The 71,445-nt window shown below is 38.6% G+C and overlaps 4 protein-coding genes across 8 annotated transcripts in view; 2 read left to right on the top strand and 2 right to left on the bottom strand.

Moving 5' to 3' along the window:
* Positions 1-12,644, bottom strand: part of BTLA (B and T lymphocyte associated) — a 14,412-nt gene extending 1,768 nt beyond the window's left edge. Inside the window, exons 1-5 of the mRNA XM_082066571.1 lie at positions 12,533-12,644; positions 3,240-3,548; positions 2,122-2,157; positions 1,349-1,483; positions 391-437 (exon numbers count right to left, since the gene is read on the bottom strand). Coding sequence (XP_081922697.1) covers positions 391-437; positions 1,349-1,483; positions 2,122-2,157; positions 3,240-3,548; positions 12,533-12,620 — 615 coding nt within the window. The 5' untranslated portion in view covers positions 12,621-12,644. The remainder of the gene's footprint in view (positions 1-390; positions 438-1,348; positions 1,484-2,121; positions 2,158-3,239; positions 3,549-12,532) is intronic.
* A 5,425-nt stretch (positions 12,645-18,069) lies between these two features.
* CGGBP1 (CGG triplet repeat binding protein 1) lies at positions 18,070-25,455 on the bottom strand. The gene is made up of 2 exons (XM_082076345.1): positions 25,327-25,455; positions 18,070-22,738 (listed from the first exon to the last, which is right to left on the bottom strand). Exon 2 carries the CDS (start codon positions 22,707-22,709, stop codon positions 22,206-22,208), a length of 504 nt encoding a protein of 167 aa, XP_081932471.1. The 5' UTR covers positions 22,710-22,738; positions 25,327-25,455; the 3' UTR covers positions 18,070-22,205.
* A 546-nt stretch (positions 25,456-26,001) lies between these two features.
* On the top strand, positions 26,002-62,565 carry ZNF654 (zinc finger protein 654). Of its 4 annotated transcripts, XM_082055493.1 has the most exons (9): positions 26,002-26,164; positions 37,162-37,307; positions 42,210-42,291; positions 44,054-44,189; positions 48,309-48,511; positions 49,292-49,431; positions 54,192-54,333; positions 55,953-58,266; positions 58,661-62,565. In XM_082055493.1, the coding sequence occupies exons 1-9, from the start codon at positions 26,033-26,035 to the stop codon at positions 58,666-58,668; spliced, it is 3,303 nt and encodes a 1,100-aa protein (XP_081911619.1). In that variant the 5' UTR covers positions 26,002-26,032; the 3' UTR covers positions 58,669-62,565. The 4 variants fall into 4 exon arrangements, with proteins under 4 accessions (XP_081911619.1, XP_081911622.1, XP_081911620.1 ...); XM_082055496.1 differs by lacking the exon at positions 37,162-37,307 and having other exon boundaries at positions 26,051-26,164; XM_082055494.1 differs by lacking the exon at positions 26,002-26,164 and having other exon boundaries at positions 37,235-37,270.
* Positions 62,566-68,657: 6,092 nt separating this feature from the next.
* Positions 68,658-71,445, top strand: part of LOC309443652 (uncharacterized protein C3orf38 homolog) — a 9,082-nt gene continuing 6,294 nt past the window's right edge. The window contains exons 1-2 of one of the 2 annotated variants that reach the window (XM_082060778.1): positions 68,658-68,840; positions 70,887-70,926. In XM_082060778.1, coding sequence (XP_081916904.1) covers positions 68,708-68,840; positions 70,887-70,926 — 173 coding nt within the window. In that variant the 5' untranslated portion in view covers positions 68,658-68,707. The remainder of the gene's footprint in view (positions 68,841-70,886; positions 70,927-71,445) is intronic. The other variant, XM_082060779.1, reaches the window with a different exon arrangement.

The following is a 71,445-nucleotide window of genomic DNA, read 5'->3' as shown; positions in this document are numbered from 1 at the left end:
GTGTGAATTCATGCTAGCCGCATATGAAAGTCTATCTTTTCGATCATTTTCCTTGCTATGTGCGTCATTTTTTGACTTACACAGACAGTCTGAACCAGATCAACAGAGTTGCTTTAGGTGACTAAACTCTTACTGCAATGATACTTGCAAATTAATGTTTTAACAGGAATTTAAATACCTAAATTACATTAGTGGCTAAGACCCTTAGTTCCTTCCCTCAGCTCAGCCATGATGATATCTCACACCAGTCAACCCTGGTCCAGGCACTAAGATGGTCAATAAATCTGTCTCTGATCCTATGCCATATATTGTACCACACAAAGACTTGTTCTCAGTGTGTGGTTATGCAGGACATGGTTAGGTTTTGATGATGGAAAAATTTAAACATACCAGGCTCACTTGTCTCTGTTGAGTTAATGGAGTTCTTTTTTTCTTTGCTGGGGAAAAAAAAAAAAGTTCAATAAATCAGCATAGAGAAGATGCCTTTCTGCTTATGGAGGGAGTATTAATTAATACAGGAGTCCTTGCCTTGTTGAGTGGACTTCAAAGAATGAAAATCTATTTCCAAACTGGATTTGGGTATGGCTATTCTGACAAAAGCTAACCATCAGAGAATGACATATTTATAGCATGAGGTTCTGTGTTCCGCAGAGCTCCTCTGAATAGGAGCAAAAAAATTTCTACTGTACTTGTGGCCAGTTTTATCTGTGTTCAGTGAACTGAGCGGGGAGAAAAAGGCATGGAAAATCCTGAACACATCTTTTGAGCAAACATGTTCAATTTTATTGGAAGATGAAATAATGCTTTTTTTTTTTAATTAAAAAAAATCCATAGGATTGTAATAGACAAATGCAAGATCACTTAGATTAAGATATGGGGGACTCCAAGTGCCACTCTTGATTTAGGACATAGCAGCTGTGTAAGAGCTGACGCAAAGTAGGAGAGATTAGTACTGTAATTATTTGATAATTTAGAGGGAAAACTAGGAATATAAAATGTAACTTGATAGGGCTTGACTGCATTTGCAAGGCTAAAACACCTGCTTATTTCTAGTTTGATTATTTGCAAAACAGGAGAAAAATATCCAGCTATTATAAAGTCTGAATTTTTTATTTGTTCTTACTTTACTCCTATCCTTCTGTCTCTGGAAGGGAGGAATACATGGGGCAAAGTAAATTCTTAAAGATTCAATCTCCTAACTGACACACTCAACAAGGACGCCTCAGCAATCAGTTGGGGTAATTATTAGGGGATTTACATAGAGCTTTGAACGCAACTGTCATGAAGCTGTGAAAAGGAGCAGAATCAAATGCACAGTAGGCAAAGGTTAGATGGTAAAACTGCTCACCATGGTACCTCCTTAGACACCAGAACATGCATATGATGATGAATGGACAACATAGACCCACAGCTGCTGAAGCACAAATAATGTGCCATATCTTGTAGTTTCCAGCTTCTTGGAACTCTGAAATGCCAGTGGTATCTAAAATTGCATTAACATGTATTAGCATAGAGAAATATTTGTCTGGCTTTAAGATTAGGTCTTTCTGATGCAACTGGCTTCTTAATGTACCTAAACATTCTGTAATTTGGCACAGTATGTTATGAGACAACCTTATCTCCATGGACATTCTAGAAGTATGAGAGTATAGTTTATGTATGATGCATGGCAGAAGGCTGGCAGAAGGAAATAAATGCTCAGAATTAGAGCCCCGCTCTGAACTTCGAATATACTTTTGCAATTGTAATTGTGAACAATAAACAACTGTGAGTAAAAATCATACGTCAGGCAATGTTAAGGTGATGGTATAACATGATTCCTAACGCTTTGTACGTATAAGACATATATCACTTGGATATGAAAGAGCACGTCAGAAGTGTAGAGTATACTACTAGGAGGTATTTTGATTGGCTTTGCCCCTTTTATGCTGGATGCTGGATAGTCCTAGCCTCAAAAACCATGGCCTTTGAGAGACTGTATTTTGTTCAAAAGGAAAGAAAGCAATTGTAGTTCAGCAATGAGATTAAATTTGTCCTGACTGCTCAAAACACTAACCAGAAATTTGTAGCAATACAGATTAGTTCCTTTCTCTTAAAGAAGAAATAAGAATTACAACTTACTTTCTGGTGAAATTGTGATAATGTTTGCAGGCTTTTCTGAAAGATAAAAACAAGACAGGGAAGTGAAACAGCAACCTGACATTTTGCACTGCAGTTGTGTTCTCTCTGTATCACATACTGAAGTCTTCACAAGGCTCCTCTTCAATCTGCTGATGGAAGAGGGAACAAAATGCAACAAGCAGAAGAAAGGATGTTTTGGAAGGAGGGGGAATGACGTGTTGGTCTCCCACTGCCAACAGAGAAATTCTCTCTTTCAGGCCTCTTTGGCATTAAAATAAATAGATCGGCAGAACGTATTTAAAAGGAAACTTGCATCATGAGCTGGACACATACTGTGTCTTCTAGCACATTACACCCATACATTTTGATATTGTTCCCCCTGTTGCAGCATTTTCTGTGGCAATAAACAAGGTCTTAAAGTTGATTAACTTAGCAGGAGAGGAATTGGCAACAGAAAAATCTTACTACTCAGCTGCCTGGGGTCGGTAGGACACTACAGCCACATGGATCACTTTCTACCTGCAGCACAACATTGAGGAGGGCAGACCTGGCTAGTCGTAATCTAGACTTGGCATTCTGACTGCCTAAGTTAATGTGAAAGCCTCACTTGCCCTTAAGATCATTTAAAGCTCTTGTAATCTTTCCTGCTCTTGAACTTCTTGGGGTACAAAATTATAGTTTCTCTCTGTTTGTTGCAAGAGATGTCATTCTCAACAAGACACTTGAATTGTTTTGTCTCTTTACTGTTGTGTGCCCACACACTATAACATGACCATTTGCATCCCGTCTAGTCCATGTGATATATAACCAGGCTGTCCTCCCACAATCTTTTTTTGTTCCATTTGATATTTTTTTACTATCAAATAGTCCACAAGTGGCTGTTGGTTGTTGGCAGCTTTGCTTTTCTCTTCCACATCCTCCTGGGGTTTTTTTGGTGTTTTGTTTTATTCTTTCCTTTTATTTCTATCCTACCAAGAGGTAGGAGAGAAGCGTGAAGAAGGTACAATTGCGCTACCAGTAAAGCATGTTGGGAGAAGCCATCATCCAGCATGCATGAGCTTTTCTGTATGTGGCATCCTTTTTTTTAAAAGACTTATTTCATAATATAGAAGTCTCACCTTCAACAATAACAGTTATTGCATGGCTCTCACTGTGCAAGTTGTCCTCTATTGCTCGACAACGATACAGTCCACTATCATTCTGATGAACTGAGAGAAACTCCAGAGTAAACATCTTGGACTTCCATTCTGCTTTGCCCTCCTTCACCAGGATACATGTAGCCTCCTCCAACTTGCACCACTGCATGACTGGCTTTTTCTTGCAGTAATGAACTGGACAGTCTATAATCAAAGAGTTCCCAATATAAACTTTGTACTGGGAGTGTCTTTTAACTTGAATTTCAGCTGGACAATCAGTGGCATCAAATCCTGGAGGAGAAGAAAAAATATAACAGAAATCATGGTGGTCAGGGTCTGCTATATACTCTCCATGACACTGATCACAGTTTCTTCTCTCTCATTACTCAAGACTTCCCTTGTCTACTTGCAGCAGATCTGGTCTCTATATGAGGCAGTGATAGCAGATAATGTCCAGACTATTGGTTCTTTCATTTTTAGGAGGATTGTTAAAATGCACTTTCTTCCTCTGATATGAATTTTTACCTTTTTCTATGTCTCAGTCAAGTTACAGGTGTAATAGTTTAGAAAGGAAATACATAAAATATATATTGCAAGTTTTCCTGTGCTGTCTTTCTCACACTCTTTTATCTTACTTTTAGCTTTACTTCAGATTATTGTTTACTTCACAATTCTTGTAAATTTGTGGAAGGGGAGGAAAGAGCAGTGTGGGGAGCAGAGGGGTCTGTCTGTCTGTCAGCAGCCGGTGCTGTTTCAAGGGACGGAGGCTCTGGGCCCCCAGGCAGCCAGTGCATCTCCACCGTCAGCCAGGGTTTCTTACGCACAAGATTTAGCAGTCCTTGTGAACACCTGGATAGTGTATTCAAGAGCTTGGGATGGCCAGATTAACAGTTTTCATTTATGACCTTTAGTTTGCAAGCCTTTTCTCTACAGATTTCAGACTAGTCCACACCATAAATGAATTGTAGAGCACTCAGTAAAACTGAGTTTGGAGCATAAATGTGTTCACAGCCTTCATTATAGCAGAGCTAATGCTTTGCTGCTGTTGATTTTTCAGTTTACTCTCGTTAAGGTGACTGAGAATGGATGTCTGAAAATGAGAAGGCACTAATCTGCCTCTAAACCTAAATCTTTAATATTGTTCTCATTTTGCCTTATCAAGCGTGCCTGATCTTGCTTCATAATGAAGAAGAGGCTGTTCACTGTAAGGCTAATATTTGTAGGCACTGCAAGAAATTGTCGCCTCTGATATATCTCTGCTATGTGCAACAGAGAAACTAAGAAAATATTAGTTCACTAGTTAGTGGAGAGAGGAAGCTGTCAATAGTTTACCAGCAGTCAATTAGATTTACCAGATAAATTACAGAAATTATTTGTAAAAAGGCAGGCTCAGTTTGAGAAGATATACAGAGGATATGCAACAGCCTTTGTGTTCTGGTAAGGACTTGTAAGTGCACCTAGGTCTTGTCTAGTCTTTTGCACTGCCCTTTGAGAAAGAAGGGGAGCAATGCTTGGAGTCTTTCCAAGTTGGAAAGAGGCCAGCAAATACCATGAACATGATAAGAAGACCATGAAGGAAAGCTTGAAATCTTGGGGTTGTTTCACTTAAAAAAACAACCAAACAAACAAATAAACAAACAACAATTAGAAGAAAGGACATCATAAAACCATGCAAAGACATAAAGGAAGAATAAATGAAATAATCTGTTTTTTCATGTTTCTGTTAGGTATAGGGGGAAATAATGGGCTAAAAGTGAAGTAGAGAAGGTTAATTACATGGTTTGGAAAACTGCCTAACTGTGAAAACAGTAATACTGTAACTGGTTTCTGTAGAAGCTTGCAGAGTTTGAATCACTGGCAACCCTGAGGACTATCCTGCATAGACATCTGTCAGGATAATACCCTGTTTCCCCGAAAATAAGATGTACCCTGAAAATAAGCCCTAGCATGATTTTTCAGAATTTTTGAGGATGCTCAAAATATAAGCCCCACTCCAAAAATAAGCCCTAGTTACTGTCAAAAAAATAAGTCAATTTAAATAGTGTCCAGGCAGCTATACATGTAAAAAAGTAAGCATCTTCTGGAGCAAATATTAATGTAAGACCCTGACTTATTTTCAGAGAAACAGGATATAGCTGAATTTACCTTTTAACCGGTCAGTGTATGTAAGCATGTAGACAAGTTTGTGGACATCATGTCCGTAAATGGATTCTGAAAGGACTTTGGAAAGATGTACATGCCGATAACCCCCGTGCAACTGTTTCACTGCTGGGGGGACAGGAGGGGAGTGGACCACAGAAAGTGGCCATGCTCATGTGCTCTCCCTGAGCAGCTTTTCTTCTTGCTGCTGCCGGAGACAGAGCACTGGTCTTAGGCACTATGGTACTTCTTACACGGTCTCCACTGATACATGAGATATGCTCGTGATTTACTTTCTGCCACAACATTGCCTCAATAATAGCTCCTGATTATAAATAAATGTGTGGTGTACAGGAAGAGGCATTCTCCCAGGGATCATCCATCTGGATGTGGCAGCAATAGCAATATATTTAACAGAACATTTAACTTATTGTAAGATATTTAATGTGAATAAAATAATAAAATGTATTCTTTGATATGGTAAAGATACATTATTTATTTATTTATTTATTTATTTATTTATTTATTTATTTATTTATTTATTCCAAGCTATGTTATGTGGTAGATGTATTGCAAAAGCAACAGCTTTAGCATGTAGAGCCTGGCCCTGTTCACAGCTAGTATTTAGCTGCTAAGACAGCACACCCTGCCCAGTCATCCCATCCCTTTTCTGCTCCCCTGAATAGGACATATTTTATTATTGAAAGACATATTTTAGTTTTGAAGACGGATGACTTATCTTTCACTTAGACTCTTCCACCTTGATAAAAAGAAAGCATGATTTGGTTTCAGATAAGTGGGTCATATTTATTTTGGTCATACTACAGTAGCAGCGCATGGTTATCAGGAGTGTGAAAATAGAAACTAAAAATTCAAATTAGAAAGTAAAGGTTTCAGTTGTTTGAGCAGCGATTGTCATGGAAGATAACACTTGAGGAAGTATCTATAAAGCTTGGGTTGTGCCCTGATAGTAGCCTTCCTTCTGATATAATCCTATGTAACAGGTATTTCATGAAGCATGTGCAGGTCTCTGCAGAACAGATACTTTCTGATGTCCTTCATCTAATTATTTTATCATACAGTTTTGTCTTTTCCAAAATTCTCCTTTGGGAAAAACAAAACACAACTAAACAAGAAAAACCCAAAGCAAAACAAACCACAATTTTCCAGAAGTCCAATTTCTCTCAAAGTTTTAAAACAGACTTCAGTGGCACTCTCTCATTCAGATTATTAACCAGGCAGAGGAACAGAAATTGTTGCACCTCTTTCAATCCTATCTTTTTCCAATGCAGGGAGTCATGTTTTCCTTGATTTTGAATCACCCGGTGCTTTTACAGCAGAGTATAAATCACTGCCCACTGTCACTTTTGGAAAAATCACCTGATCAGCATTGAGCAAATTTTGCGCATCCAACAGTATTCACCTGGGACAGGGTTACTAATCCTTATTAATTCAGATGAACATTCAATTAAGTAGTAAGAAGCTATTTCACTGCTTGTGAAGCATTTACTTGATTACAATTTGTTTTTTGGTTTGTTGTTGTTGTTAGTTGGTTGGTTGGTTTGGTTTGAGGTTTATTGTGGGGTTTTTTTGGTTGGCTGGTGTTTGGAGGTTTTGTTTGGCTGGGTTTTTATTTGTTTGTTTGTTTGTTTCAGTTTCACTGGCGTTGGTATTACTTCTATTACTTTTTGCTCATACAGTACCTTTTTAAGAGGTGTTAAACTAAAATGTGCTAGTACATCTCTCAGTCAGGTGAGCTTGAATAGTGCTTCTCCTTTTTTCCCAAGTGCCTATGCCAACACATGCCACAGTTTTGCTCCTTCGTGTTCTGGTAGTGATCATTCACTTTTGGTGGTGATTATTCACTTACTAGTATAATTCAAATATAGCCATGTCTGGTTAAATTATGTTTCTGGAGTAAAATTCCATCACATTGGATGAGCCTGACTCCAACATCCTTGCTTTCTCCAAGGGGTTACCTATGGAACATACCACTGAGCTTTGGGAACTGCATGTGGTAATACTCATACTGCCCTTGCCACCCAGCCCAATAGGTCATTGCCTGCCCACGATTTCTGAGCAGCAGAGCCCTCCTGTCCCATTGATCCTCAGAGATACTTCCAGATAGATATTTGTGTGACACCAGTTTCCACACACCTCTTGGCCTTCATCACCGGCTGCTGGTGCAGGTGAAAGTGTTTGGCAGCCTGGTGTCAGTTAACCCTAGTGCACAAATCCTCTTCCTCTTTTCCCTTAAAATACGCAGAGGTTGAGACTATTTGGTTTCACCTGGTTCTCCATTTCCTCGAGTTTATAATACCCTTTTTTTTCCCTTCTTCCAAAGTAGCTATAAACCTGGTGGAAGAAATTTAGCTTACTGAAAACTGATTTAATTTTCTTAGTTATCATCTGTGGATCCCTTGAAAGAAGCCTGTGGATGCCAGGTAAACATCACTATTTTATTCAGTGGGCATTTTATTTATTTGTTTGTTTGTCATTGATTGTTTTGTTTTGTTTTGTTTTATTTTTCTTCTGTCAGTCAAATAGAGTAATCTTTTGAACTTCCTAACTGGGAGCCATACAAGCTACTGGTTGCCTTTCAGTGCATATGAGAATTTGTAGACTGTCCTCAGAGCCTGCAAAAGGATCTTCCTTTCAGAGGCTTAAAGCAATGGGACTTTAGGTGGCCCTTAATTATATGTACATTTTTAAAAGAAGTTACAAGACAATGATTTGAGCAAGAAAAATAATCACAATTGCTCATGTGTTTCTGTGTCTTGTTAATGACTGATGGCTGAATGACTTGGGCTTCAGGTTTTCAACCTTTTGCTAGGAAGAAACCTATTCCTTGGTAAGAGTTATTAGCCCTCGATTGGCAGACCTTCTAGAACAATAAAAGATGAGTGAATAAGAGTTAGACATTTTTCTCAGGCGTTGGAAAATTCTTAATTTGAATTATTTTGCACTTCAAAACTTACAATTCTGAGCTAGAGAAAACCTTTTCCTATAATCCAGCCCTTTTTCTCTAGTAATTAAGTGTGGGAATTCATAATGAACATGCCCTGAAATCTCTAATTAACCTTTGCTCTCTCTCAAACCAGACCTCACTTGGCAAGAAACTTTAAGTGGATAAAAAACAGTGGATAAAATCTTAAAACAAACAAACCAACAAACAAACAAAAAAAAACAACAAACAAAAACCAAACAAATAAAACAAAAAAAAACACCAAAACTTGGGACTTCTAATATAGAATAAAATATTTAAGGCAAACTTTAAAATATCTTTCACAGGTTTCTTGTAAAGGCCATTTGGCAGGAATAGGTATCAGTGAAGACTTGGGATTAAATAATAATATAAACCATAATATCCTAGAGAATGAGGGATTTATTTTTTTTGAACAGGGGAAAAAAATCAACATGCCTGATAATGAGCAAGAACCTTTTCTGTTCATTGGTTGTCATTAGAAAGATAAATGTGAAATAAACTTCACTTAATAAATGAGCACAGACACGGCTTGGTGTACTTTTCCTGTGACTGTGTATCTTAGCTCTTTTCTGTCTGCTGCCTCCTGTGGCTTATGAGAAGTCAAAGGTGGAGACACCATCTGCCAGTTCTATTCTATATGTGCTTTCCAGGATAAATTGAATTACCCTTTATTTCTTTAACACTGTTATGAGCTCTTAGGTTTTCAGCATCACATATATGGATGAAAATCTGAACGCGCAGTTTTCAAGAGAGTGAAAGAATTTTAAACATAGGGAACCTTTGTATATCAGCTTCAAACGTACACTCCTCAGTAAGATGCAGTTTGACTAAAAGCTCATTTTCTTTTAGATAGCTTGAGTGTGTTTCTGAACAGGCTGTGGTGAGCCAGGCTCACAGGGAAGGAAAATCTTCTGTATAGTGTACTGCCAGGATAAGGATTTCAAATGAAAACACGTATTCCATAACTTGTACAATAGGGAAATTCCCATAACAATAGTTTCTCTTATAAAAAAACCTTCTTTTTCTCATTCTTATGTTCTAGAGAACATAGACGTGACATGATCTGTTATGCAAGCAAAACAGGTTTAGCAGAGATGGCTTTCCATTTACCTAACTCAACCCAGTTGTAGAAAAATAATAGCTAAAAATTTTAAAACTGAGCCTTCTAATCTTTGACATATAAATGGTATCCAGCAAACCAGGACTTATTAATTGAAATTTCTGAGGCATTCATATTCAAAAGAATTTATCTTTACTTTGTTTTTCCGTCTCTCCTCCCTTAAAAAAAAAAAAAAGGACCAAGAGTTGGGATAGAATACAAGTCATATGTATAATTCCCTGAGGCAGAAAATGGCTGAGGTATGAAATGCCAACTATTCATGAAAATTAAATGCCCACAGTTAGTTTTGAGTCCTGTGTTTGGATCTGTCTCTGAACACGACAAAGCGCTAGTAATGGTTTTAATTCGGGTCTGGTGTTCTGTGAAGTTTCTGACTAGGGCCATAGCACAAAAACTACACCAAGTGCATTGATTTGTTGGGGTTTCAGATTTAACACTGAAATTTTCATGACTTTGTTAATTTTAACAACAAAGAAACAGGCTGTGAAGGAAAATATGCTCCCATCTGGAATTTAGGTAAGGTATATTTAGAAAGATAAGCACTTCAGAAGACATATTAAGTGATACCTGGATAGGCCTTTTTCAGACTTCTCCTAACTTCAGAGGAGGCTTTTCCTGGAATTATGCAATATTTTGGTTTATTCATTTTATGTATTTATATTAGAATTTGGATTTTTCAAAGAATGTCATTATGCTAATAGAAATATAATTTTAGTCCTTTTCACTTAATTTTTCTCATGCCATCTTAAAGATACAGTAATGTACTTTTTCTGTTCATTTGGTGTACAATGAAGGATTTTCTGGGTTTCTTATTATTTTTCTGGTTTTGTTTGTTTGTGGTTTTGGTGGGTTTTTTTGGTGTTTTGTTTGTTTTTCCTGGCAATGGTAGCATTTGTAAAGCTGACAGAGAACTGCATCATTTTTTTAAATTATACCCTGATGAAAGCTGTGTAAGAGCAGAAAACATGCTGATGACTGAAACATTCTGATGACTGAAGCTTGAAGGTGAAACATTTCTGCTTTGCTGAGTGTCAGCACATGCAGGCTGTCCCACAAGCAGGTCTAACGCCGAGAACCGTGACCACCGTTAGTGGGCTATGTGTGCACATACTTAGTTACTGGCTGGGCCTTCCTGGAGCAAGGGGAGTTTTGCTGGGTTTTATTTTCGTTGGGATGAAACACCTGTTTTGGTTTATGTCTGCTGTCCAGACATCAACAACCACTCTTCAGGAGACTGGATGGGAACAACCTGTTCTTTGGTGCTATAGAGGAGACAAGGTCTGGCTGGACTAAAATTACTGGAGTGAGAAGAGAGAAGGTCCTCCTGCTTGTGACTTCTCAGAAACAAGGTCACTTCTCCTTCCCTAATTTAAAAAAAACTGTGCAGGTTTTTGACTTTGAATATGAAATCTGTGTGGTCAACTTAGTTTCTGTTAGGAGCAAGGGAAATTTTGGATAGACTTGCAACATACAAAGCTTAAAGAGGCTGGCTTCAGTTTTCAGCTTACTTCTAAACAAAACAAAAACCAAACAAGCTTGGGAAATTTACATCTAAAATGTAAATACATTAAAAAAATAACCACATCATGGCTGTGTAGAGACTGACTTGCAAAACTTTTTGCTCTGTAATGCTCCTATAAACTTGATTCTGGTATTTGTATTAATATAGGTGTATAGAAGGAAATAGTATTGTTCTCAGAGAACCCCAAGTAGTTTTGATGTAGATCAAAGAATAAAACCTAGTAAAATAAAACATATGTAAACAAGATTCATGTGATAAGCAACATGACAGAAATTACATTCTGTTTTAAAAACAGTGTATAGGAGCCTGGCAGATGAGTATGGAGGATTTGTCCATGGATTGATGAACTATTCTGGACAATGCAGAGAGGTGATTGTGCGAGGAACTAATAACACACACAGACTTAATGAAGTGAACAGAAACAGTAGTTAACTCTTAGAGGACAAGAAGGTGTTTCTTTTTGAGGCATGAAGGAGGTTATCAGCTCTAGATACATCTCCTTAAGAAATACGCTAATTTATTCATTTGAAAATCAAATGTAAAGCAGCTCAGTAGCCTCCTCGAGCTCAGACCACACCCCAATTAGGAAATAGGTACCTCTAACTGATATGGTAATTCATGTCTCTTAAGCTAAATATTTGAGTTTTCCTTCCCAGACAGATACTCTGAATGCTTGCTTAACCTTACCTGTATTAAGAACGTGTTTTATTCATAAAAACAAATGTGTCAAAAGATGCAATAAATTTGCACACTTTACTCATACATTTCAACTTAAGCTTCACATAGCCAATTTGTTTGTATAATTTTGTCAGTGCCTTATAAAAAAGGTTGTTTTGATCAATTTATCAGTTAATACGTCTGAAATGTACCAACAGCAGCTGAGCGCATCCGTTGCAGCAGATATTATCCTTTCTGTATGACTCCCTTCCTTTCAAAACCAGCACTTATGACTCCTGTATGATACTAGCAAGGAAGAACTTGAAACAAAATAATCTCATTAAGCAAAATAAAATAAAAATAATACTAGAAATATACTGAGCACAGTGTAGTCCTCACATCAGTCCAAGTTAGGAGAATCTCTCTATTTAAAAATTGCGGAGATGCAAGGTTGAAATCAGGATGAAAATTAGGTGGAGTTAAACTAATAATTGAAGGTACACTTAACCAGTAAGGATAACTTAACTGCAAATGGGATTTAGTTCAGAGTTAGTAGGATTCCCAGATTTCAAGCAGAGGCTTGAATGATGCCAAACCCCTTAAAAGCAGAGCCTTTGGCCACAAAGCCAGATGTATTTGGTCCCCAAGTGCTAGAGTTCTGATCTAGACAGTTACCGAATATTTCTCAATTATTGTCATCTTCCTCTTCAATCAAAATAGGAGTCTCTGATGTGGTAATAAAATCAGACACAGATTATCTCCAAAGTACACTAAGCACTGCTTTGGTTCCTATTCTCCTTCTGCAATGTTTAATAACTACAGACAGGTTAAATTGTAAGACCACATCTTACCGTAAACTTGATAGTTGCTCTGAGCCAGCATTGCTAGAAGTATGTACAGTAATATCCTTTTTATCAGCATGACTGGAAGAGCCTTCATTCTCTGGGCATGGTAGAGAGAAGAGGTCCTGGCGGGTTTAAAAAGTGCAGTTCAAATGGCCTCTTGCATCCTGTTAGGTTTACCTGGGGTGTATGACAGAGCTGATTCCCTTTTCTAGTTCTTCTGCCAAGACAGTGCAGAAAGGGGCGGGGAAGCAACATATCTGCAAAAATCTGACAGTTGTCTCTTTTTGTGTCTGTGTGCGTGGTTGAAACGTGAACTGCTTGTTCATTTCATATAATCTCAGAACTCTTCTGCAATTCAAGGCAAAACATCTTTCACCCACCTCTGGCTCCCCTTACAGTGTAATGAACACAGCTGCAGATTTCTTTTTTTTAAAGATGCTCCTGCAGTTGTGGTTTTGATTTTAAAAGCAGTGATACAGGGAGAAAGGATGCACAACAGGATTTTAAACTTGTGCAGTCCTATTCACAAGTTCGTAGATGTCAGAAACACATCTGAATATTCTTAATTTGCATTAGATTAATTTACAATAATCTGTGTTATAAGAGATGATTGCTTCTACTATCCAGTCTTGGCACTCTCGTAACATAAGACTGTGAAATTTCAGTTTCGATTTTATGGGTTCTTTTTCAGGATGTCCTCGACACCTTTTGCCCCTAAATATTCCTCAACCACTGAACTGTTTAACTGAACCTTCCCCAAAAATTCTGACATTTTAGAGCTTCTTCATAAAGTCAGAACCAAACTAAGGTTGAACAGGAACTTTTTAGATAGTAATTATCACTTCTGCTTATAATGCAAATACAACAACCACAAATAGAAACCAGGGAAGAAAGTAGTGCAGTTATTAAATCCTGTGTTAAAATAGGGAGGTTTAAATGACATTAAGAAGCATTTCTTTAGCCAGAGGGTGATCAAACAGTGAAACAGGCGTCCTAGAGAAGTGGTTGATGCCCCAAACCTGTCAGCAATTAAGAGGCATTTGGACAATGCCCTTAATAACTTGTACTAACTTGTAGTTGTTGTAGGTGCCTTCCAACTGAACTATTCTATTCTAAATATTTCAAGATTTCTAGACAAAATATATGCATATTCTGCTCTAACAAAAATCTAAATTATCAAGAGTTTTTCAAAGTAATATTTCGGAGAAAATAGTAATAATATAACAGCTTTCCAAAATTTTGTGGTTGGAAGTGTCTGGCTAAGTACTTGATGATCAAGAGAATCATACTGATGTTTGTGAGGAACGGAAATAGCCTTACAAAATTACAATCCAGCCTAAGTGGAAAATATTTGTGAAATAAAAGTGTGAGTGTAACTGCACACATAGCATGCTTCCAATTGAGACAAAATACGGGTACCGCAGGTTGCATTTCTGTGTACTGAAGACATCTAGTGGCTGAATCCACAACTGGTTCAGACAGTAAAATTGGTCATTAAGGGATGTGTTCCCTGGCAGTGTCATTTCTGCTTGTGTTAATGTTGAGTTACCCAAAGTTTCTGCTAGCAATCTAATATCATTAGTTGGTCCTTAATCTCTGTATTCTCATTAGAAGAACTGTTTTGGGCTGAGTCTTCTGCCAGCTGAAGCTTTTTGATAAAATAAGCTTTGGTCTGTTCTCTACAGTGTTCTGAGGTTGGCTTTCTGGGTGGATAATTCCTTGGTGGTAACTCTGTGGAGGCATTCTGAACTCTAAGACAGGTACTGTCATACGTTAGCCTTTCGGGAGAGGTGAGGTGGGTCAGAGCGGCAGGAAGGAGCTCATGTTTCCTGTACCGCAGACTGTATGTGGCTGGTGAGGATTCTTTACTTCGCATTTTCAATAGTAAATGTCTTGAATACCCATCCATGTTTTTGGGGCCCTTTTCTTAAAAAGATTTTGGTGTATGTAACTTCTACAATCACTGCTGACACTTCCTTATTTCCTTTATCTCCTTTCTGCTAGAGAGTAGGATTGGGGGGTTTTTTGGTGGGTGCTTTTTGAGAATATGCTGGAAGATGGCAAAGAATCTGAATTTTCATGTTTTCTTGTTAAGACTAACTCCTTAAGACATTCCCGGGAGGTTTTTTGTTTTGTTTTGTTTTGTTTTTAATATATTATTGAGTTATGAATGAGATCTTTTAGATTTCCAAATGGTAACTTATATTCTAACTTTTTGAGAAAATCAGCCCCTAAATTTAGGACACTAAAATGTTCTAGCTTTGCTTTAAAAGCATATTTCAAACAATAGTAAATACTAAGTAAACATAAAATAACTAATTACCAAAGAAAGCAATGAGAGTCCTAATCTAAAACTGCATAACTAGGAGAGGGAGAAGCATATGCATTTAATTCAAGATGAGATATCATTCTGCTATCTGGCAGAAAAAGATGTCACTAGATGGCACTAATTTCAGCTATCAGCAGTAAATCAGTAACTTCCTTGCTACATAAAAATCAGACCTCAGCTGAGTTCTGAGAGATACGAAGTGTTTAAAGAACTAAGAGAATTTAACGCAATTCAAACACAATGACTAGCACAGTTCTGGATACATCGGATACTCTTTTCAGGAAGAGGCTCAAGAAACATGGAATAAAATTTGGGTAATCTTAAATACCCGAGGACTGCTGTTAGTAGAAACTTTCTTAATTTGATTCAGTCCACTTTGTTGTGTCTGCTGGTTCTTTACTGGACACAAGTGAGGGGAGAAAAACAAAACAAACAAAAAACTCCAACAAAACAAAATAAAACAAACAAACAAAAAACTCCAACAAAACAAAACAAACAAACAAAAAGCCCAACAACAAAATCCACAGACAAACAAAAAACCCCACCACCACCAACAAAAAACCCAAACCAAACCCAAACAAACCAACTAAAAAAACCCAATCCACCCCCCAAAACACCACTGTGTAATGTTCCTTCTATTTCACCTCAGTTTTTCTTCTGACAGGACAAGGTTGTGTTTTGGTGTTGCATTTTCCTTGTTTGCAGGTGGCTCGACATTGATGTCCAACCACACAAAGAGATACAGCATTTAGATAGTGGGCTCCAATAGGTCTGCTGGAAAGTACCGTCATTACGCTACATGAAGAAGCCTTAGTGCCTTCAAGGAGCAACAATAATTCAGAATCTCCCACTCAGCCCCTTGCCCATCACTCGTGATTCTGCAGCTTGCAGCAGCTTGTGCTGCCACAAGAGCTGTACCTGGTCCCTGCGGCCTGTTCTCATGTCATACTGCAGTAACTCCCTCTTTAAGGAGGGATCAGTTACTTCATTTGTAACCAAGTTCTTTCCTTTTTCCACAATATGAGGTTATCTGCACCTCCCATGCAATTTCAGTTTAATGAGATGAGCTAAGCTTTGTTAAATCAATAAATACATCTTGTACTAGGTTCTAAAGTGCAGACTGAGCATAGGCCTGGATGCTCTCGCAAGGGGTGTCAGTTCATTCAATATGGAGTTGGTTTAGAATCTGTTCAGGGTTTGGCTGTATATAAAACACTTCAGTAAATATAAGCATGTGTATTCTAGCTACTGGATTCACTTTAGGGTAATGGCAGGCTTCAGAAATAAGAGTGGGGAGGAAGCTATTTAGAGCTAATTAGAAAAGAATTAAGGTAAGGAGGTCTCATTTACTGCAATGAAATCTAATACCGAATTTGGGAGCTATTCTATACACTGAATGACAGATAAAAAAAGCAACACTTGAGGCAAACCAATATACTAAAACCCCCTAAGAACCTCTAAAGCTCATAATTATTTTTCCTCCAGCTTCAAACAGAACTGCTGAATGATGCCTTCTCTCCACTGCATTGCTATAAGCTACTCTATAGGTTAGGAGAAAATGGAAGATCTCCTTATTTTCGTCAGGGACACAATAGTTCTTACTGAACAGAAGGATCATATGGGAGGAGAAAATAAAAGTCTCTACTGAAAGACAGTAGAAATGTCCTAATGAATGTGTACTGATTTTAGTGTGTTTATGAAGCACATAAGTGAGAACTGGCTACTTCGCTACACTTAAGTAGTTCTCTGCTTTTACTTCGCATTCCTGCACACCACTAGACAGAAGAAGACACACATAGAGAGAGCTAAGTACTTAAATACATCTAAAATTTGAATACATTTAAATTGCTTGTGCTTGTTTGGCTCAGCTGAATGTGGGCTTTGCATACCAACTGAAACCAGTAATCTTCCTTATGTCCTTGTCCAGGTCTAGCAGAAATCTTCCGGCAAAGCAGATGTTGTTGTACAACACTAAATGCCATTGTAAGAATTTAGCATGGCCTAATGATTAAATTTTAAATATATACTTCACCTGATTCTGTATCAGCTTCCACATAAATCCTTACTGATATGTTTATTTTGCAAGTATACATAATGCTGTTTCAAAGATGAATTGTCCACACTAGAGAACTTTACAAAAGGGTATGTTTATTTCTATTCTGCTTTTCCACTTGGTATAAAGACAACAAAAAGCAACTTGATCTTAACGTGCTGTGACCTCAAAATGACTGAAAATGAGAAAGTAATGATTAATAAATGCATGAGTTGAGAGGTTGCACAAGTTTATCACCGATCCATCATGAGATGTCAAGCCAGATAAGAATTAATGAAAATGAACGTATAACCTACACTTGATAATTTTGATGGGCTGATGTTACTTGCTCAATTTCCATGAAGTCCCTAAGGGGGACAGAGATCAAACTGTGACCTTTTTGCAGATAGTTTGGAAAGACCTGATTCTTCCACACTGCAGAAGCCCCTCCTGAAAAGGCCTGAAGCATTAGGCAGCTGCAAGATCCTATAGCTACAAAACATGTACTGAAATGTCAAAATGCATAACCGTTATTTCATGTGGTGTTCACTTGCAACAGAAGGCACAATCATGGAATGAAGAAAGTCACATACTTGACAGGAAACAGGGGTTCTGTATAACCAGTCCTGAAACAAACTTTGGTATGATTGAACAGATACATTAAAAAACTGCTTCAACATATAGTTTGATATTACCTTAAGCCATCATAGAAGAGCATGTACATTCTTAAATTTTTCTGGTCACTATCCATTTCTACTATCTTACATTACCAAACATGTGAACTGCCACATGTTCTTTAGCCGCTCTATCGGCAAAATATGAGATCATGCATAAATTCTACGAAAAAAGAATTTTTTATTTTTTTAAAAAAGGACCATTTTTCCATTACCAAGTGAAAACTTTACAGAGTAAAGTATTTCTCTTCCAGTCATATGTTAATATAAAAACTTAAATCACTTACTCTGGTCTTACCGTTCTAACACAAAATCTTGTAGCACTGCAGGACCCAGGTATTTTCAGCCTCACTCCAGTATCTAATCCTAAATTCAAGACTTGTTTAAATAAAACCTTTTCTGTGGCCACTTACCATCAGCAAAACATCTTTACCAGCAAATGAAAAACACAGCATCTCCACGAGCCCAAAAGAGACTAAACTCTAATAGTATTTTTACAATGAGAAGCTTTGTTAAAAAAAATTTATTTTGAAAGTTAGACACGATCTTAAAATTGTACAAAGACAACAAGCACTCAAATTACACAGAGTTAAGAGTGAGTAAAATGTGAACACAACAACTGTGAGTCTTGCCTCTCTTTATACGTAAATATAAATAGAGATTATCCTTGACAAACTTCCAGCTCTTATATATTTTTTTTTTCTTTTTTTCCCTTTGAAAAGCATCTCATTATGCTGCAAAACCTAGCAGGGAGTATTCCACTGTTCAGCTCAACAGAATTGCTAAAAGGGGCTCTGGCTAAAAATAGTCCTTTTATCATGAGAATATCCCATACTTTGCGGAACCAAGTTTCTCTCTCAATTGAAAAACAGCTTTCCTTTTCATTATGGTGAATGTTTCACCTCCTCTAGGGACCTGCCAAATTACACGCTTCAAAATGCTTAAAAATATTAGAACTCACTCATGTTTTTTGAAGAACATGCAAGCTGAAACTAACATGGCATGTACATGTAAGTAGTCACAAAAGAGAAAATGTTCCTGTTTGTATTTTACTCTTTGAAACTGTTGTTCCAAGAAAAGCACTTTAGAGTAATTTTAGCTGTGAGTTGGCTAAACTGAGTACATAGAGAAGAAAATACTTTTTTCTTCTTTTTTTTTAATATTACGTTTAGAACTTCATCTGTATTAATAAAACCACCTGGCAAAAAAGTATTGCTTATAGCTTGTCCCTACATATGTATGTAAAATGAAAAGCAGACATTGCTACCATCCTCCCTACTTCTGAGAAGACTCTTTACAGGAAATACATGGAAAAATAATGCAGTGTTCTTGCACAAAAAAAGGAAAACCACACAGAGACTGTTAAAAATACTTAAAATCGGCCTCTGTTCTAGGAATTAGTTATTACTTAGGTTTAGATACACCAGCAATCTTCTGCTGTAAATCTTCCCTAAGATAAAAAGCAATTAAACTGAGGTTATGCTTTATCCAACCAGAGGCACAGTGGCAAAATTATGCTCTGAACTTGAATTGTTGAGTTGTTCAGGATTAAGTGAAAACCATTTTTACTTTTAAAGAAAGTAAATGTAACTGTCTTGTTGATGATCTTGGCTATGTCCATGAATATAAACTTACTTATTCATTATTCTTTCTAGATTACCTGGAAGTGCTTAGTTTTCCATTGTTTCTCTCCATTATGAATGTTTGCAATTGATCAGTATCTTGATTTTCAGAAAGCTTGAAAAATGTTGTCACTTTTTTTTACAAAAATATCCTATTATTTAGACACCAGCGTCCTACAAATTACTGTGCATTGGAATTAAGACGGTTCTGTTCAAAATCCTGATGACGAATTCTCGCTTCCACATTATTATGAGTTGGTAGCCTATGGCTACACTGTTAAGGTTCCTCACCAGGCTCAGACCCTCTGCAGTAATTCTGCATAAAAGATAAATTGGTACTAGAATAATTACTGAAAATATTTATAGAATTGCATTGATTCTGTAAATTGAGGCTCTGTACACAGATTGCTTTATAAGTAGAGTAAGCTTTTGAGAAACTGAGTGTTCTGATGTAGCTTTGCCATATTGAAAATGACTTTCTTTTTTTAACAAAAACTGTTTATGTTGCTAACTTTTATTTTTATGTTAAACCATATAAGCAAAAGTAACTTGGTTGGTTGGTTTCTTTCTTTTTCCTTTTTTTTTTTTTTTTTTTTTTTTAAGTTGTGCAAGAGCCTATTTAATGTTACCATTAAGCTTTGCAAAATGTCTGTCAGTTTGCCAGTCAAGGGAAAAACATACAGCATTGAATCCTATATAAAATGGTTATGGGGTTCAGCCTGTGAAACCCCATGTCAGCAAGAACTGAGCTAACAGCCCGAATTCATACCTTTTAATCATACCATTTTCTCTAGATGCTTTTGATTACTGGAAGCCTGTTTTCACAATACTCCATTGTTTTCTCTTTGCTTCAATTCTAAGATAGTTTACATAAGTTTAAAAAAAAAAAGAGCAAGGATGCTGTTTCACTGTAACAAAACGACAGCTGTAAAAAAACACTTTCAATCACTGTCAGGACAGAAAAGGCTATTAGCAGTGTACCTTTCACTTGGCTTAAGAAGATTTATAAAACAGTTCTAGCCCAAGGCAGTTCACGATCTTAAGCTAAACTCAAGCTTGTGCAACAGCAAACAGTATGTTGGAAGGCATATTTTGATATCTAGGATTGGAGAAAAAATCTTACTACCATTATTTCTGTCTGAAGTTCTAAACTAGCAACCAGCATCATTGACAGGATTGCCCGCTAGCTTCAACAGGGACCAAAGGTGCAGCAGTGTATTTGAGTACACATGGATCGGCAGCCTCCTGCTTTTCAGCTTTGTCCATTTACTCCAACAGGTCTCATAGCAGAAGGCTACAAGACATGCTTATAATGTAACACAAGTGCTTTTTTGCAGAAGCTAATTGCACAAAAAACAGTTGTTACTAAGTATGTAAGTCTCTCTCAATCCAGCGAAAGAGACTGCTCTAGAAAAATATAGGAAACAAAAGAGGCAGGTTATTTTGTCTCTTTTTAGCAATTACTTAGTATTGCTGCAAGTATCTGGAATAAAAGAAATATTGAGAAACAGTTACTGCGAAACTCTGCTGGGGAAAAGAAGCTGAAAAGAACAACTGTCTCCACCTGAGGGAGTTAAAGCACCCTTAGACCAGTGTACCCACTGAGTACTGAGGATTTCTGTGCTGTGAGAAGATGCCTGGCACCCCTCTGAGCCCAGAGCATCTCAAGCAAACCTAGAGCAGGCAGAAGTTGGTTGTATTCCAGCACTTTGCACAATGCTCCCTCATTGCATTCAAAAACTTTATAGAGCACTTACATCCAGTGGACTATTTGGCATAATAATACAGAATAGCTCAGTAATAGTTTACTAGATTTTGGAGAGGGTGACATTATTGAAATTCTTCAATTTCCCATTTTATTTTTTCCCATTCCAATAGATGTGGCCTTGGCAAAGAAACACAGTCCAGGCCTGTAATTCCAGTATAACTTCAAAGTATACACGCTTTCCTGTTTGCGCTTACAGGTACTGGATAGCCTGTGCAGTAACTATTTTGAGAACTATTTTAATCACTTTACTCCCTTTGACTAAGGCCAGAGATGTAGAGAACCTTCAAGGAAAGATGGAGGAGCCTCTTCTCCTGTGCACTGTAAAAAAAGCTTTCTCAACTCTGCAATTTAGTGCCTCCCACATCCCCAATTTAGATTTAGTATACTTCGTCCTGCTAATATGAAAAAGGCATTAATCCTCTCTACTAAGTTCTTGGTCCAGTATAAGTTTCACTTGCCAGCAGCTGCACTTCAAACCACACTCAGTTACCGGTTTGTCTACTCAGCTTTCAAAGACTGGCACTGAAACTGAGGGGGACATGCTAAACCAAGACAATGAAATGGTGATTTAAAAAAAAAAATGAGCACGATAAACCTGCAGAACTCCTAGCTTTTTGAGAATAGTGGAATTAAATACAAGAATCTGGCTACTCAAGCTAGATAATGAATACATCCACAGTAGCACCAAATAGGATAAGAGAATATACTCCAAGAAAAATGCTTCTTGTTGTAGAATGTAAACCAAACTTGAATATGAATTTGCAATAATCCTCCCCCAGCAGAGTAGTTATACTTTAACTAACCACTCTACAGCTTCTTGCATTTCAAACATGCAGCACTTCTTCTTGGTCACTCATGGGCAGGATACTGGACAAAACAATCCACTGATGTGATTACAATCCCTATCGCATCGTCTTCTTCATACGTTTAGATGCACAGTTTAGGTGAGGTCCTCCATCCAAGTGCCTTTTTCTTAGCATCAGTTACAGCTGGACTGAGCATAGATAAGGTGTATGCCAGGTATATTCCCTACATTCATCATGAGTTCTACCATCAGTGTAGCTCTGAAGTCCACAGCAGGGTTAGCAACAGTCTGTGGCATACCATTAAGTTCACAAATAGATTGTCGTTCCTACAATAATACAAAATAGCTTGTAAAACCAATATGTAACACTGTATATATGCATGAATATAAAAATAAACCACACCATCAATATGTAAAACTTCACAACAATGATGAAAACAGTTTTCTTCTCAACGGTCTTCAGTGTTGATGAGTTGGTTCTCATTGTCATACCCATCAGGCAGGTATGCTTTCCTTAGCTGGTCTGACTTAGGTATTGAGCTGCCATTCTTGACATAGCGGGACAGGAAGGCTCGCACAGATGGATGATCGGCCTTCTCAAGTGGAATATTGGCTTCCAGGCACATTTTCACAAAGTCCTGGATGACGCTGGTTTTCTCGGTCTGGGCAGTGCTGTTGCACTGCAGGGAGGCAGTGAGAGTCCTTTGCTTCTTCCTGACATTCTGTTCTTCAAACTCTGCCTTTCGCTTTGTGTGCGTTTTAGACTTGAGGTGGTCATTGATCGCAGACTTGCGAACGTGATTCAGAACCACATTGCAGGAGGTACAGAAGAGTTTTCCTCCGTCTTCGTGCAGCTCGCTGCCAAACTCCGTTACGCGATCCTGAGGAGTTACATACAAAGCAGTCTTCGAGCGGTTGCGTGATGGAGCAGACTTCACTCCAAATCGTTCCATTGTTGCCTTCAATAAACTCTACCTGAAAGCTGAAAAAAAAAATTACTGTTAAAATGTGCTATTAATTTCAATCAAACAGTTCTAGATGCAGTCTGTTCAATATCCAATGTAGCCCTTATTGACATCTAAAAGATAATTACATGTGAGACACATGTGTGAAACTATTATTGAAAGGTTCTTCATCTTGAAGTCAAAAGAACTTAGGAGACCAAAATTCCTCATGGGTCAAGGTAAAATACTTTCTACAACTACAAAGTTCAACAGAACCCTCAAAACTTGATCTGTTTATCACTGAAAGTCAAACAGAAAGGTTTTTTGCTTTTTCTTGAAGAGTTTTTATCCTTTACTCTTTAGGGTAAAGGGTGCTTTCTTCTTACTGTTTTCAACATATCTGACAGTTTCTTATTTATGTTGAGTTGGTATTTTTCTGTTTACTTCCTGAAAATGTGTATTAGTTCTGTTACAAAAACTTAGTTGTCCAAATATCAGGCAAAAAGGCCATTACTGTCACTTACAAAAGCCAGTAAAACAAACACATACGCAAAAACCTCAAACAAAACAAACAAAAAACCTGAGCTTTGTCAGCACTTATTTGGAACACCCCTGCCTTTTGCCCCAGCTCAAACCACAACTATTAGATTGATCCTTAACTCAGAGCCAAAGGCAAATCATTCTGTCATGGCAACTAAGGACTGGTGGAGCAGCCTAATGTGAACAGAAAATCCCATAAATTTCAATGCAGAACAAGAACCTGTATTTTCAAGGATGACAACTTCTCTGAGGAAGGTAACTGATAACAATGAGAGCTGGACACTTTCTAACATCACTCTAAATTACACTATGTTACCAAGGCAGGCAATAACCTAGTCAAGTATAATAAAAACAAGAAGAACTTCTTTCTTTTTTTTTTGTTACTGAGAAATAGAGTAGCTGCTGTAAATCTCAGCCAAGATAATTTAAGTACTTTTCAAAGTAAAGCTGAAGAAACAGCTCTGTTCTGGTTTGAGGTTTTCTGAGCAAAATGACCATTCATTACATTAATTACCCACTTCCTTATCTAAAAAAGGGCAACAGATGTTTAGTAAAAATATATATATTGGCAAATACTTTGAGGAGGTTGCTGGGGCATTTACTTATGGGTATAAACAGCTTTGAAAAAATTTGTATTGCCTTTGCTTACAAGGCAGACTGAGAGATCAGAATACCTCTAGATGTATTATTCTCTGTACTTATTTTGTTAAACATTGGGAGCTTACTGTTGCAACATTTTAAAAGATTCACCAGGATTTCGAAACTAAGTGTAAGTTGAGCTTGTCCAGCTCTAAGGACTGAATGAAATTTCTGCTGTCCACAATGCCTTTTGCTTGCTCTGGTACTGGAGTAAAAGAACAGAGAATTCAGTCTTCAGAATTGTCCTTTTTTTCTTACACAATGGCTACACTAAGGATGACAACCTTTTGGGGAAGAAAAATAAAAAAGGAGACAAAGATCTTGCTATTAGCTAATTTCCTAGTTTTTGGGGTTTGTTTTGTTTTTCACTATCTGCTACTTTACAGAACAGTAAGTTGTGACTGATACTTACTGCACAACACTATAGACTAAGATAAACAATCTTTTTTTGATTTCTTTATGCAATTTATCCCTGTGAGTTTCCAAAGTAACTGTTTCCTGGAATCAAGTGAAAAACAAGTCTTTGACTTAGCGTAAACTTGTTGCTTAGGCTTCTGCAATGTCAAATCTACCACACCAGGTGTTTGCACTCAGGCTTTATCAAGATCTGTAGGAATCCTGTGAGCAGTACAATGACTGAAACACAGGATTTTTGGTGAGTATTTTTGCTTCGAGTTTCGGCACGGATTCTCTGATACCTACTAAGCGCCTTAACTACTTCTGGGCTCCCAAGCGCAGGGGAAGGTGTGCGTTGCAGACAAGGCCCGTCGGGACAGAACCCCGATCTGTGACTCTCCGTGACACTTTCACGGGGAGGAGGCGCTTCCGCGGCGCCGGGAGCCAAAAACTGTCACCGGAGAGTGACCGCGACGCGTGCCCGGGAGCTCCCGGCGAGCCCAAGGGGCATTTCGGGTGAGGAGGAAAACAGGTCGGGACTCCCAAGCGCCGACTGTGTCCCGCTGCTCCCCGCGCTGCGAGCGGGAGCCAGAACTCGGTGCGTTTATATCCCCCGGGGATTGGTCACCGGCTTGACGGCGCCATTTAACCCCTGAGGGCCCCTGCAGAGCGGCGGCGCCCGCCGGACGCCTGTGTCCTGTCCCTTCCCCGCCCTGGGGGGCTGGGTATGGCCCGGCCCCGCCGGCGTAAGCACCTCAGCACTCACGCCCCCGCCAGCGGCGGCAGCAGCAGACAGGTGCGGCCCCTCCCGCCCCGGCCCCGCCCCGTTCCTTCCCCCGCCCGGCACGGCGGGTGTTTCCATGGCAGAGCCGGGAGGCGCCGTCGCCTCCGCAAGCGCTGGCGGCCCCCGCCGCTCCCTCCCCTTCTGTCGCCGACCAGCCCCGGGACCCCAGAGGCGGCGGAGCGCGGCCCCAGGCGGGCCCCGCCGAGGCAGCGCCGCCCGTCGCGCCGCACCCGCCGACCCCGCCCGCCCCCTGCCGGGCGCCGTTACCAGCTCCGGCCGCGCGGCCTCCCCACGCCCAGCCGGCGGCACCGCGGGGCCGCTGCCGCCGCTCCTCCGCTGGGCCCCGCGCCGCACCGCCAGCTCCGCGCCGCAGCCAGACGGACCTACCCACCCTGGCGGCAGCGGGAGGCGGGACCTAGCAACCCGCCTAGCAACCGCCGCGACCGCCCGCCTCTTGCCCGGCGCCACACGGCGGCCGAGTGGGAGAAACCCTTCGGTGATTGGTTCCCTTTGGCAAAGCAGCGATCAGATGGGCGGTACTTTTGCTCAATTAAAAGTGAGGGGCGGGTGTAAGCGCCGTGATGGAGGCACGCTCAGGCCAGTCAGAGTGCGCGAGTGAGACTGTGGCGTCTAGCAGACGAGGGCTTTGGCCAGTCGTCGGCAGGAGGCTGCGGAGGAGGGTGTAACAGACGGGATGAGCAGCCAATGGCAAGAGGGGGACAAAGTAACGAAGAGACTTTTGCTCCAATCGAAGGACGCTTCGGCAGGGCCGGCTGAAAGGGAGGAGCTAGAGGTCAGAGGTCATCAGAGAGTTCTCTCGTCGTCCGCCGTTGATCGGCACGGCAGCTGGCCCAATAGGCGCGCGGCAGGTGGGCGTGGCCGGACGTGAGGCAGCGCGGCGGGGGGCGCCCCTTCCGGCGTGGTGGGGCGGGGGCAGGGGGGTGCTCGGTACGCGCAGGGCGGCCGGAGCAGCATGGCGGAAGACGAGAGCGATCAGGAGTCGGAGCGGCTCAGCGAGGAGCTGGAGGCGCTGGTGACGCCGGGCCCCCTCGCCGGCCTGCCGGCCCTTCTCAACAGCCAGTATTACTGCCGCCGCTTCTGCCAGGTGAGTGCCGCCCCGCCCCCCCGGCCCGCTCCTCGCCCCTCCCCCCCGCAGGAGGGTTTGGGGTGCGGCGGGGATCGGGTTCCCCCGACCCCTCGGGCTGGCGGGGCGGTGGGATGCCGCGGGGCCGGCACTGCCGTGGGGCTGGGGCCGGCGCCGCGTCCGCTGCCCCTCAGCTCTCCGCCGGGCCGGGGTCGAGCCGCTCCCTGACGGTCTGGGGTCAGTGCCGAGGCAGGGCTGGGGGTTAGTGGAGAAGGGAGCCCGGCCCGCTCCGCTCCCGGGTCCTGTGGCGAAGAAGGAGAACGGAGGCGACGCCTGTTCTTCCGCGGGGGGGCGGCCGGGGTGCTGGCCCTGAGTGCCCCCGGCCCGGGGGAGTGGTGGAGGCCGGGGCGGCGCGGGGCCGGGCTGGGGCTGGCAGGGACACTTGCGGAGGGGAAGGGAGAGAAGGCACCTCCCGGCGCGGGGGGCGGGACGGGAGGGGGCGAGGAAGAGCCGGAGGCATGTGGGGGTGGCGGAGCCCCCGCCACTGCTGGGACTCTCTTCTGGGCCCGGCGAATTCGGACACGTGCGGTGCTGCGGGCGAAACAACTCCGGGTAGCTTTGCCTGGGCTACGGAGTTGGGTGGGTGACGGAGGGAAGGAAGAAGAGCCTCGGAAACAGTTCCCATAACCGTGGCTAAATTAGACCAGAGTGGTTTTTTACTTCTTTGGAACGCAGCGTTTCTTCATGCGGGCCCGGAATTCTTGTGCTCTTTGCGATCTCTATGTATGTCTTGCAAAGTAACAAGGAACAACAGGTTGCTTTTCCTAGTTGCTTTCATCACCAGGTGTTGATGAAACGTTAGTTATGCTGCGTATATTTCAGCCACACTACTTCTTTGGAGAAACACAGTTCAGAGGTTTTTGGTATGGAGTTACTTAATTTCATCTACTTCTTGGCTACTTGACTCACTACAGAATGTTAAATAAATGTGGTTTTCTGTTCTTTTTTTTTCTTCTTCCTGTTTTAACATTCCACAAAACATCTATTGGAAATGTTATTTACTGTAATATGTGTTTAAAATTATCTTGAGTAGTATACTGCTCAATAAGTCCACAAGTTGCTTTTGGGTTTTATTGCTCCTTTTATATTTTCTTCTGTTTAGTGATTTCTCTGAACTTAGTAAGTGTGGAAAAACTGTGAGGTCAGTAAAGGGAGAAGTGAATGTTTTTTGTAGTATAACGTAGACTACAATTTTAAGAAATCACAGCCATATCTGTTTAAGTTGGGAGGTTGAAAAGTCATTTGCTTCTGTCAAAGACCGAGAGTTTTATCTTAAATTTTTCTTGCTACATTTACTGTGTGTTGAATTCATTGTGTTAAGGAGGAAGCATGAACAGGGTGATCACTTCATACACTAATGCAGATCCTGTTGCCCAGACAAAGCTAGGAATTGGTAGGGAACAGAAGAGGACAAGATGAGGGAAGGAATTTTCATATAAAATAATTGTAGCATTGTCGGTAATGGTAAAATATCTAAATCATTTGACCTTGACTTCTGCAGTTTCTTTTGTGTAGAAAGATTGCCAGGCCTTCTCCCCTACTTTGTTTTGCTTTGAGTTTATGAACTCTTCACATGAGCGGCCAACATTCTGATAGAGAGAGGGCTCTCTTTCTTCTCTTAAATTTTCTTTTTAATGATGCACAGTTTAAATAATCCTGATGGAAGCGAGTTAATATTTTAATACTTCATCTCCAGGGATTAATATTTTTGTTTAAATTTGGTCTAGTATGATCAGCAGTCATGTGCTAACTCAAAATATAGTCTTCTGTGTTTTGTTTAAGCATGTGTTATAGTAATGGATTCTTCTACTGATATAACTGTATAAATACAAGATCCTAACTGGTGTAGTGTACTAGTTTGAAAAGCTTGTGGCTTTGTGACATTCATGGTTTGACAACAAACGAGGTTGTGCGTGCTCCACGTTAGGTCATTTACCCTCATGAGGTTGACAGTGGTGTAATTATACTGGTCTGTATGTGCCTGTACATCCAGAGGACTGGTAGGCCCTCAGCATATTAGTAAGTGATGAAGCATATTTATATTTATATTTATTCTTCAGAAAGTATCATGAAGTTTAGGTTATGTCTGTCTTGTCACACTTGTAAAACAAAACTTCTCACTTAAATACTGTATCACTTTATAATATTTAGTTATTTAGTTGTGGGGGGGGTGTGTTTGTTTGTTTGGGCTTGGTTTTTGTTTGTTTGTTTTTTTTTCCCAAAGATATGTCTTTTTTTTAAGTGCAATTTTTCCCTTTGGCTCTAGTTTTTGTCAGAGCCTCTTGCTTTGTACTTTTCTATCCAGATCTTCTGAAAGTCATATTTGGCTGTTGTGCAGATCAGGCCTCTCCACCTCATTCCACTTCACACTGGTAACATGATTTTACTGTTCTTAATGGTTATTTGACACTTCTAAATGTCCTAGTTTGCCTCCTATGTTCCTGTTCCCATGTCAAAAGTTGAACAGCAGTTGTAGAAATAGTTGCTTAGTGATAATACCATGAGCTTGAACTACCCAGAAGAAACATTTTTCTTTTACAGAATAGCAAACTATTAAAATATATGGCTGTGCTTTGATCACAGTGATGAAGCTTCATGTCAGCCAAAAAGAACATTGTTTAGATTGCTTGTAGTTATACTGTGTGAAGATGCACACAATTCACATATCTCAGCAAGAGCTCCAGGAAAAATGAAGCAAGGGGTAAAGCCTTTTCTTTTTGTAGAGCCATTTTCCATAGACAGAAGCAAAGACCTCTTGACTGATCCTATGGAGTAAGAGAGTAGCTTAGACCTTCAAAAGCATCATTCTTGAAATACATTAGAAAGGTCGAATGTTGCTGTAAACAGTCAGGTTTGAGACTCTTGAGGCCTGGTGTATTGCACCTGAACTTTCAGAAAGTAGATTAAGTAACAGTTACAAAAGATGACTGGATTTTCAGAGCATTTTCTTTAAATATATGCGTAATCATGATCTAATAATGCAAGATGAAGTTGGAATGTGGAGTCTCTAAACCCATATGTAGTTTCTGGGACCTGTTTTTCTATTGTAGGTGTTCATGGTCATACAGAGTCATTATAGTCTGAATCTTCCAAAACAACGTGGAATAAAATGCTTTCTTAGGTGGTTATTTGAGATTGAAGACATATGGAAAACAAAAATCAAAATTTCTGTGCTTGAGAATTAAGAGACCATTGGAAGATAAGTGTCCAGCTGATGCATCTCACGAGAAGTTTCTATGTTACTTTCTAAAAATTGGTGACCTGGCATTTCTTCCTATTTGTGAAGTTCGCTGTCTATTGAAACCACATACATGTTGGGAAGAGCAAGTCTGCTGTTCCCAGCTTTTACAAGCAAAAGAACAAGGTGTCTGTAACTACTTGGTAGGTTTGAGGAAATTTGAAAGATGGTGCCTAGCAGAAACCCCCTCAGTCTAAACATTTGAAAGGGCTTCATGAATTTCAATTTGTTATACTATATGTGGAATTTGAAATTCTTTCATGAGATTCCTTGAAGTCTAGAGTTATTGAGGTTCTTGTGTGAGTGAAATACAAATGATGAAGGGCAGAGAAAATGGTTTCTTTTTGGTATGAGGGTAGAGGAAATACTTTTATAATTAGAAGGATGAATTTCTAAATTTACTTGATTTAAAAACAGACCTTATCAGCGAGCTGGCAAATGTATATAGCTTACTTTGTTGCACGTGAAGTGGATATAGTTTCATTAACTAGCTTGAAATTGCATTTTCTCTTCAGAATCTTTTGTCATAACATTAAGTTTTATCAAAATGCTACAAGTTACGCCTAGCATTTCTGTAGTTGTCCACATGGCTGCATAGCTGTACTAGATGTTATTTTACATTGTTCGTTACTGACTGAAATAAACACAAGGTGAGTCCGATCTAAAGTAACAAGGTAATACCATGAGGGGTAAATACTACTCAATCTGCTCTTGCCGTGGCATCAGCTTATGGCTTTCCAGTATGATCTGACTTCCTAAAATAAGGATTACCTAGTTGGCTTACATTAATAGGTGGTATCTTGAGTCACTGCTAGAAAAATAATTCTTGGGTTTATACTCCAAAGCTAAGAAGTAAAATTTAGTAACACACTAGAGAAGATAGTGTTTCCTGGATTTATTTTAGTATACAAAAAACAAATAAGGGGGTGTATGACTCAACTGTTGTCTGTCTTGCTATGTAAGGATGGAGGTACAAAAATGTATGTCTTTGAGTGTTTGTTCTTCTGATTTTGAGATTAATACATTTTCACACCTTTTGTGACATGCTTAAATTTGAAAGTACTTGCCTTTGACTCTTACTGTGAACTTCAAGTCAATAATTAGTTAAGTTGCCTTTATATTTTATTAAAAAAAAAAAACAAAAAACAACAAACAAAACTAAAACACCACCAACAACAACAAACAAACAAAACCCACAAAAAACCCTTTTGGTTATACCAGAATTTCATTTTACTACTCTTTTGACCTTTGGGATCCATATTTGATCTTCATACACCATTTTAAAATTTAGCCACAGAAGTGTTGCTCACATGAGTACTAGTAACAGGAAGTGATCTCTTCAATTTCTTTGAAGCTTATTTTTCTGAGAAGGTATAGCTTGTAATTTTTAACCCCATATTTTCTCTTGTAATGATTTGTGGTGTTTTAGCAATTTTGTTTGTTTGTTTTGTTTTTTAGCATCCAAAAAAAATGCTTTATATATGTTAATGAATCAAATTTTGAGAGTACTGTTGAAAGTCATGTGTTATTTATTCGACTGGCGTTTTTCAGGTTTTTAAATGTGTGACGTTGCTAGTTATGTGAAAACTTGTAAAGTGCAAACCATACCTTGCAGTAAGTAAATTTACCTCTGTATCAAAGAATACCGTAGCTACTTGAAAAGGCTTAAATTTAGAAATTAACCTTTCATTGTGTTCTCTATTTACTGGGCCTTTTTTCCATGCTTGGCTGGTGAAAACAAGCATGTTCAATTTGCTGATTAGCAGTTTAATATTGTGCTGCTTGAGATCTAAGTGAAATGCAGGTTTAAAAGGAAACCCTTTGAAAACAACTGTGGCAAGCACCAGGTCATGCTCACTCCCAAGCTCACTGCCAAGTGTGAGCGTTCCCTTCTGTTGCAGATTACCTGTCCCCAAAGGCAGGGTGTCTGGGGTGAGCTGGTGACAGTCTTTCCTTTGAAACCTGAAAAGCCACTGTCATGCAAGGCTGGGTTCTGGGATAAGTAGCACATTTGGCTGTTTGCAGAATTGGGAGAGTTCACAACAGTAGTTGATTTGCAACCTCTTCACTTGCAGATCGGTAGGCTGAAGGAGTCAGTCTTCAATGCCCTTATCAATTAACATTATAAAGTCTTATTCACATGCTCGCCTTTCTCTTAGTATGGGCTTCTCTTCAGCATTGGTGCCTGCTGTCCTTGTAGCTTTACCCTGAGAAATTATCTCCATGTTTTAGAAGTCCAATTAAGGAGTTAGTATTTTAAAAAAGGAACCATTGCACAAATGTACAAATACATTTTATACTTTATTTTTGTAACATTTTTCTCCTTCTGTGGAACTTCTCATTTTGCACTCTCAAACTTCTTGGTATTTATGCTTCTCCTGTTTTTAGCACCTTGTCTCGAAGTTTAGCTTTTGAATTTTGATGGAAAAAAAAAATATCAAGATTGTAACTTATAAAGGAGCTGCAGGCTTTTATACCTGAAAAGAAGGATCTCCATTGAATGATGATTCTGTAGCATAGTCTGTCTGATAGCCTTGCTGTGTGGGCTTTTTCAAATTAGAAAAGGCACACTTACGGCAGTATATAATGCAAAAATCAGAAAGTTAAGTTCTTTTGGGTACCAATTGTTCAGATGAAGGAAAGAAGTATTTGTACTTTTTACGCATCTTAAGTTATGTTTTACTTATATCACTGGTGATCTGGACATATAAATTCATATGTGTGTTGACAGGGTTGTCAGTTCTCTCTTCCATGTATGATCAAGATAATTCTTTAAATTTGTTGACTTTTACTCTGAGGGGGAGCTAATCAAAAGGTGAAAAGGACTATTCCTTCTTTTCAATATAAATATTTATCTTTCAGTCATAAAACCTTACACAGGCACATTTACTACAGTAGCCAAAAATGCTTTTCTAGGATTAGTATATAGTTTTCATTGTTGTGCAAGCAGCAGACTGCAAATATGTATGGAAGCTGGTTCTTTGGGTAGCTAAATGTAATGGATATATGGAACCCAGTCTTAGATGTTGTTCTTGCCTCAAACAGGCTGAGGAAATGGATGAGATCTTGGTGATTAAGGGTGGGGGAAACATTTAGCTTTAAGGGTAGAGCTTTGGCAGAAACTTGTCTCATAGGATGTGTCATGCTGTTGCTGGGTGATGTTTTTTCTTTTGCCAGAAGTGTGATTATGTTTGGTTACTCCTTATGTAATATTCGCATGTGAATTGCAGTAAAACCATTGCATACATCCTTCGTTGCACCATATAAAAACATCTAAAACTCGTATCTACTAAGTAATCATTTATGTTATTTTAAAAATCTTAAGACCTTTTCTACTCTCTATTTGGATCATTGAATCCTTTTTTTGTAAGGATATTTACCTTTTTTGTATGCAGAACCAGAACAAAATGCTCATCATCAACTAAAAATGTTAAAAATACAGTAAAAAAAGGTGTGATTATTTCTTCTGATGTTTCCAGTTAGACTAATTTTAGTGTTACTCAAGTTCTCTGCTAGAAGCAAACTTTGGTATCCATGCTGCTCTGGTTCTTCTGCTGAACAGTCCCCTTTTTTGCTTGGCATTTTAAATCCTTTTTGGTTTGTTCTGTTCTGTGACAGCCATTATATTTGCCAACTAGCTTTCTTTTTCTGAAAGCTGGGCACAAAAGTACTGTTGTGATTTTAATCCTGTGGTGACTTCCTTTACTGTTATCTCACATAAGGTTATGGGAGTAACTTCATTTAAAATCATAGTTGTGACAGAACTTTAAAATTGGTGGGATTTGTTTCTTTTTAGTTTTTTTGTTTTTGTTGTGGAGCGGGACAGGAAAACCTCTAGCAACTTCAGGGCCTAGCACTGCATGAAACATCTGTTTCTTGTGTCCTATGTATTTGCAAATCTAGGTTTTTTTGCAATGTTATTTCTCTTAAGTGTTTGGAATATAGTCAGATCACTTTATATGTTTATTTAATTACTTAAAATAATGTGTATGTTTAATCTGTTAGAACATAATGTTCCTTGAATAATTATTTTTTCACATGAATTCAGGTCTTTTAATTACTACCTTGTTATTTTCTGAGTTAGCTGCTTTAGCTGTGTGCTTAGAAACTTCTTATAGGAGACTGATAAGTTTGATCTTGGTTTTGCACTTCAGAGGACACATCCAAATCATGGATTTTCCTCTGCATTTCTCAAATGTATTAAAGAAGGGAAAATAGTGTATTGGTGTGGGAGAAAGGTGGAGTTGAATAGGGGAGTGTCAGAAAGATGTTTCAGCCTCCCTTTCGGTATCTGTATTTGCACTGAATGAGAAAGGGAAGACAAACAGCCCCACCGTCTCTTTTATGGATGATAGTAATTTAAAAGGTAAAGACAGACTGCGAAATGATGCATGGAGTCTTCAAGTATGTAAAAATTGCACCTGAACAGAATTCTCGAAGGGAGCTGTTGCAAAAAGTCACTTAAAATGTCATCTCCTTTCTGTTTTTCTGCACTATATGTTGTACAAGGAACGGGCCACTTTGTTTTGACAATGTTATGTACTGCTTCTTCTTTGGCTGACCTCATTATATTGAGATTAGTGTGCTTGTTAAAAATGTGCTGATAAACGTGAACTTTAAATAAAACACTTAGGACTCAAGCAGCATAATCTGTCTGATTTTCTGAAGTGCTCTGATTACACAACTTCACAACATGAGAGTGAAGATATGCACGTCCCTCTGACTTTCGTTTTCCTTGGGAAATGTCAGAAGTGGTAAAGTGTTCCAGGGTTGGTTTTTTTCTTGTGTTGGAGGTTCTTTTTGTTATAAACCTTTACCTATTCTCTGGTTTACAGACCTGTTTCAAAGCATGGCATGTGATATATTTTGAACAAAAATAGGTGTTAGTTTTTAATATAGAAAAAGGTATTCTGTGAGATCACTTAAAGTAGACATTGAAATATACATGGAATTGTAAAACAAACATGTATTGTTCCTTCCTCCTTCCATGTAGAATGTGTGTGTGGAGTATGGTTGGGCATTTATTTCATACTTAGTTTAGCTTTTTCTCACCACTCCTGCAACCTGTGCCCTCCCCCCCCCCCCACCCCGATCTCTTACTGGTGATTTTTCCAAGTCTGCTGAGGATCCACTAATTTTAGACTTTTTTTTTTTTTCTCCTTGGGACTAATGAAGGCATGGTTTCAGGTATCCACACTCAGGAAAAAAAAAAAAAGGATGCTAGTCATATTCTTCCTGACCAGTTTGGGATGGGAAGGCTGTTGCTGTGAATCGTTTGTGGATACATGGAGTTGCAGACTGACTGCCTAACTAAGGCAATGTTGCTGTTGCGGTGTCTTTCCTTTCTGCACTGCCTCTGGTACTTCACCGACATTAGGACCAGAATCCTAACCAAAGAGTGAGATGAGCAAATACAGTGACTTTCCCCTCTGTAAACTGTTTTGTAACTTCTAGTGGAGATATTTTTCAGGTCATACAGCCTGTTTCAACTCATGTAGCCATTCAGTGTCCCAGCATTCCTTTAGTAAGGAGCTCCGCAGCTTAATTGCACACTGCATGAAGAACTACCTCCTGTAATTTATTTTGATCCTGCCAACCTTGTTTGGTGTCCCTCTCTGCACTTGACATTTCTTTTCAAGCTGAAGTGTCCTAGTTAGCTGCATTGATCCTTATGTGAAATTTATTTCAATTCTTAGTGCTTTTTGCCTTCCTTTGAAGCTTTTTCAGGCCTTCTCTATCCTGTTTTGAGATGGGAAAGGGTAGGTAGCAAAACAGCATGCAATTTTATAGATGTGGGGATGCACTGTGTTTCTGAGAAGTTAACATTCTGCTTTGTTTAATCTTACTGCTCTCCAAATATTTAATTTGATTTCTTGGCTGTTGTGGTTAGCATTGAGGTGATTTTTTCATTAAAACATCTACCATCATAACACAGTCTTGCTCTTGGGTGGTGATTGTATCTATACTGTGCCTCTAAGGTCAAAGTATTGTGAAACACCATAGTGGGAACGGATGTTCTGTTTCTACCTTTGACCATTTGGAGGCTAAAACCACTGAAGTGTGTTCATTTGCTCTGTCTGCTTGGTTTCTCCTAAGGCTTTTGAGATTTCCTATACAAGGAACCTTGTTAAAAGTGTTTTGGAGAACTTGCAATAGATGTGTGAGGCAGTACTATTTTATAAAGTGTTTATTCTTTCTTGTAAGAGGAAGACTATCTACAAGTCTGCTAAGTCTTTTCCAGTTGACCTAGATATCAGCTGAATTAAGCTAACAGATTTCCAACAGGAATTATTCAAATAAATTCAGTGGAAAGTCAAAATCTACTCACAAAATATTAATCAGTCTTAACTGTTGTTGGTGAGGAGAAAAAATTACCAGTCCCATCATCAGTGCTTTGTTTTGGAGCAGCTATAACCAAACTGTCAGAAATGGGGCACTCACCTGCTCATGTTGCAGAGCCTTAAACAAAGCTAGGCACACAGCTTTGTAACTGAAAATATAGGCCACTTCACCTGACTTAAAAGCCTTTATTTAGTTCACAGGGAATTAGACAAGTCTAAGTGGGATTCCCAGACTTTAGAGTCAAAAAGAAATCCTGAAGAGGGATATATCTGGTTTTGGTTTAGCCTGTGCTTTGTTGGCCGGTCTGGTTCTTGAGATAGGTGGGCCTGGTGTAACTAGGATTGGGACTTTGTAGCTTTCTTGAATCCAGTTGTCTCTTCCATATGCTATGAAGTGCTTTACCTTTCTCATTACAGCATAGTGTCTGGCATTGTGTTTTGCCACCTGCTTTTCACTTTCTCAGGTTGTGGGAGATCTCAGGTTTCCTCAGCTGGAGAAGAGTGCCCTGAGCCCTGAAGTGCAGCTAGGCCACTCATCTGTTTATACTGAAGCTGTGCTGTTAGGATGAAAAAAAATAAGAGTAGGTGAGCAAAAGGAGCCTGGCTGCAGTGCAATGACATAAGCTGTATGCTGGAGTGTGGAAGAAATAAGGTTTTGGATCTCTGCTTAGAATACTGCTTAAGAGTCATATCTTAGCTGTTGATTAAAAGAGGAAAGAGGATCCAAAGTCCTTGGCCTTCTAATTGCTGGGAGACTGCAGTGTAACAACTAGTCTGCCACAGAATTGCTGGGTGCCTTTACAAACATCTGTTCTATTGCTACGCTTTGTGCTGAACTCAGTGCTGTTTTATACATGGAATGCTCTAAATGGACTGGGCCTTTCAGAGGAGTTCAGCATAGGGATACTTGTGTAGAAATATTCAGATGGTGCTGAGTTATTGAGCCTTGCAATGTGGACATAGTCAGTGCTGGAAATCTGCATTTATTGATACAAACAATCTTAACTAGGTGACCAGACAAGGATTTTTCTCCGTTACAACACCTATTTTACACCTTCATGTTTCTCTATAAATAGTGATACAGTTCTGTAACTATAGATTGGGGCGTAACTAGCTTTAGTTACATCATATGGATAAAAAAGACCAAATAATTTGATCAGATAAGAAAGAGTGGCTGATATATTCATGCCTTTATCTGCTGACCTAAAGGCTAGAAGGGTGCAGGCTAGTCATCAGGACAGTTTTTTTTTTTTTTTATTACAAACACTGCTTCTGAGGGAGAAGGAGGGAAAATAAAGCAGGTTCAATATTAACTAATTATTTCTGACTAAACAGAATGTTTTTCATTCTAATATATATTTCAATGTTTTTGTCATTAGGTTGTTGAAGACTATGCTGGAAGGTGGCAGGTTCCTTTGCCTCAGCTTCAGGTGCTTCAGACGGCTCTCTGTTGTTTCACATCTGCCTGTGTATCATTCCCAGCTGAATGTGAGCACGTACAATATGTATTGAGTAGCCTAGCTTTGTAAGTATATATTTTTTTAATTATTATTATTACTGTCTTTACTAGTATAGGCAATATTACTTTTCTAATAGCATAGGGTCTCAGAGCTCCACAGAGATTTTAAGAGTGGTTTTACCAGATGATGTAGCTACTTGGAATCGAGAATTGCTAACTGAGGATACACCACCTACAATTCAGTTTAGTTTTTTTATGTATTACAATGTTGTGTCATAAGAGTTTTCTGGCAAAATGAATAATCCAAATATATAAGTGATCACCATTCACTTCTTTTTGGAAAATCTTATTTTGGAGTATTTGAAGATCAACCTTTGACAATACATAATTTTAAATAATTTGTCTAAAGTTTTTACTGTTCTACATCTAGTGATGTAATAAGCTAAGTATTTGCTAAGATAAATTTTTTGCAGTGTTTAATAAATGAGTCAAATTTAAAATCTATTTTTATGTCTGTCATCAAAATGCTTATAGGAATGACTTGTTATACAGCTAACTGACCAGAAGTCATATTCAGCTTAAAGAACTGCAGAATTATAGTTCATAAATCTTACTATAATCTTGATTTTTCTTGATGTATTGGTGGTTTTCTTACATGAAGGCTGAAAGTATCAGGGTAATAATCAGTAGATAAGTAAAAGTCTGGATTTTGTGTTTTGTTTATGTGTGGTTTTGGTTTTTTGTGGTTTTTTGTTGTGTGGGTTTTTTTTTTTTGTTTCCCTTGCACTACAACCCTATTTTTCAGGTTTCAAAACCTCAATGTTGAATGGAAGAAAAAAAAAAAAATAAAAAATCTTGAAGTGAATTAGATGTACTTAGCCAAGATGCGATGTACTTGATCTTCTCTCAGCAAATGGGGACAAAAACCTAACAGCTAGCTTTATTGTGAGTTTGAGTAAATCAGATTTATTTGTCCAGGTGGTTAAACTGCTTTCTTGTTGAGGTGTGCTTTCAAATACAGCTGGATATCTCAGTTCAGAATTTTGTGAATTTTGTGTGTAAATGTCTCACTTCCACCTCATCTAGTCCTCAGAAGTGAATGCTCTCCTAGGCTTCTTCTCTTAGTTTACTTGGTCAGGACGACTGGGTTGTTTATCTTTTCCACTGTTCTTGAGCTATTAGTACTAATTACATAGTAGTCAAGGCTTTATTCAGTACACTTACAGAGTACGTAGTATCTTTAAGTGTTGGTGAAACTTCATCAAGAATATTAACTGTTTTGTGTGTGCGTGGAACTATTTGATGTGGGACTATTTTTGGAATCATAGACCACAATTTTTAAAATCAAAATGCTCAGGTATTGGAGAATGACTAGCAGTTGCATCAAAACATGGTGAATTTATTTTTTTTTTTAACTAGGTTTTTAGGAAAAAACCTCACAAAGTTCAAATCCCACTTTTATATACTTTTAAGTGTCAAAACTTGGGGAGGAAAAAGGTAGAAATTCAGGTATTCGTTGTATGTAGGGTGGTCACTTCCTGATAATCTAGAAGTGAATTGTATCAGTGAGTTCCTGTCACCCTTGTCTATCTTTGTTTTTGGGGCTGGGTTTACTCACTGAGATTTCCATTCTAGAATGCTAGCTTATTTTTTCTTCTGAATCTGCTTGCCTGGTGTAGTTTTGCATATGATATCATAAAGGGATCCTGGGACCTAGTAGTTGCAGTTACCTGGGAAACCTTGCTCGAATCTCTTTTGAAAATTTGGTGTATATTAAGTCTTAGTTGGAGAGCAAAAATCTGCCTGACTGTATTGTCATACTACTGTAAGATTTCCTTGGTAACGAGAAAATAAGCTATTAACAGTGTGGTGGCTGCATTTCCTATACTAACTAGCTTTGCTGTTCATCACAAATGAAGCCGCATCTGTATTGCCATTAATATAAGGGGGTTTTAATAATGGTGCCAGGATACCGGTGTTCTTAGGTAATCTTCTGATGCCAATAGTATCAAAGTAGTGGTATGATAAATCTAGAAGCACCAGTGTTATAAAAAGGTGTATGTGCAATGCTGCAGGCTAGTTTGAGATAACAGGGCCACACTGGAATTGGCTGTAGTATTTTTTACTTGAAGGAGACTGATGAGGAAGTATAAATATTTTGATAGTTTCCGTTAATAGTCTGAGTGGAGCAGGTACATTGATAAGGAAGAAAACTAATTTACACTTGTTCACTATTAATTTCCAGACTTTTTTTTTGTTTTTCAAGATTCTATTCTGTTTAAATCAGTCAGAGCAAATAAAAGTGGATGCATGCATTGTTTGCTATAACTAGTTTTGTTTTCTTATTTAAGTCCCAGTTTGGCTGCTTTCCAGATCACAACATGACTCATGCCTGACCTTTCCTAAGAGTCAAGTATGCTGCAAAATTTTGTTTATCAACATGGAATGAGAAAATGTTTTTCAAAACAAAGTACTTACTCGGGTACTGGTTGTTTTTTTCATTCCATATTTGAGTTGAGATTTAAGGACATAATCTGGAGAAAAATTCTGTCATTGAACATAATGAATGTGTATCTTAAATCTGGCATAGTTTATCACTGGTTAGGTTTGGGTGTTACCTTCAAATATGTTGAAATTTTACTTTAAATTTGGGGATAATTGCAGTGAATTTAATTGTTCTGTGAAAGAGTTCATTGTCCTGCTGTTCCTGAAAATCTGCCTTTTGTTTTAAGAGCTGTCACAACAAAAGACTAAATGCTGTAGTTGGGAAAGAAATTGCCATGAGCAAGAGCTTGAGTCAAAAACCTGTAGATTGGAAGAGTGCCGGCACCTCTTTCAGGAGTCATTTTCTACTTCTTCCCTCTCTGCCTTCTTATTCACCCTGTTCATTTGGAAAAAATGCCTTGAATAATCTTAAAGAAAGTTATTAATGTTCTCTTATGTGACCAAAACCTGTCCTGTTTGTAAAACACCCTAGATGCACACTTTTTCTTGCAGTAATCTTTTCACTTCTGTCTTTCCCTCTTAGTCGCTCGGTTATTGCCTGCTGCTCATGACTTTCTCAACTAGCAATTGCAGATTATGTTAGTGTGGTACTTGGTATTTACCTTTTCCAAATAGAATATAAGTTTCTCAGAATTTTAACGCAGAGCAATAGCACGTGCACTGGAGCTGTCTGTAGATCCATGAGATCCAACTACCTAGTTTTTGATTGATTTGATTAAGTAGCAGGTATTATCTGGAAGTATGCTTCTGTCAATGAAGACCTAAAGTAGCTCTGGAAAGCTACTTTTTACCAGCCTCTCTAAATCTGCTATTGGGATTATTTATCTCAGTCACTGTATTAAAATAAATAAAATGCTAGACAAATAATTTAAGTTGATGGAAAACATGGAGACCACAGGTCAGTTTGAATCTAGGCTGCTGTTGAAAGGATCTATCCTGCCTTATCCCTTATCTGCCACCTCTTTTGAGGTAACACTTGCAAATTCATGTTGCTTAAGAACTTGTTTGTGGTAAAACTGAAGTTTTATCAATTCATTTGAATTGTTATGCTGTCAGTGTTTCAGCTGGGATAGAGTTAATTTTGTTCCTAATAGCTGGTGTTATGCTGTGTTTTGGATTTAGTATAAGAAGAGTGTTGATGTTTTGGTTGTTGCTAATCAATGCTTATACCAAGTCAAGGACTTTTCAGCCAGGAGACTTGAGATGCACAAGAAGCTGGGAGAGGGCACAGCCAGGACAGCTGACCTAAACTGGCCAAAGGGATATTCCGTACCATATGAGGTCATGCTTAGTATATAAACTAGGGAGAAGTTAACCAGGGACTGCTGCTCAGCAACAGGTTAGGTATTGGTCGATAGGTGGCAAGCAATTGTGTTGTGCATCACTTTTTTTACATACTCTTTTTATTTTTACTGATGTTGTTATTTTTACTGCTGCTGTTATTATTATCCCTTCCGGTCCTATTGAATTGTCTTTATCTTAACACATGAGGTTTACCTATTTTTTTTTTTTTGGTCCATTTCTCTCCCCCATCCCACTGCAGGGCTGTAGGGAGTAAGTAAATGGCTGTATGTGGTGTTTAGCTGCCTGCTGTGTTAAACTGCAGCACACTCAGAAGATGGATGTAGCTCCATAAGTCTCCCTTTGAAAATAATCTTTGAAGGCTTTTTTAAAAATATGAAATTAATAGTAAAAGGCATTTATTTGGAAATATGAAATTAATAGCACCTTTAAACCTGTATCTTCACAGAGAGACATCAGTGGGTGTTAGGGCAAGACAGGCTGAAATGGAGTAAAATGTGTTAGTAGAATGTGCTTGTCATACTTGAAAATATGAATTGCCGTGAATCTGCATTCATGTGAAATTACTATTCCTTGAACATAACTCCTTATACACTGCGCATACTGTAGTAATTTTACAGTTGTCCTATCTCTTCCACAAAATTGTTGCATATCTGACATATGCTTTGGCTTTGGGGGAAGGTTCACTTCGTAATGGTGAATGGGGAGAAGCAGTATGGAGGAAATGAGTTCTTGAGGGAGAAGTCAGGCGGGTACTGCAAGTCTAAATGTCCTGAACTTAATGTAAAAGGTGCAGCAGAAGGGGTTTTAAGTTATGCTTAAGTATAATTGGTTTTATTACTGATTTGGTCTCGTTAGCTTATCTATAGCGGTATTGTATTTGCAACTTGGTGTTTGATGAAAAATGTATTTGCAGTGTGTCTGTGGAAGTCCAACTTCCAAAATCCAGCACAAAATATCAGATCATGATAAAGTTTTTGAAGTATGAATTGCATTTAGAGAGTGTCAGCATTAGCAACTCTGGCATGGTCACGAGTCTAGAACTTACGAAAGTCCTAATTTTGTTTTTAGTGCTGTGAAAACTAGTAGCCTTATAGTAGTTTCATTTTTTTAAATTAACATTTTTAGTTTGGTTGACTTGTCAATACTTCTGTTTTTTAGGAGTTTTTTTGAATTGCTGCTGTTCTTTGGAAAGGATGAGTTCTATGAAGATCCTTTGAAAGATATTTTAGGTTCAATCCAGGTAGTGTTGCCTACTTTCATATAAACCTTTTATTTTAGTACATGTAAAGACAATTTTTGTGGATATATAACCTGGAGGAAATGTGCCATTATAATGAAAGAAGGTAGCTACTTTGCTTACATTCGTACCACGTGAAAAAAACAAACAAAAACCAAAGAAGAGAGAAGCATTGCTTGTTTATAGCTAATTAGAACCTAATGTCATCCAGTGTTGGGTACCAGTTCATGACATGAAACCTCAAGTTTCCCTCTGCAGTTTTAAACAGTAAATTTGAAATTGAAGCTATATCTTAATGAAGTCTTCAGGTCAGCATAGACTTGCATTTTTTTAAAACTGTTGTACTCTTGGCTAGACTGGGACAAAGTTTAGTATGGCTATATACAAGTGCATAAGAGAAGCGATCCTGGATTTTAAAATTTACTGTTTCTGCCAGAAGTCTTTTTGACCTGAACTGATTTTGAGAGTTAAGTTCACTGCATGGGAAGACAAGCACTTGTGCCACGATGAGAGGAAACTTGATTGTATGAAAAGGAGGGAAGACAGGGTTGTTTCTTGTGTTAATACTGATCATGGAACTGCAGTTTGAAAAATATCTATCCCTTCTGTTATTTTTATGTTGATACCTGTTTGCTACTGCTGCTACAAACGTGTCAGCACATTACTGTTACCTTAATTATCAAACTAGCAGCAATTACATGCTTGATTAGAATTGGTGGAAGAATGGGGTCAAGGAGTGGCTTAGCAGCCTCAGGAATGGGTAGGCCTCTTGCATAAGAGTAATTTTGGCAGTCCTGCAATAAGTGCTTTTCAAAAACAGTCTATGAACAAGAAAATTTAGGAAAAAGTGTGATGTGTAGTACTTTTTTCTCTGTGCTTTTGTATTACAATTCTGTTGGATCAACTTTTAAACAATGAATGTTTCAAAAGATATCTTTACATAATTTTCTAGATAAAGAATTTCTGAATTAGTTGTGGCATCAAACTGCTAGTGAAAACCATTGTTTCAGTTACTTAACCATTTTTTTACCACCAAACATATCAATCTCAATAGAAAAGAAAAAAAATTGATTTGAAACTGAAATTGAGTTGAAACTGAAAGAATTTACAGAAAAAAGGCCTGTGAAGAAGTCAGTTTTATGTACGTGAAAGCCATTCTTCAGCTGCATCTTTTTGTTCAAAATTAGATGCCTTTTTTAAAAAAATTCCACTATTGATCAACATTAATGTTGACACTTTTACCAGCAAATAACAAGGAGCAGGGGGAACTTGGTATTTCTGTTATGTAGACATTTGGAGAAAAATGGTTGCTTGAAGGCTCATGGCTGAAGTGGCTTAATTCAGATTTTCCCTCGTGGGATTCAAACACTATCACTGGATCACAAATCCAGTGCCAACATGTCTAAATCTGTTCAGACTAGCATGAGGTGAAGACTTCTCTCACAGCATACGCCAGTAGTATCTATAATTGAAGGAAAGGTGGTTTTGCATTGTTATGCAAATGACAGGCTCTTGCTGTGTGAGTATAGAAGACATGAGCATTCTGTCTTCCACAGTTCTGTGTCACTGTTTTTAGAGAATATAAGTTGTTGCTTTAGGGCTTTGTGTAAACCTAGTCAATAAAAGATTTTGTAGCTTGAATTGTTGACTGAGGAAATACTGAAACATGTGAGTTTTCCTGTTTCTTATGTTTTTGATAGCCTGACTTTATTTTTAGACAACATTTTTTTTTCTTCTTTCTAATTGTTCTTCTTTTTATGTGTAGGAATGTCAGAACCTTCTAAACAGATACAGAAATATGAACCTGGAACTAGTGACTCGCATCATCCGAGATGGTGGACCATGGGAGGATCCAGTATTACAAGCAATTCTTAAAGCAAAGCCTGTATCACAGGAATTAGGTATTTAATTTACCAGCTTAATTTTTTAGAGTACTGAAAAATGTCTTAAATTACGCTTTTTTGATATTAGGGTCAAGTGTTGATAGGTGGACTTGCACACAATTTAACTATTTTTCTGTAGTAAAATGTACTGGTCCCTTTTTTTATTAGAAAGAAAACTAAATTTCCTTGCTAGTAGTTTAATTCTACTTTTATAGCGTAGAGATTATTCAGATACAAGAGCCTATTGAGGAGTGACTTATAAAATGTATTTACCAATCCCCAGTGTTCAAGCCCTGAAGGCACATGGCGAGTGACTTAAATTCAGTTAGGCTACTGCAGTAACATGGTCAGGGGAGGACCTGATGTGTATTTCTGTCTTATGGTACTCTGACTCATTTAATTTTTCTTTCAAATTGTAAATACTTGGGCTTATGGCTTTTCTTGATTCTGTGACTACAGAATGAGGCCTATGACTACACCTGATATCTGCTTTCTGTTTAATATGTAATTCCTAGAGTTAGGAGTAGGAGAAATATTTCTGTTTAGGCTGCAAAGTAAATCAGCATTTTTAACAGTACATGGAAACAAACATTACCAGAATGTTAATGAAAGTTCATGAGAGAAAAAATACCCAATCTACAGTAAAGTCTTTACTAACATCTTATGTAACTTATTTGTTAGCAGTGTTCACTAAAGACCTCTTAAAAGTTTTTTCTATTTGATAGTGGTAGCAAACACTAGTTCTTTAGTTACTATGGTATAATGCATTATTCAGATTCATTGCTGTGTTTATGACAATGTGTTCGTTCTGTATGGAGAGGAAGAGGACTATAAAGTCAGAACAGTTCAGTGAGCTGCCTCTTTAACCAGAGAAAGTCTCTTGATAGCAAATTAACATGATTAAGTGGGTAGCCTTTTTTGTTTTGTCTCTCTGGTGAAGCAAGCACTTGAGCAACATAGTTTACCCATTATTTTGATTATATATCTGATAAACTTCTAGTCAAATGCCTACAGAAACAAAATGAAAACAAAGATTATCTTTTTGTTCTGCATCACATGATGAATTTTAGAAGTTTTGATGGTTATGATCTAAAGATAGGTCTCAGTCTCCATCTCTCCAGCAAAGAATTAGTTTAATCCTTTTGCCTTAATGATTCCCTTATTATCATCATGAAGCCTGTATATGATGGGTAACAGTTTGAGGATTTTTACTTAGTTTTAACCTGACAGAGTGGGAATGAGACTGCCTGTTGTCACTAGACGGTCATTTTGCTTCCTTATGTTGCAGGCCACATCTCCTTCCCCTCTGCTGAGGTATTCTTCCTCCCTTTATCTTCCAATATCCCCACGTACACCCTTGACATACCTCATCCATGATGACAAACATTTTATTTTAAATAATGTCTTCCGAAGGCTTTTTCTTTCTCCTTGTACTTCCTCTCAAATCTGATTCTTGTGAAGTCTTACACAAAACAAACATTCTGTGCTGCATTATAGGCTGGCAGTATTTGGCGTGTATTTTGAAACTTGGCCATGTAGCTCCCTCAGGGATCACTCTTTTAAATGAGGAAAACTGGCTATTATTGCTGAATCACCAACCATTGCTTGCAAAAGTCAGTTTGATAAATATGCACTGTGTGAACTACATAATCCTGTCTTGGATCCATTAATTACACAGAGAAGCTTAGGGCAAGGCAAACCTCGCTGAGTCTGTATTTATGTGACTTGTAGTACACTATGAGCTGTTTCAGTCTATTTTGACATGGCTGGGAAGGAAGGCAGTCTTTGGCTTTAAAGAAAAACAGCAGAGTTGAAACACAGAAGCAATAAACTTCTAATAGATGGGGGAGAATAAGGCAGCCTACTGTGAACATCTAGAAGATAATATTGTAGAGAGGGGTGCACTCAGGTGTGAGCAGTTAATTAGTTTCTGAGCTGATGGTTGGCATCTATCGCTCTAAAGCAAAGCTCTGTGCATGCTGCCTGGACAAGAACAGATGTTGTTTTTCCCAAGTCATTTTTAATGTATCACAGACTTGGCTAAAAACTACTATAGTTAGCGGTTGTCTTTTGCTTGGGGGGGGATAAAAGAGCTGTAAATGCTGCATTGGTAAAAAAGGGAATTTCACTACAGGGAGAGGACACAATCCTGCCAGTGGTGTAGCTGAAACTCGCAGTCTGTTTAAAAACAGTGTTGGAGGGCGGGGGAGCCCCCCTTCCCTAGGATGTGGTGCTGTCAGAAGTGGGATTCTCGTTTTTGGAACAGAGGGGCATGCTGACCTAAGAGTTCCTCATACAGAAAGTGGAAATGAGATAAAAAGTTAACGCGTATTGTGGACCATAATTTTCCCTTGTTTGAGGGAAAAGGGTGTTACAGGTAGTTGTTATACCTTCAATATTTTCTTAACATTAGCACATAACAAAAGCTAAGTACTTCTGGCCTAGTTTTTCAATGTGAATATTCAGTAATCTGTTGGGTGATGTTTGCATATGAAACCAATGATTTGGTTTATTATCCTTAGTATGTTAATTCCAAAAAGCAGAGACCTTTACTTGGCTTTAAGGATTGTTCTCTAGGAACACTTTTTCTTGCAGTTAATGACAGCTGTTAGACACTGGCCTTTCTTTCAGTCATCATATTTAGTAAGTTTGTACCCAGAAGCACTAATGGATAGTAGGAAGGAGATCTGCTTTTATGGTGGAGCTTACAGTACATCTGTTAACAAATCTCATCTCAGACCTTAAATCACCTTGAATAATATTCCTTAATGTTTATTAGCATATAATATCATTACCTTGAGTAAAACTAAACATGCTAGAGAAATGCTGTTTCTGAGCATAAGGAATGTCTTTCAAATGAGACGTCCTTTAAAAAAAAAAGTTTAGGTGAAAGCTTGTTAAACAAGTAATCTTTTTATTTTGGGGAAAAAAATTCTCTTGTCTGTTCAGATTGTGGTTTTCAGTAATCGTTTCTATTCTTAATAATTTCAAGTGTCACTTGAAGTTGCTTGTAACTTTCTTAATACACGTTCCTTCTAGGATAGAAATTTTTCATGCTCACTTCTAGCCTTCATTGACTTTAAATTGACAATCTCTTTTCTTTTTTCTTTTTTTTTTTTTTAATATGAAACGCTACAGTACTACAGGGCATGCAGTGGAAATTGTGGGGGTTTAATGTTCTCTTAAGGTAGATGTTGAGAATAAAGAAGATGATTAGGCCATATTGTCCAATACATTACATAAATGTTAACACGCTATGAATACCTCAGAGTGTGCATTAACTAGACAAGGTACAAACAATTCTCAAAATAAAAACAACATTATTGCATTTTATAGGCTTGAGTGATATTTTAACTTTTAATCCTAAGAGTTACAAGAATCTGTGTGATCTTTAATAAGAGGGATCTCAAGCACAGCTCCTATGTATTTAATAATTTCCCAATTATTTAAATGTTAAGTATTTTGAGTATTGCAGTTGAAACAACGTAATTCAAATGCTTTAAGACTAGCTTTTAGATCTGAAAAAACACATTTGCAGATATTAGGGCCTATCATTTAAAGCTAAGTTGGGATTTAGGTGTAAGAATTGTGTCTAGTAGCACTTTTTGAGGAAGAAGTATATTTGCCACTTCTGAGGCAAAATCAAGTTGTTCAAAACTACCTAAAACAACAGCATGTGAATTGTAGGTAACTTTTTCACTAGCTCAAGCTCTTCCATTTGAATGGATAATGTCTACCCTGAATTGTTTTAAGTACTTATAGCCTTGGAAGTGATGTCGATCCTATGCTTCTGACAATCACTCAGAATCCAGTGCTGAGAAAGGAAGGAGTTTTCTTTCTCAAAAATGCTTCTATATAGCGTATATTTTACTAACCCTTTGCAGCACCTTGTGCTGATCTGTTAGAAACAAAATACCAAATTAGATTACTGGTTTAAGAAAAATTACAATTTCTGTTTGCAAATAGAAGGACAGATTCTTGATGGTATTTAAGTTAATATATATGACAGCTTCTTTAGCAGAGCCTTTTTTATATTATTTGTTGTCGCTGCACTATTAAAAACAACATTACATTTAAATATATTTATTGTTTGGACTTCATATTCTAATTGCCTTTAAATCTTTCTTTTCTGTACAGTTAACAAATATTTAAGCTCTGAAAATCCACTGTTCTTTGAACTACGTGCCAGATACCTTATTGCCTGTGAACGCATCCCTGAGGCAATGGCTCTTATCAAATCTTGCATAAATCATCCAGATATCAGTAAAGATCTGTATTTCCATCAAGCTCTTTTCACCTGTCTTTATATGTCACCATTAGAAGATCAGCTATTCCAGGAGGTATTGTTTGTCAGTATGCTTTTTTTTTTTTTTAATGGAGTGATACATTATACTTACTGTATACACATTGTCAAGAGGGGCGTTTGGAACTCTGGTTTTGTAGAACCAAATGCTGTAAAATCAGGAATCTGTACTGGTCTTGCTTAACGTAGTGCTGGCTTAAGCTTTGAAAAGTTTAATGTTAAGTGCCTACAAATCTCGTTGACCTAAATGGAATTTTTTGGCCAAGTTTACTTGTAGATACATTCCCTAAATAACTTGAGTCATTAATATTTTGTAACTTCTTTGTATTGATTAATTTTGACTATTATTTTAGCAAAAGCACTTGAGCCTAATTGAGCACTTGAGCCTAATCTAGTGTTTTGTACATTGTATACTTTTCTTAGCCTTCAAGTATTTTTTTAATAATGCCCCAGTATGTGAAATTACACTCTAGCTGACTGTGGCCCTACTTTTACCAGTGATAGCACTTACTAGAAACAATACTTTTCTTAACCTTGTTCTAAGAACAAGCAACTGTCGCGCAAAAAAAGTGGTTTTGTGTAGTCTTTTAATTTCTCTGACAATTATTCTGATTGTCATTACTCTTAAGAAGTATGAAAGAGCTCTAAATATCTCCCAAATCCCTATTTACAGACCTACACAAAACTGTTCCAAAGAAATCTTATGTTAATAGCAATTCTTGAAGTTTTCAGTAGCTGCTTTAATATAGGAAGGTCTGATAGGTTTTTATTTCATGTTAGCAAATTTGTCTAAATTGATTTTATTTTAATTATATAGCACTTGTTGAGGACTGATTGCAAGAGTGGAATTGAGATCATCTGCAACACTGAAAAAGAAGGGAAGACTACCTTAGCCTTACAGCTGTGTGAATCGTTCCTAGTCCCACAGCTTCAAAATGGGGACATGTATTGTATATGGTAAATACTTTCTTTTTGGTGAAGCGGCTTAGCAAATAATAAATGCTTATTGCCAAAATGAAACTCATCTAACTTTGGGATGTAGCTCAAGTTTAAAATACCAGGTAAAAACATTCCAACATGATTTTTAAACATTCCTAGTACATCTGTTACGCCTGTTGCCTTTTTACGCACAATCATGTACGGTGGTAACTTCCGTAGTACGTAGCACCTACTAACTGTTTCAGAATAAAAGAAGGGTGAGCCTTTATATACCTTAGGCTGTAAATGCTTATAAATGTGGCATTTATGATTATAAATGTGTGACAATATACAGTCTGTAGACTCTCTGGCAATGCAGATATCTTACTCTTCTGCTAGTTAAATGACACTGCTCGTAACAACCAAACTGTAGTATGTCAGCAGTGTGTCTAAAAAGATAATGTATGGTTCTGAAAATGTGCTATGAATTATCCAGACTTTTAGTTCATAAACAGAGCCATAACATAAATGGTGGTCCTCTACAAAACATTTAAGTAAGAATTTCTTCATAAACACTGAAACAGCTTGATAGTTGGACATGTTATGGCTAAGAAGCGTTTTTTAGAGAGTTGTCAAAACAACTTCATCATTTTGAGGACTGAAAAATGGCTAAGGAAGATAATCCTTTCTGCCTAGCCTATATAATTTCTGTACCTAAAGTAACATCTGCATTCCTTGATAAAGTATGCTTAATTTCTTTGTTTCATTATGTAGATGAAGCAAAAAGGCTTTGCAAGGATTTGATTTGTTTAATAAATAAAGATCAAATTATCTGCATAACTAATTTAAAATTGAGTTTAGAATCTATATAGGATTTCCCTGTTCCCAGATTTCAGAGAGTTGAAAAAATGGGTATTTTCTTTTTCTCTTGAGGAAGTAATGAAGGTCAGACATGATAATGCTTGATTTGTTAATAAACTTTTTCCTTAACTATTGGATGAGTAATTGATTGCATTGAATCAAAACCTTTGGAATTGTGATTATGACATACATTTATAATACAATGTATTGGTGGTACCTAGTGGCATTTTCCATTCAGTCTGTCCAGAAAGGGGTGGGCATGGCTGTCCACATAGGACAGATGACTAAGTTCAATCAAAAAGACACATTGTTTGTGTGAGTCCAGTGACCACCTTTGGGATGAAATCTGACTTTGCTGATTCCTGCTCAAATACTGCATCTCCTGACTGCTTACTTATCAGGAAATTTGCAGATGTAGCCTACACTTATTAGTTACATGGTTAATGCTTTCTGTTTCAGGGATTCAGTTATTTAATAAGTGCATTTTAAATATTGGAATTACACTTACATTTTATACATTATGCTCTAGTAACATGTTAAGTGTGCTCTTATTCAGTTGTTCATTAAGCTTTGCATCATCCATTTTAAAAGTGCTATTCCAAACAGGATGTCTGTCCCTATGTTCTGGCAAAATGGATGTCAAAATGAAATTCCAGAAGAGACTAAAGTATTGTTTGATATCTTTTATCAACTAAACTATTTTGGCATCTCTTAGTATTTCAATCTTCTGTTGAGAATATAGACCTTGAGGATTTTTGAAATAGTTTGGAGCAGTTATGTCTGTGCATAGAACAGCTGCTTTGTTCTTTACAGATGCTGAGCCTTACAATTGCGTACCTAACAAGAGAAATCTGCATAATGCTTAATACATAACGTAAACTGGGATAAAGCTTGTGAAGACATAACTGTACCATAATTCAAATTTTTAAAGAAGTAGGAGCCAGTTTAAATTAATCCACACTGCGTATTTTTCCGTAGAGGAGATTTCAACATCTTCAGCACAGCATAAATGATCTTGCCTTGTCTGGAATTGAGGACCTGGTTGATCTAGCAGGAATCTAGCAGCAAACACTACAAGCAAAGATATCAAAATAGATTAGAAAGCTGTAAATAGTAGATATTTGCTGTCACTTCATGTGAAGCAGACTACGTGGAATCTTAATGCTGAAACCATTAGCGCTCATTATCAGAGGAAGATGGACTTCAATTAGGTCTGTCACAAAACTCATTGTTTTCATTGATGCTAAGAATAAATTCTGTATTCAGATGATCTGAGTATTTTTTTCTGAAGTGAAAGCCCACTTACAAATTAATCACAAAAGCAAGCTGTGCTTGGTCTTACTAGAAATAGTTGTGTACAAGGTATCAGTAAGAGATCAGTCCATAATGATGTGATTTACTTTCCAGTATCAAAAAGTGATGTCTCTTCAGGAAGACAGCCAAAATTTTGATGGAACAGGTGTAGCAGAATGACTTGACTTCTCTGCCAGGCAAATTTTAAATGCTGTTTTGGCACTTGTCAAGTTGTTCCTATGCAGTGAATTCAGTAGGTCAAGGAATTTTTCCCACATGGTCAATCAGTCTTTGGCCTTTAGGTAATTTTTGTGATTTGAATAACATTTTGTTACAGTGTGCTATCTATAGTCAAGGAAAGACAGACTTTGTACTTATCAAGAATAGCCAATATTTTAGAGCTAGCTAAGGTAGGAGGGACTTAACCATTCTCTTACGTTGCTCATGGAGGCATGCAGTGGTTTTGGTGTTTTGCAGGGGGTTAATGGGTTGGAATACCTGGTTGGCTCTGGTAAAGAGGTACTGAGTTCTGTGATCTCACAGTAACAATTTAAATTGCCCTAACACATCCATAATAATTTAAGCACAGGCCTCAGTGTGAACTAAGTTACACTATCCAAAAAATAAATCTTTTTAAGTACCATACTACTATGCCATAATGATCGAGCAAATAGAAAACTACCCCTGCCTGCATTATCTGAAGTTTATCATCTCTGTTGTGCTCAGTGACACAGAGATGTCTCAAGTGCTGCTGACTTCAGCATTAACGTTGGTATCTGAAGTGTTTAAGTGGTTGAAGTAGAGTCCATTCAGCACTTCAAGAATGCTTTAATCCTTAATGATTATCAGTGTCGGAAACGTGCTTGAGAAGAAGCTTCCATGTCTACATGGAGGAATAAGACTAAAATACTATTTCACATCAGGGTCTAGTCAGATGATGGTTAAACAGATTTAACAGCTTGCTTTTCACCCATGGAGCTGTTACTTCTACTTTCAGTTTTCTCCATTCTTTTTTCAGCTCTTTCTTTGTGCCAGCTGTCACACTTATTGGAACACGTGACAAGCCACTTGAACCACTAATCTCTCAGAAGAATAATTTGAGTTTTCTCAAATTCTTTGAGATTACTGTTGAAATGACCTGCTCTGAAGTGGTGTGAGACAAAGCAGAGAATAAGTTGTATTATTTAACGGCAAAAAAATTCAGTTGTTTGTTTGGTACTTCACATTGAGACTTTTATTGAATTTTTATGAGTGGTTTTATGCACAAAGACAATAGTTAGTTTCAAACCTGTATGTGAAGTTATCAAAGACTTTCAAGAAATTAGATTTCCAGCCTGGTGAAGGCAGAGGTGAACAGGTTATATCTTCAGAAAACCTGTAAGACTGGTATTTTTTTTGTGGGTAGAGCAGCTTGTAGAACTCCCTTTTCACAGTTTCCCTTCAGTTTTCTTGGGTTCTGAATGAAAAAAAAACAATCAAGCTCTCTTGTTTTGCTCTTAAATTATTAGAGCAGAATTGTGGAGCTGTCCTAAATTTAAAAGTAAAGTTAGTGTTTTGTCCTAGGCATTTCTGTCACTTCTCTTCATGCAGGTACTAACCACACTAGACAAGCTGAATCTCAAAGGTTTGTCTGATTTGTGTCTTACACAGGCTAGAGACTCTGAAAGACCAGCCCAATATTTTGTTAGTAACTGGGCTTGTGTTTTCTGAGGGAGGAGCCTGGTGAAATAAAAAGAGTGTCTTCCTTCAGAAAATGAAAGTCGATTTATCCCTTGTTCTCATTGTAATGTTATGATGGGATTTCTGTCTAGTCCTAATTATATCTACTCCTTTGTGAAAATCTTTGTGCTAGTAAATTTTATTATGACTCAAAGTTAGGTCCAGTTGCCTTTCCAAGTCTCTGAATTAAAGTGCGTAGAACTTACAGGCTCTCTATATTTTATAGACTAAACACATTACCTGTGTGGTAGCTCTGCTGCAAAGTCTAGCAGTCTATTCTTACGTTTCCTTCTATCTGTCCTAAATGTTATTTGACTTAAGATCTTAGGATGTATGAATAGCTGTAGAGCCTGATACTTTCATGTAACTGCTATTGGCTAGAAAGACCAGTGATGACAGCAGTAAAAAAATTAAAGTATGTTGCAATATGCATAACTAGAGAACACAATATTTCCTGTCAACAGACCGTATCAGAAGCTAGCTTTCTACAGTCCTCCCTTTTTCCACACGCAGATAGTTCTTCTTCTGGACTCCTCATCCTTGCACTGAAAGTAACTTAATCCCAAGAGTACACAGAGCTTGCTGTTCAGCCTGACGTTTATTGCCTGTGGTGTTAAGGGCTGGATGCTGTAGCTTCTGATTTTATTATGCAGTTCTGTGATACTAAGCTGAATACATTAATATTTTGTTGAATATTTAATTGGCTCAGTGATAGGAGATACCCTGAATGCGTTAACAAAGTAATTAAGTTGCATTTTCCATTGTGCATGTCGTGTACAGTTGTGGTGTTAATTAAATTGGTATTACACCCTCAAATATTATTTTAGTTACAGAATATGCAAATAGTTGTTCTTAGTAATGCATCATGCTTGGTGATAGAATTCTAAAACTCAATCTAATAAAAATATTTCATTCTGTACTTATAGGGACCTGATCTTCATTTGGAGTAAGCTGCAGCTTAAATCTAACCCATCAAAACAAGTATTTGTTGACCAGTGCTACCAGCTTTTAAGAATCGCTACAAATGTCAGAGTAATTTTCCCTTTCATGAAAGTCATTAAGGATGAAGTAAGTTTGTTTGTTTTACACCCTCCCTTCTTTTTGTAACTAGTTAAAGTAAAAAGAACTGGTGTTATTTTGTGTATTGGCCACTTTTTGTGGAAAGTTAAGATGGAGTAGGGAAGGGCAAAATATTAATTTAAAAATTTTGTCACGTTCCAGAATGTGCTTTAATGCTATGATTGCCCTTGATCTGTTGTATGGTTTTAAGATTATTTTTTTTTTTTACTGAATTCTGAGGTTTTTCTTTCTGTTTACTGTAAGTTTAAGGAATGTCATCCTCTATAAATAAATGGGGAAATTAATAATAAATACATGTAGTAAATGTGAAAGATGGATCGATTGTTTTGTTTGTTTTTTAAGCCTGACTCCTTGAGGAAGTAGGGCTTATGTAATGTCATTGTATCTGCCTTTCACCCTTGTTAAGTTCTGAATCCTTTCACCAGTTCTAATCAAATCTGTAGAAGTGCTTAATGTAACATAAAGGAAAAGCTAGGCTCAGATAGAAGATGTAATTTTTCTTCAGAAAAGTGCACTGTGTTTCATGCTTCAGATGTTAGTCTTATACTGTCTCATACAAACATCTGCAAAACATGTAACATGCAGCATTTTGCATACAGGAGTGTAAGTTGTTTTCAGACAAATGTTGGGTTTTATCATTAACCTGACTGAACAGAACTCCTTCATATTCTATGCCCTAAATGAATTGTAAATTATTTTGTCATGGGTGCTGCTGTGCAATTCTAAATGCATGGATTTGCTGCTGTTCAAGATCTTAATCTTGCTATATATTCTAAAGTACTTGCAGTGACATGAATGACTTTTATTTAGATTTGCATCTGAATGATTGTATTTTTAATAACCCACTGCATGTGAAGCATTGCATGTATTTGTTAACGCATATTTAAATATTCGTAGGTATTAATTATTTCTAAGGTTCCTGAAACCTTCTACTTTAATCTGCTATCTCTTGGTCAGTGTGGTTCTGATCATCCCTCCGAATTACACGTTTGTGCTTGGCTATGGGTTCTTATGGTTTCCCAGGTGGCCATGGTTCAAAATTGAGGGCAGTATTTTATAGCTTGTATTTTTATGCAATGCAAGTTAAATGACTTAGAACGGGGACAAAATATAGAGTAACTGTCCAGTTATAGTGTGAAGCAGCCTAGGTAATGAAGGTGCAGACAAAAGATGCTGCTAAATCAGATATGATTTGCTGCAGCCTTGTATTATACCCCCAAATAATTGTCTTTGACTATAGAACCACACATGGCAAAAGTATCTGAAGCTTTTTTGACAGTAGCTTTATGGCTTTCAGAGCAAACTAGATGTTATTTTTGGCATTTTTGTATCTGTATTTTATAGTCTTGTTTAAGCGTTATTTTTAAATGTACACGCCTTTAGGTGAAGTTTACTAGCATGATGCTTTCTGAACTCCTAAGTGGATGCATATAAATACATGGGATGTTGATGTTTGGGCATTATTCATGCTAGTTATTTTTTTCTTTTATCTTCTGTGGGTCTGGTGATTTATTTTTTTTAATACACTTTTAAGCTGTAGCATTCTGTAAGGAAAATAACGTTATGCATACTCAGTAATTCTGTACACTGTAATTTCCTTTCTGCAGGTTGGTGAAGATGGTCTTCAGATATGCGTTGAGATATGTGGGTGTGCCCTACAGTTGGATCTCCGTGAAGATCCCAACATGAAAAGTCTTATTTATAAAGCAATTGCTCATTTTCTGCCAAATGACTTGGAGATCCTCAGAATTTGTGCTCTTTCAGTCTTTTTTCTTGAGCGCACCTTGGAATCTTACTACACTGTTGAACATTTATATAAATGTGCAGATGAAGAATACAATGAGTGCACTAGTTCTGTTCAAAACCGTGTACGTTTTGAGTTGCTTCCAATTTTGAAAAAAGGTTTGTTTTTTGATCCTGAGTTTTGGAATTTCTTGATGATCAAACAGAATTGTTTAGCATTATTGGGGGATAAAGCCTTGGCTGGCTTAAGTGAAAGCACACTGGAAAACTCTACTGCAAATACAGAGAAGATAACAGAGCATAGGGCTCTGAGTGAGGAACATGTCCGTTTAACAGATGTAAGCAATGGAGAGCTTGACCCTGAAGACCTCTCTGAAGCCAAGTCCAAAGGTAATGCCAAAAAGAACCATGAAGCTCTTGAGGCATCTCAAATGTTAGATCAAACTGTACCAAGGCACCGCTGTGTGATATGCAATGAGGAATTTCTTGGTGGTCACATTGTGAAACATGCCCAAGCTCACCAAAAAAAGGGCAGTTTTTCCTGTGTACTTTGCACCAGAAAGTTCAGGCAAAAAGGACTTATGCTGAAGCACTTAAAGAATCACGTCAGGAAGATAGAAAGGCAACACCTTGCTGCAGTTCTTGAGGCTGGTCAGCAGACTCCTGCTCTTAATGAACCAGAATGTTCTGATGTTTCTCTGTCTCTTGAAAATGGGAATTCTGATGGTTCCAAAGATAATGAACCAGAGACTGCAGTAGCTCCAAGTGCTGACCAAGTGGTTCAGGTGGAGGAGGAGAAATCAGAACAGGTATTTGATGCAGTGGAAAACCATGTAAGCGACCAGGATGATGCTACTGAAAATAGTAATGACAGCTGTTTTAATAATGTTCCTGATGCTCTAAGTACAGAAAGCTTGCCTGAAGATGACGAGAACTCCAGTAAAGAGTCACCTATTCTGCACAAAGTGAATGGAGCTTTTTGCCCTCAAAAAGACATTGATGCTATGGATGAGGAAGGAAGCTTTAAGTGCCCTGCCAATGGTTGTGCTAGAGTGTTTAAAAAGATAAGATTCCTTAATAAACATGCAAGAAAAGCTCATCCAACTGATATGAAGGTGCAGCAGCATATAATGAAGTGGAATAAAGGAAAATGTCGGTTCTGCCAGAGAAAATTTGCTGATTCCCAACATTTTATAGACCACCTGAAGAGACATGTGTATCCAAATGTTTACTTTTGTTTACACTTTAATTGTAATCAGCGATTTAAACTGTCAACTGAGCTTGCAGAACATACAAAAAGTCATACTGTGTTTAAAGCTCAATGCAATTTTGCAGAGTGCTGTGAGCTATTTGAGGAGCTCCCTTTGCTGTATGAACATGAGGCTCAGCATTATTTAAATAAAACACCAGAATGTTCAGAAGATGCAAGTGAAAAAGATTCTTCAGATGATCCTTCAGAACTTTGTAGTTACCAAGATGATGATGAATCTGTTAATGAAAAAGAAACTGTAGATTTACCAATTCCAACTTGGAAGTCAAGGAAGGATTCTACAGAACCAAAGACATATACTCAAAGTATTGAGAAGAAAGCAAATAATATAATTCACAATGGAAATGAAAGTTCATCTGAGGGTAGCACTACAGTTGTAAGTTTGATAGACCAAAAGACACCTGTGTCACAGCCAAATTCTGAAAACTGTCATGCTGTTAGTGACCAACTAGTCAATGGGCACAGTGACCTAGATCAGACATCATCAAAGTCATCGGAAATACCTTTGGACAGAGTGGCAGGTGAAACAAGGACAGAAAATGGGTCAATATTACCAGTTTTACAGAATTGTCATGATACGTCACAAAATAATACTGCTGCCTCACAGTTACCTTCAAAACCAAACCAGACAACAGAGACTACTTCATATGGTGTCATCCTAACAAAACCATATTTTAGACCATTGCCTCCAAGTTATCTCGATGAACAATACATTAGCATGCCAAAACGTAGAAAAATTTTGACTGATAATGTAGATGCTCATTCTGAACAAGACAAATTGTGTAGCAAAACAGAAAGACTTAGATGTCGCAAATGCTTGACCATCTACTGTAATTCAGAAGCACTTGAGGCTCACCTTGCACAAAAGAAGTGTCAGACGCTCTTTGGATTCGATTCAGATGATGAAAGTAAGTCTTGCGGTCCTTCTGGGCTGGTTTGTTTGGAGGTAAATACCAACCAGAAAATAAGTCTTTGAAAACAGACAACCTGATGGAGTAGATAAGATAGACATGATTTCTAAGCAATTGTAGTATGTTAGATCTTAGTCAGTTAAGTCACAATACTGTGCTAAATTGGAAGTTCAAACTGGACATGCTGTTTAGAATAAGAAAGAGGCAGTGAGAATTGGTGGGCAGCACTCATGGAAAAGCATTCTCATAAAACAGAAGGAGGTAATTCAGTCTGCTTTTCCTTGCATGTTTGAAATTAAACATGTCAAAAAACACAGAACAGTGTTCTAAATTAAAGAATGACTTACATTGGTTAGTCTTCATTTTGATCCCAATGCATTCTCTTTTACAGGTGCCTGATTCAATGTTGTGGGAAAGTGTATCAAACGGAGAGTGGTGTAAGAAAACACTACGTGAAGAAGCATCAGCTCGTTTCCCAGTTGGCCTTAATCATAAAGCGGTCTCAAATTACTAAAGAAAAACATGACCTTGATAAATACAAAGCACATTTTATAGACAAAACTCACAGAGCTCTGCAGGTCTTGAGTCCAGAAAGGTTGCTACAAAATCCCCAAAGTACCAGTTATCTGAAAAGCCACATTCATTCCAAATCTGTGATTGAAGCTTAGCGGCACAGTCTTTCTAGTATGAAAGTTTAAGGAAAATAAGACATACAGTTGAGCAAGCAGAGAAAGCAGAGGTGTTCGTTTCCTTATGGAAATAAAAATAGACAGTTCTGAAAGCTGCTTTAGTTGGAAAATGTGTGGTTAAAGGGTATCTATCCACATAGCTGGGAAGAAATAATTCAAGAAGGTGTTACATTATTATAATATGAATAAGAAATGCATAGAGGAACCGCACATTCTGTTTTCAAAGTTTGAGTATGTGATTCTATTATCTGCTAAAAAGCATGGAGCTCATCTAATAAACTTATACTCAGAATCCAAAAAGAGGAATGTAGAAAGAAATTGAACCTGGATAGAATGCTCAGATAACCAAAAACTTGAAGTACAAAGTATGCAAGGAAAAGTGAGTTGATGTGATACTAAGTGTGAAAGCTATGGACAGTGGAAGATGCATGCAAGAGAAACCCTTTTCAAGCCTGTGGTAAATGTATATGTTGCGAGTGTCCAGTAAAACATCTGTTGTAGGTGCAGGAAGACTAATACAAGCAGTACAGGCACAGATTGCGTGAATATTAACAGAAGGAGGCTGCAACAAATACAGCATGTGAAGGGGGTTAAGCTTGCATTACAGGGCAGAGTTAAATTTTATGCAAATACAGAGGTCCTTTAGCTGTTGGTCTGATTGAAAAGAACTAGAAATGGCTTCCTACAAACAAAAGGCAGACAAAAGCAAGACACATGTCAAGTTGGGAAAAAAAAATCCAGAGCCTGTTTCACATGTGATGTTGCTTAAAGCTGGTAGGTCACAACTCAATACTGTAACTAATTTACTGTCTAGAGGAAGAGAGAAAGTATGTATCAACTCAACCTTAAGACTATTTCACAACTGTATCTAATAGCATCTCTTGAAAAGACAGACTTTTCCAGAAGTTATTGAAGGAATCAGACTTAAATGTTAAGCACTTTATCCTAAATTTACTCATAGAAACAATCAAAATGTGAAGACAGGAAATTTGAGTCATTCAGCTCTATAATCTAACTCCGAAATACAGGACATCTGGAAACCAAAAAGATACTGTTGTAGGTTTTGGTCTTCCCACCCTTAACAGATATGTAACAAACATGCACATTGTCTAATTACTGGGCTAAATTATCCTATAATTTATCTTACACTGTCATGCCACCTAAAAATGTTTCATTTGGAATCCTGTTCTGTGTGGGCAGCTGAAAATGTTAATGTGACTCTAGGCATGGGAAAGTATAGTGGTGAAAACTGGTGTGTACAGATGGAGTCACTAGAGAGGTGTTGGACAGCAAAGACCAACTGTTCCTGCTCAGCTAGTTTGCTCACCGAATAGTTCATCACAATGCATGTATGGCATAATAAGATGATTAACTTGCTTAAATCAACAGATACTTAAAAACTAATGAGTAACAAATCAAGAGGTACGTAACAGATCTGTTCATTGTAGCAATGGCTCACACTTGCAAACCTATGGGTTTCATTGTAAAATAGGCTGTTAAGTAGTTCTGGAACTTAATAGTCCAGTAATGCCTCTGCTAATAATCCTCTGTGAAATTAAACAGGTATTTGCATTAATTCTGCTTCCTTTTCCCCTCCTGGGAGGTAAGAAGAATGCAAATTCAAAATCGTACTTTTTTGAGTTCTAGAAAATATTTGCCTTAACTTTGAGTTGGATTAATGCAAAAGGTTATAAAATTATGATCACAGGTATGTGTGCATTACATTAATACTGATGACTGGCCCACTATCAGAGATTTGTGTGGTATTTCAGGTACCAAAGAATCTCTTTTTTTGCTGTTGCAAAAAAAAAAATGTATCATTCATTATATATACATATATACATGCACTATATATATATATTTACATATATAAATACATTAAAAGTTTTTAAATGTAAAATTAAGGGGGACCTCATCAGCCAAATGCACTTTCACATTTTTTGCTTTCAAGTTGCCAACTAATTTTTAAGGACACGGTTATCATCTTGAATGTTCCCAGGCTCCCCTTCTGTCGCTTCACATTGTTAATCTAGTTAAATTTGCTTAAATATATTTGGGGAAAAAAAAAAAAAGGTTAATTTCACAGTATTACACTTTAAAACTGAAAACTCACTCAGTAGATATGACAAAATTGTTTGTGTAAAGCCTTCGAAATGTATCATTAATCTTTGGTGCTTTTTTGCCTTTTCCTGGAGCTCCATGTGCTGGAAGATGCTTTAAAAACATGATTGAGACTTGTATTTTCTTTGGTTTAAAGTGTGTAGCTAAATGCATCTATGTACATGCATAAACTGTGACCATAATTTTTTGTACCTGCATTAAACTCACCCTTGTTCAAAGATGCTTTTCTTGGACACCACCATTTGTTTATACCGTGTGTTCAGTATATGCACTTTGGAGAACTGGAAAATTGAGTTCTTATGCAGGTGAACATCACCTCACACCTATCGGAAATATGCTTAACTGACATAAAGTAGCAAATGGGTGGTAATTTTTGTTTTAAGTAATGATTTTTCCTTCAAAATACATTGTATTTTCTTTAAACTAGTCCCTGATACCTGTTGGTATTCTCAGATAGTTGCAGTATTCCATGACTGTGCTTAAGAGCAAAAAGATACTTGTAATGTGTGTGGGATAATTCTACATGCTTTTTAGGGATTCTTTAGTATGTTGAGTATTACCCTGTATTAAGCCTGCAACTTCTAGGGCTGAGAAAGGTTCCAAATCTAGAATTGAAAGTTTTGGGTGTTTTTCCCAGGCATTAAGCATTGTGTGATATAATTGGAAATAATTCCTTGAGATGTATCACTTCGATTCAATAAATACTCAAGTACATGTGTAACGTAAGCATGCAAATATCTTAGAGCTGCCTGAAGTTATACATGAACTTCGGAGCTTTGTTGGATCAAAGTTTGTGCATTCCATTGCTGGTAATCATGTTTTTAAGAGTATTCCTCCAGGTGGCTATAACTTGGATTTAGACTTTCCTTGTCAGACTGTCTACTCTGACCCGATCATGGTTCACTGTCAAGGTCATGTAAGTTCTAATTTTCAAAGAGTTGCCGCTTGGTAGGCACCTTTCACAAAAAAATAAATACTGACCGTAGGTTGAAAGTGGTCATACTTGTGGGGAAAGGTCACTGGTACTTTGGTTGTTTAGCCATATTCATTAAAACTATATAAATTGTATAGTTTGGATAATTTATAACATTAAACTTTGTGATATTAATATCACATTGAAGGTTCAGCTGTACTCATTTATTTTATTGTTTAACACCAGTGCTATGGACAACAGACTCAAAGGGGGTGGTAGTGTTACTATTTTCTTAATTTATTTGGTACTGTATAACACCTTTCTGATTAAATGCAGTGTATGCATTTTGGGACTCTTGTTAATTTGTAAAAGCTGTTACAGGTTCAGCAAGAAAGGAAATTTGTGCTTCCTTGTTGAATGTTAAATTATTTTACTTTGCATTTTATATAAGAGTACAAATTAAAACTGAGCCATCAAACTGCAATAAATCAACAGTAGTGTCTCATTTTAAAAACCTTTTTGTACTGTATATAGATTTGTTCAATAAAACGTTGTCTTTGTTGTTGATAGAAATTGATGTTGTCTTTTGGGGAATCTCTCTGAAAATACTGCTGCAATCTTTATGGTTACCCTGTTGTGTTTGGTATATGATTGTTGCACAGCACCTGTGTAAAGCTGCCAGGTGTTGGTGTTCCCGGTGTGTGGATATTTGGCTTTGAAGAGACTAAACCCAAGAATACCCAGGCTTACTGAGGAAATCAAAACAGAAATAACAGAAATCCTGTCTCTCTGCCCCCTGCACCCTTTTTTTTTTTTTTTTTTTTTTTTCCTTCTAGCTAATTAGCTACCTACTCTGCCCTGGTGAGACCCCATCTGGAATATTGTGTCCAGTTCTGGGCCCCTCAGTTCCAGAAGGACAGGGAACTGCTGGAGAGAGTCCAGCGCAGGGCAACAAAGATGATTACGGGAGTGGAGCATCTCCCTTATGAGGAAAGGCTGAGGGAGCTGGGGCTCTTTAGCTTGGAGGAGACTGAGGGGTGACCTTATTAATGTTTATAGATATGTAAAGGGTGAGTGTCAGGAGGATGGAGCCAGGTTCTTCTCAGTGACAATCAATGACAGGACAACGGGTAATGGGTTCAAAGTGGAACACAAGAGGTTCCACTTAAATTTGAGAAGAAATTTCTTCACAGTGAGGGTGACAGAACACTGGAACAGGCTGCCAAGGGAAGTGGTAGAGTCTCCTTCTCTGGAGACATTCAAAACCTGCCTGGACACATTCCTGTGTAGCCTCATCCAGGTGTTCCTGCTCCAGCAGGGGGATTGGACTAGATGATCTTTCGAGGTCCCTTCCACTCCCTAACATTCTGTGATTCTGTGAAATTTGGGACCTCTCAGTTAAATAAATCTTCAAAAAGTCATAGTATTATAGGTTCTTTACAAATAGATAACTGCTGACAAGAGAAACACATCTGTGTGTGAGGGAGAGGAATAGCTTTTTTTGGTCATTGGTTTGAGCTGCATGAAGAATGCACCTACTGCAGAAAAAGCTTCCATCAGCATTTGAACCTTAGACACCAGGCAGCCCCTTCCCTCCTCAGGTCTGACTGGCTCTAGCCATCTTTGAAACGCTGGCAACTTCAAGAATATTTATTTCCATAGTCAGCTGGGAACCAGGCTTGGTAATTAATGTGTATACCAAAGTAATTTACAAGCATCACGTATCATTCAGATGCTGTGTACCCTGATCAAGAGCATCAATCAGAGCAGAAGGGGAAATGGGAATCTGCTCACTCTGGGCAGAACAGGCCTGAGAAGGTCCTGAGCTGGTAACGGAGAGCTCATGTCCTGGTTTTTATCAGGCATACAGAGAGCGGCGTAAGGTTAGCAGGGCAGAGAGAAGGGAGGTGGTAGGGAGGAATAAAGCTTGCAAGGAAACATGTAGCGTTCAAAGAAATCAGCAGACCTGTGTTCATTTTAATAGCTTGTATGGTGTTTAACCCCGAGGGGCAATGACTTCAAAATGGGGAGGTTAACCACATACGCCATTGTGTAGGACTTGAAAGCCAAACTTAAGGCCACAGACAAGTCTGGATGCAGCAATTTTAAGATACCTCTGCTTCTAGTTGGTTGTCTTCCTCTGTCATAAAATTGTTAAAGTTCTTTGGTGCTCTGCATTGCAAGTACCAAACGCTGGCCTCAACCCCTTGGGAAGGTTGGTTGGCACTAGTACATAAAGCTGAGCCTCAGCTGTTGCATTTTATGAGCTTATGTTTTTTTCTGATAATGCTGCTAATACAGATAGTAACCTCTAGCTTGATACACTTGTTTTCCATTGCTTTGTTTAGTCCATTTGATGGAATGCTGTAGTTCAGAGATAAAGACAGTGTGAGTATTTTTTAATTTTGCTTCAAAAAATTCAATACTGTCATCTGAAAATGCTGGATTATTTAGATTTATTATTCATAGTCCTGTAAATTCTTAATTTTCTTTGATCAGAGATTTTGACTGTTTTCTGCAAAATTTTGAATGGTGTTTGTTTGTTTTTTTTTTTTTGTCTGTGTGTGTAACTTCAAACTTACCTTTTTTTCTACTTTGACAAGGTTCTTGTTTAAGAAAGTTACTAAGTTTGGGCATAAGGGTAAGGGTTCTCAAATCTCTGGTACTATGGCATATGCATGTTGCAGGCAAAATATTTATCAAATTGGCAATGTATACATCAGCCATTTGATAAATTAATTGCAAGATACATTAGCATACCAAATGTAAACTTTTACGTCCAGGATATTGTTTTAATTCCTTTGACATGCTAACATTTCAGGCAGAGAAATAACAATTTCTCAGTAAACTGTACCTTAAGTCAGCGGCCCAGTGCAATGTCGTAAATTAAATTTTCTCAGCAGTGACACAGTTCACAACAGGTTAGTGTGGCTGGTAAACAGGGCAGGAGAAGTTGGGTGTCCAGTGCTAAACAGCTGGATTGTGTGGGCTAAATATTGGGCTTTGAGCCCAAGGGGTGGTTGAGGTGCCTGGATGAATGAAGCACCTGACAATCAGAAGCCAGCTCAATAGACTAAAGAGGTGCTCGAGGGTGCTTGAAATAGTCTACATAAGTTTAAGGAAATGTCAGCTTTGAACTTGTTGAGTGTGCAGATAACTTTGTACATACTTGAATTTTGTATGTTGAAAGTTGAAATGGTCATACTTTTTTCTGATTTTTAGAATTATGTAAGAAAACTAATACCAATGGTGGCAGGTAGGTATAAAATATCAGTTGAAGGTTATGAAGTGTTATTGAATGAGAGGTATAGTGGAACTGAATATGCTTCATACGGTAACTATCTACTGTTGCTCATTTTTATAATATTTCAGACCATACATGTATTCTTCAATGTTATTATGAACCCATTTGTTGAAAACTCAGTTTAGGATGATAGTGGTACAATCAGTTAATGCAATGGCATTATTTAAGTGTGTATGTAAATATCCTTTAGTTATTACAGTTTTCGACTGTGCCCACCTATAAAACAGCTACTTCTACAGATGACACTAAAATTTATATGTTTTTGCTTGTGTTATAGTCAGTAATTTCTCATTTTTTTTTTGCTTATCTCTCAAAGGAAGAAGAGGGGAAGAAAAAAAAAAAAGAGAGCCTGTAACTGGTGTTTCAGTTAAGTTCAGTTCCTGCCAATCCAAACGGCCTTAGACATATTTGTACTTTCTTGATGTCAGAGCAGTGCTGTGTGACTTGGAGCAGTATCTACCACTGCCTGAAGTGGTATTTCTATGCATCAGTGTGATTTAACCCAGTACTGTATGTCTCAGTGCCTGACTTCTGCACTGAGCTCATAGAAATAAGAGAGCAGTTGGCATTTTAGGGATATAATTTGCAGTAAATAAAATTCTGAACGGGGAGGGAGAGGATCGCTTGTAGTGAATTACAACAGTAGTTTAGTGTTGCAAGATTTCTATTCACCTTTTGTTTATATATGCTAATAATTTTCCTGTTTATTCCCCATTAGGAATGCCAGTTTACATTCCTCGTCAGTGATCAAAGCCAATTGAAAGTTTGAATAAAAACTCTATAGCATAGGGAATTCTGAGTTACGGGAAAGACAGAAAACCAAAATCTACTTCTGAGATTTCCCCTACCACCACCCCCAAAGGGAAGCGCTTACAAGCTATAGGTATAATCCTCCTAGAAGGACTGGCCTTGGTTTAAAATAAGAAAGTGGGGAAAAACATCAGTTCTGAATGTTAAAGAGCCTTTCCAATCTCTCTGATGACAATGCACTTTTCTTCTCTCAGGATTAATGGGACCATTTTAATAAATGCGACCATTTTAAGGCAACCTGTCCCCAACCCCCACAAAAATGTTCATTGAAAACACAGCAAACAAAATAATCTGATTTTTAAAATGGCATCTTGATTTTTTCCCCTGAATTCTAGAATACTCAGATAATATTCCGCTGAAGGCTGCAAATCTAAAATAGGTTTTTTGAAAAATAAGCAAAATGAAAGAAAGGTCATTTATATTTCTCAGGCACATTTTCTAATTTTAAGCTTGCAGGATTAATTTTAAGAAATCGGAAAATTTCAGCAGCAAAATTAAATTGGTGGCATGTAGGTAGTCCCATTTTCAGTGAACCAGTTTTGCTTTGTAAACTCTAATACAGATATGCAGAAGGCTGCACTGCGTATTGTGGTGGGAGATCTCTCTTGTACGTGAAGAGTGTGCTAGTAACTGGTCTTACAGAATGGGTAATACCTCTGTGTCAAGGCCACGCATATTATACATGAGGCTGATCTTGTCAATATAAACTGTTAGACATTGCTTGAACTGCATAAAGAATAGTAAATCAATGTACACGTGAGGGGAAATTTGGCACAGCAGACAGTAAGCGTTATTGTGTTGAATGTTTGCGGATGCTTTAGGACTGAATGGACTTAAAATTCATGGGCAAAAATGGTTCAGCTGTTCTGGTTTATTTTTAATTCATTGCTATAACTCAAGAGAATAGCTGTTACTGTAGCTGAATGTGTGTTAGTTTTCCTTCTGATAAACCTAGGAGATCTGCATGAGCAGTTTTTTATATCTCAAAGAGGAATCAGGCATCTAAAATGTATGCACAGTATGGGAGGTGGGACCGTGTTCTCTGTTTATGTAAATGTTCTGTCTTAGGTTTACAAGATCTTGAGAGCGGGGGGGCATTTGTTACTACAGGTCTGAACAGAGCCTACTATAAAGAAGCGTTCAGTTGTTTGTGCAAAGGTATCACCAGTAATTGTAACTCCTGTCTTCAAGTGACAGAATCCAGGTCTTCTTATTTTTGAAATCACAGGCAGCTTTAGCACCAAAAGGTGGCCTCCTTATGCTGCCCATACTGAAGCATGGGTTTGATGAGAGTGCCTGCTTTTTCTGCCACAATGAGGTCAAGCACTCATTGCATCTACATTTTTTGCAGCACCAGCCCTCACATAGCTTATGGTCCTTAGCTCAGCTGAAGCTTCTGTTATCTTTTTCCTTTTATATTCCTCTTTCCCGCCTCTTCTCTCCATGACTCATCAAGTGACCGTCACTGGTCAGAGAAAATACTGCCAAGTGGAGGAGCAGCACAAGGTTCAAGCCTTGCAGGTAATAGAAAAGCAATTTTGGCTTACAGAACTTCATTTCCTTGGGCAGGTGCTGTGCTGTCAGACCTCCTGCTATTGCGGGCACGTGTAACTTGCTTGGTATTAGTTCCCCAGGTGTCCAACACCTCCTTAAGTCACAAGCTGAAGACTTAATGCCATAGGGGTTGCAGCTCTGATATCCAAAGATTGGTCAGTCCAGCTGAAGTGACCACATAGATGTTACCTCAGCTTGAGGCCAGCAGTAGACTTCCAAAGCCTATTTCCACCCAGAGCAGCTGCCTAGACCCTGCTGGGAGCCTTGTTTGTATAAGGCCTCCGTCTCCGGGCAGGCTGTGGTAAGGCTGGATGTGTGGGCTCTGCATTAATGATGGAAAACCATCATTAAGCAGCTATGGGAGGTTCCCTTTCTGTTCTCCTTTGCATTGTGCAACGCGATTGTTGTGACAGGTCTAATACTGGACATGGTCAGACAGTGCGCTGCTGGAGACTGAAACATCTGATCTAGTTGAAGATGTCCCTGCTCATTGCAGGGGGGTTGGACTAGATGACTTTTGAAGGTCCCTTCCAACCCAAACTATTCCATAATTCTGATTCTGTGATCCTCTGCTGGGCTCCCAGTGACGAGGGGGTGAAGCCACAGGCACCCCGTGGCCAGTGATGTGGAGCAGATGGGGCTGCAGCACTCCCTGACCATGCTCCATGGGCCTTGTGGGGGTGGAGGCAGTGGAATTAGCGTGACAGCTTAACGATCTGATGGAAGGGAAGGGTGATAATTATAATGTCTACCATAAATCTAATGTATACATTCAAGTTCACTTTCGTGTGGCTTTTCTCCACCTGTGGGCTGGGCTGAAGCTGTCGGGTCCTCCCCGACCTGGTCCTTGATCCCCACGGGCAGCTGCGGGGCAGGAGCACGAACCCGGGGAGGTTTCTCTCGCTGCCGGGCGGAACCTCAGTGCCGGCCGCTCTTTCCGCCGGCGGCACCGGGAGCTGCTCGGAGTGGCGCGCAGGAAGCGGCCGTTGCGCCGACTTCCGTTGAGGAAGCGGCGGCACCTTCAGTTTCGCCGGGCCGGACCCGGCGATGGCGTCGCTGGGGCTGAGCGAGCGTGAACAAGCCGGGTGCCGGGAGCTCTTGGAGTTCCTGGAGACCGAGGAGCTTCTGGCGCTGACGGACACGGTCACCAACCGCCTGGTGCACCCGGAGAGCCGCCAAGGTGCGCGGAGACCGGGACGGGAACGCTGCCTCCTCCTACCGCGGCCTCCCCGGCCCGATCGCCTCTCGACCCCGCGGCGGGGATGCCGGGATCCGCCTGTGCGCCCCAGGGCGCGGCCGCTGGGCTCCCTTCCCGGCCGGGAGGGTGGGAGCCGGGGGCTGCGAGCGCGTCCTGCTCCGCTGGCTCCGGGGCGGACGGGCTCACAGCGGCGGGCTGGGGGGGAAGCGAGCTGGGCCGGTGTGCTGGAGCGTCCCGGGGGTTTCTCGGCCCCTGGGAGAGCTGGCTGCGCCCTGTCGGGTGCGGGGCTGCAGCGAACTTTAATGAAAATATAATGAAATATAACAAGGGCAAGCGTAGAGTCTTGCATCTGGGCAGGAATAACCCCAGGTTCCAGTATAAGTTGGGAAACGACATGATGGAGAGCAGTGTAGGGGAAAGGGACCTGGGGGTCCTGGTGGACAGCAGGATGACCATGAGCCAGCACTGTGCCCTTGTGGCCAGGAAGGCCAACGGCATCCTGGGGTGTATTAGAAGGGGAGTGGTTGGTAGGTCAAGAGAGGTTCTCCTGCCCCTCTACTCCGCCCTGGTGAGACCACACCTGGAATATTGTGTCCAGTTCTGGGGCCCTCAGTTCCAGAAGGACAGGAAACTGCTGGAGAGAGTCCAGTACAGAGCCACAAAGACAATTAAGGGAGTGGAGCATTTCCCTTATGAGGAAAGGCTGAGGGAGCTGCGTCTCTTAAGAGAAGAGGAGACTGAGGAGTGACCTCATTAATGTTTATAGATATGTAAAGAGTGAGTGTCAGGAGGATGGAGCCAGGCTCTTCTTGGCGACAACCAATGATAAGACAAGGGGCAATGGGTACAAATTGTAACACAGGAGGTTCCACTTGAATATGAGAAGAAACTTCTTCACAGTAGGGGTAACAGAGCACTGGAACAGGCTGCCCAGGGGGTTTGTGGAGTCTCCTTCTCTGGAGACATTCACAACCCACCTGGACACATTCCTGTGTAACCTCATCTAGGTGTTCCTGCTCTAGCAGGGGGATTGGACTGGATGATCTTTTGAGGTCCCTTCCAATCCCTAACATTCTGTGTGATTCTGTGTGAAATGTGCAGCTGTGTTTTGTTGGGTTGTTTGTAGCCGTTGGGAGCCATTTCCTCTGGTGGGCCTGTGTGTGTGTCCCAACAGCACTGGGTTTTGGCTGCTGGGGGCCTGGGGTTTGTTTTCGCCAAGGAACTTGGGGCTGCTAAAGACTTGTGGCAGATTTTTAGATCTCAAGCACTTACCTTGTCTCCCAGCAGATAAGACCTACCCTGAAAATAAGCCCTAGCATGATTTTTTCAGGATTTTTGAGGATGCTCAAAATATAAATGCTACTCCGAAAATATCCCCTAGTTACAGTTAATAAAGAAAGTCAATTTAAATAGTGTCCAGGCAGCTGTATATGTAAAAAAGTAAGCATCTTTTGGAGCAAAAATTACTGTAAGACCCTGTCTTATTTTCACAGAAACAGGGTATATTTCTCTCTTACACACCTACCCCCCACTCAAGGAGCTTGGTGCACTACTCTGCCTGTTTTATGCCCTTTTAGTGTTTAAGACAATATTTAAAACTCAGATGTCTCTTGTTTGTGTTAATGAAGTTTGCTTTCAGGTTTTGAAAGGGAAAAACACAAATCAAATCTTAAACTAATTTCTTTGTAGAACAGAGTGCTTTCAGGTGTGACCATCCTCCCTCATTTTGTAGATGTTGAGATTTGGTTTGTAAAACTTTATTTTGTATATGAGTTACCTGAGGCCACTCAGCACATTGCCCTGAAATATACTCATCCAAAAACCTTGAATACATTTTGTGTGATATAACTCACAACTGTAAAATTTGCCATACACATTTCTTAAAAAGGTCTTATTCCTTCAGATTTTCTTCTTGCTTTTTTAATCTGCTTTTTGCAGTGGTTGTAGGTTAAATTAAGAGATTTGTGTGTATGTGTGCTTTTGTTTTGTTTCCGTTTTACTTCAGTAGTTAGTCTCTTCTTGTTTAAGCGTTTATAGGCAACATGTTAAACACCCAGCCTCAGTTCAGGTGAGAACTGGCTACCACAACTACTTTAAAAGTGAATTTCAATTTGTCGTGTTTCCTAATTTTGTCACCAAGCCTTGTAGCTGAATTTTTTTGAATGTTGCATTTCAATGCTTTCTAATTGTGCTGCGAAGGTGTTTTCTTATGAACTCTAGATTAGTAATTTTATTAGTGTGGAAATAAAATGGATTTAATTCCATTTCCGTCAGTTTTCAGGAACCTACATGGAACCTCACATTCGCAAACTGCTGTCTATTGTCTGAAAAACTGCAGATTTCTGGTACTAGAATTTGTGGTCAACATACAGGAAATCAGAGATTACCTTGGTTATCTCTGCATTTCTGTCAATTTTCTGTTCACGGGAAACATTTTAAAACCTGCATATTCTTCAAAACAACAATATGTTCTCTGACCAAATAGTCTGAGCTACCCATTTGATGCAGAAATAAGATGCGCTTTCCATAATCAGAAGAACCATAAAAGATTTGTCTGGTTCTTCTTTCTCTGTCTAATCTTGCTTCC

Source organism: Streptopelia decaocto (assembly GCF_964273445.1).
Source record: "Streptopelia decaocto genome assembly, chromosome: 1".
NCBI classification, from domain to species: domain Eukaryota; kingdom Metazoa; phylum Chordata; class Aves; order Columbiformes; family Columbidae; genus Streptopelia; species Streptopelia decaocto.
Note: the sequence above shows the minus strand (reverse complement) of the source record. Positions and strands in the feature narration are given on the sequence as shown.

Bases quoted from the DNA above. Each gene is read 5' to 3' on its own strand.
- CGGBP1 (XM_082076345.1), bottom strand. From the start codon at position 22,709: ATGGAACGATTTGGAGTGAAGTCTGCTCCATCACGCAACCGCTCGAAG.
- ZNF654 (XM_082055493.1), top strand. From the start codon at position 26,033: ATGGCGGAAGACGAGAGCGATCAGGAGTCGGAGCGGCTCAGCGAGGAG. The intron at 42,292-44,053 runs GTAGTGTTGCCT...TTTTATGTGTAG, and splicing joins ATATTTTAGGTTCAATCCAG to GAATGTCAGAACCTTCTAAA. The intron at 44,190-48,308 runs GTATTTAATTTA...TTTTCTGTACAG, and splicing joins GCCTGTATCACAGGAATTAG to TTAACAAATATTTAAGCTCT.